This window comes from Quercus robur, chromosome 1 (assembly GCF_932294415.1).
Source record: "Quercus robur chromosome 1, dhQueRobu3.1, whole genome shotgun sequence".
Lineage (NCBI taxonomy): Eukaryota > Viridiplantae > Streptophyta > Magnoliopsida > Fagales > Fagaceae > Quercus > Quercus robur.
Window position 1 is genome coordinate 34180298 of NC_065534.1, and position 72089 is coordinate 34252386.

Genomic DNA, 72089 nt, shown 5'->3' on the forward strand with positions numbered 1-72089 from the left:
TAAATTAAAAAAAAAATCACTTTTAATTATTTTAGTAAATTCCCATGCAAATGAATTATTCTTAAATCACAAGTAAATTAAGCAAAGAAAACAAATTTAGTAAATATTTAATAAATTGAGAGAGAAGTGATATAATAAGTTGAGAAATTATAAACCTTGTAAGTAGAAAATAAAAATAATAATAGATGAGGATGACATCTTGGGTTCTACAACCCATAGAACCCAATTTTCATTTTTTAAAATAAAGTCAATTGTTTGACCCGGTTGAATTGGCTCATGGTTCACACGATTTTCCAAGTTGAACTGTGGTTCAATAGGTTCATTCAGATTCTTTAAATAGTCGGTTCTCACATATAAAAAACCGGTTTCATGATCGGTTCATGGTTAAATCGTTTTGATCGGCTGGTTTGGGTTGGAGAACCTTGGTATTTTCTCATAGTTCACTAATAGATCGAGGAATAAGTAATTTTTGACTCTTTTACATCTACTTCATTCACTTGGTCAAGTTTTTGGTTTTTGTCATTTTTGAAACCTTAAGTCCAAACTCTTAAGTCCAGCGATATAGGTAGATTTCAGCCAGATCCATCAAGATCTTAGCCCGATCTTTATAGATATAGGGAAATATCGACCAGATATCGTTAGATCTGACCAGATCTGACAAGGTCCGGCAATATTTCGGCCAAAATCAGACTAGATTTCGCCACTTCGGCAAACCTGAAATCAACTAATATGGACCCGAAATCGATACGATCTGACTAGATTTCGCCACTTCGGCAAACCTGAAATCAACTAATATGGACCCGAAATCGATACGATCTGAATTGGCAGACTAGAAACTTTATTCGGGTCAGTTACAGGTTAAACTTTTCCCCACCCGATGCATTTGGGTCGAGTCTGGGTTAGGCACAAATCAGACCCGACCCGACCTGTGGATAGCCCTAGGTGTGTGTAAAATGAATATGTGCAATAAACACAACTCTTTGGGATATTGGTTTATAGGTTGGTCCTAGTTAATTAATCCAATTACCTAAGTTGATTAATTAGTAAAATTACATGCAAATCTGATTAAGACACAATCAAATCATCAATTTAAATTATAGTGCAGTGGAAAATAAGTTTCACATGACTATTTGATCACGATAGGAAAACATTTCGCAAAAAAAGTCCCACCAAGTGAATTTCAGGTCACCATTCCTGAAGAATCTAAAAACGGTAACATTTACAAGGAATCTTACCCTATAGGCCTATCTCGAAGTACCTATAGTAGAATCTACTGAGCTATACAAGTTTTAGCTCCTATGCTCAATTGGACTTGATCTAGTAGTATATTTCTCCTTTGCATGAATCTCCTTATCCATCCTCAATTGGACTTGATCTAGTAGTATATTTCTCCTTTGCAGGAATCTCCCTATCCATGACTAACTCCACAACAACCCCTTTGATTGTTGTAGTTGATTTGTAGCAGTTTCATACAAAACACCAATAAGACTTTCAATTGTTGGTGTCAGACACTTTGCTTGGTATAGAACCCAAAGGTGTACAAGAGTTGCAACAATATCTCTTTCTACTGTTTTTTGAACTCACGGGTTCAATAGATGGAGGCTAAGGTTTCAATATGAAAGCCTTAGGAAGCCTTAGGTTTTTTGTCTGTACCACCTTATCTAAATAGAAGCTTCTTTTAAATAGGCTTTGCTATTAGGTTACACAAACCCACAAACAATAGTCACTTAGAATAAAATTTTGTTGGCTAAGACAAAAATCTCATAGTTTGATAGATCAAAAGGTGTCGAGCTAGGTATGATCGGCATGTATTGAGCCAGGTATTGAGATGCAAATGCAGTTTTTCTTGAGCAGTTTCTTGAGCATTTCCGTGTCTTCAATTATACCACTTGTTTATAACTTCAAGGTTTTCACTTGAACACACTAGGAACTAAAATTGAATCATACATAAAATGCATTTTGTCGAGAGATTTGCCGATTACATAAAAAAAGAAAGAAAATGACCCTTATATGGGAATTCAAGGGTTTCATTGATATGGAAAATAAACTTGATGCACAATCATACGATTAAATGACCGTAAATGATATGTCTCCTTCTGTGAAAGTTCAACAATAGATCAAAACCAAAGCCACTATAAACTCACTTTAGGAGGACATTAACAAAGTAACAGTGTTTCATTTATGAGTAATACTACAACCACAAACTATTTTACAATATTTTCACAAAATGTTGATGTGGCCAACCTTTTATTGGTTTTTATTGAATAATGTTAGAGATATAAACTATTTTACAAATTTTTTTACAAATTGCTAATGTGGTGAGTGATTATTGGTAAATGAAAAAGTGTTATCAATGGTGGGCCTAAATGAAAATCAATAAGAGGTTGTCCACATCAACATTTTGTAAAAATTTTGTAAAATAGTTTGTGGTTGTAGTATTACTCATTTTCATTTAGATACACCATTAATATCACTTTCTTATTTACCAATAATCACTTGTTACATTAACAGTTTGTAAATTTTTTTTAAAAATAGTTTGTATCTCTAACATTATTCATAATATATTTAAATTTATTATTATTTCCGAGTACTCTTTCAAACACGCAACATTATATTCAAACATGAAATATGTATAATGCATATACTAAACGATAAAAGTACAGTAGTACAATATTCCACTTGAATCTAATTCATACATAAGTCACACATTTGTTTTATACAAATTATAATATGATGATAAAACTAGTGGCCAGCTGCCAAAAGTGCTGGCGATTGCTTCTCATAGGGGAAACCATCACCCTTGGAGTCATCTGCTGACCAAATAAAGATGCCATGAAGTTGCTGCACACTCTTGAGCCTACTGCAGGCAGTAAAGAAGTCATTTCCTGGTTTTAACCCACCACTGTTATCGGTACAAAAGCTTGTGTTAGAAATTGAAAAGAATATGGACATACACCCAAAGTGAGCATGTTCCTCTATTTGCCTTAGTCAACTTGTAACATTTAGGAGTTAAGGAGTAATGGTATTGGACTATTACTCTATCCCACTAAGTCCACTATCCCACTCTATATTAATGGAGTGGTGTGTATATAAACACTAAGAATGGTACCCATTGAACTATGAACGAATTCTGCATTTCTCATAGTGTTTACAGAGTGTTGTGAGGCTTTTAGGTTGTGGGTTATGTTTGCATCACTCTAGTAGTGTGCAACACCGTCGGAGAAACGTTTTTGGTTTGTGGATTATATAAACTGGAATTTAGAATGTCTTTGAATAGCTGGTCTGCGTGGAGGCTGGCTCTAAACAACGTAGAACAATCTCAAATCTCCTGTGTGATCATCAGTTTAGGCCAAGAGAGGTATGCTGAAAAACCGATTACTTATATTCTGCTGCAAGTATCTATTTCTTACAGCTTGCTAACACCTTACCGCCATTATATTTAGAGCTTTGGGTTTTGAAGTAGTTAAGAAATTGAGACACAGTGGTACCCTCATCGTATGCATAGAACTGAAAGTTGACATAGTCAATTTGTTGTCCATATTTGCTCCACAGTGCCAAGTAATGATTCTGAACTTGATCATCATCGAATGGAGCTATAGAAGCAAATGAGATTACCTTATTCTTCTTCAAAGTTGTTATAAGCCTGCCATTGCACTCTGCAAAGGTATTAGGATCAGCTTGGAAGTGCTCATAGTCAATATCAATTCGATCCAAATGATACTGCTTTATGATCCTTGTGAGTGAAGAAACAGCATTAGAAACCCATGAATCCACTGAGGATGGGCTGAAGTAAGCATTGCCATTTGCCACACTATCCCCTCCCAAGCTTAAGGCCACCTTGACATTTGAATGGGCATTCTTGAAGGAAGAAACTTGGGAAGGACTAAGATTATCAGAGTCCCAGAAGATGTTGAAATTTCCATTGGTAGGAGAGGGATTATCTGAGGTGTCATAGTCTAGAGCAAAGGAGAGAATGAAGTGGAATTCAACATTTGGACTAATAGGAACATCGGTAAATTTGACATTGTTGAACTCAGCTCCTATATATTCTCTGAAGAGGTTTGAGTTGGTGGGGGCTGCTTGGACTTGTATTTGGGAGATGAAGAGAGCTGCAATAATGAGAAGGGTAATGAAGAGCTTGGGCAATGCCATCGTATCAAAAGTAGTAGATTTGTGGCTCAGGCTACGGGTGAAATGAATACACTTCTCACAAGCTATTTATAGAACTCCATCCACGATGGAGACGAGGGCCATGAGGAAAGGAAATTAGTAAAAGACAAATGTTTGTGTTGTGCCGTCGCTGTACTTACATATTGATGTTCTTATATTTAGTGGCTTGAATTCTCTTTTTCTTTCTTGCTTATGGCTTGAATGCTCTTTTGGGCCTTTGTCAAGTGCCAAAAAACCATTCAAGCCACAATAAAAGAAAAACCACAATGAAAACTATGTAATTTTGGAGAAATTTTTTCTTCATTTCATGCTCCTTTGGAAAGTACTTGACAAATATATTGCCAAACTCAATTTATATTTTTTATTATATTTAGTTGACATTAATAATTGAAAATGAAATAATATCACGAAAAGGTATATGATATATTTTGTTAAATTTATGAATATATTTACACAAAATAAAACTCATTTTTGAGATATTAATATATATATATTATATTATATTATATTATATTATATTATATAGACAAAATTGAGAGAAAATCTAATTAGATTTTAAATTAGAATATTATTTTGCGACACGTGTCCCATCTAATTTAAGTTTTTTAAATTTTGTGTCAAGTGAGTTAATTCAATTTATAAATTGGATTTCAATTAGGGTTTAATTTTATGTCACATATCCCATCTAATGTAAACTTTTAAATTTTTGTGCTAAGTGAGTTAATTTAGTGTAAAGATTGGATTTCAATTAGGATTTAATTTTGTGCCACATGTCCTATCTACTAAGGTTTTTTTTTTTTTTTTTTTTTTTTTTTTTTTTTTTTTTTTTTTTTTTTTTCGTGTCAGATGAGTGAATTCAGTGTAGAAAATGAGCAGTTTAATATAAATAAATCATAAAAAAACCTCATCATATATTTAACTCTATATATAAAATTAGAAGAATAAAGAGTTTGATATATGATATATTTTTTTGTCTACCTAAAAATAATTCAAATTTATAATTCATTTATGTAATACACTATGACTATATACTGTTCATTACTAAGCAATATATATATATATATATATATGTATAACTAAAACTTAGAGAAAATTCAATCATAATCAAAAATTGAATTTTGCTTTTGTTTGTTTTCCATACAAATTAAATTGTTTAGAATTTTGCTATTGAGATAGATATGTTTGAATTTTTTTTTTTTTTTTTTAAAGTAATGTGAAATGACCTCGTCATGATCATAGTTACTAACATCTTATACAAAAAATGAAATCTTTTTTATGGTTTGTTTGTTTGTTTGTTTTCTTCAATCACCTTAACAAATAAGGTGGACTTCAACCAAGCCAGCCCTTCTTATAAAGTGGCTATGGAGATTTCCAAAGGAAAAGAAAAAGCCATGGTGTTCATATTAATTTGGCTGCCTAAGTAACTCTCTCATGGCAAAAATAAATTGACCAACTCACGTCTAAAATATCCTGCATCTAGAAAGGTATTATTTGGTATAGAGAGACTTTAAGTCAAAACTTAGGTTAGACTTTGGTTGGGTAATGGTAAGTGGATTCACTTATGGGATGATGTTTCTGCTATTTTTTCTCTAAACTAATGCGCATATTTTTTAAACTATTTCTATTAAGATATTTGTATGTGAAAATTTTGAACGTAACAAATGGTAATTGAGCTGAGATCCCATACACCTATCCCCAATAGGAGATATTATTGGATCAGTTTATTCTTTTATTTTATACTGTATTTAGTAGAATTTTATGGACAATGATTGTGATTTTATATTGTATTTGTAGTATCTAATAGTGATTTTTAAAATTATATATGTAATAGTAGTGTAACGAGAATTTTGGCATAATCAATATCATGAAAATTGTAAGAAAAAACCATTTTAATATCTTTAAATGTTGTGGTTGAACTAACGTTCTATATATTTAATAACCCAAGCGAACATCAATAGCACTAATACAGTTCATTATTCTCGTGCGTTAGTACGGGTTACATACTAATTCATATAACAAACGGGAAGTTAATATTTTATTATTTTTATATATTAGATCTTATATCATAGCTTAAAAATTTGAACAATTTTTTTTTTCTCCCGTCAGTCATATAATCCTTGGAATTTGCCACATGATATACTTCATTGTTATTTGTTTCATTATATATAATATGAAAAACAAAATTCAGTAAATTACTTTAATTATATTTATAAAAATTTTGTGTGGTGTTTTAATTTTCCCTCCAATTATTAATTGAAAAGTATTGCGTTTGTTCTTTTTTAGAAGGAGGTGGATTGTGTATTTTATTTTTAATTTTTTAAGAGTTAACTCACATGAACTATTCATATATATATATATATATATATATATATTGAGAAACCAGTAGGGAACTTTCATTACTAGGATAGAAAATTTCTATCCGAAATTACAAAGTTAGCTACATCACTATGGATGTCCTCTAGCCGTATTTGGGGTTCAGACAAGTACTTTGCTAATTTAGCGAGTTTGTCTGGGACCGTGTTTCCCTTGTGCTTGACGTGTGAAGAGGAAACCCTCCTCAACTTTGCTGCTAGGGAGTAGGCATTATCAACTATGTGACCAAAGGCAGGAAAGCTTGGTTGAGATGTAGTGAGGTGTTTGAAGATAACCTTTGAGTCACCCTTGAACACAACGTCTTGAAGGCCTATACATGTGGCGACGCCACGTACAGCTCAGGGTGTTCCCAGGAACACCCTGACTTGAAAAAAATTTTATATTTAATCTGTATTAAGAACACCCTCAATCACAAAATCAGGAACACCCTAAAATTAAAAAAAAAAAATATATATATATATATATATTATCTGTTCTACTTTCAAGCAAAAAAAAAAAAAAAAAAAAAAAAAACCCCAAAAAAAAATTTGTAACAAAGCCAAGCCCACGACGAGCCTAATAGATTACAAAGGTAGCAAACCCAAGGATTCTCAAAAAAAAAAAAAAAAAAAAAAAAAACCAATACAGAGAATCAGAAATCAAACCCACGGTCATGTTGGTGGCAGAGAAAACCAAACCCCAATACAATCTATACAGAGCAAAAGCAAAATAAACTCTAATACAGAGGTGTTTATCAAAAAAAAAAAAAAAAACCCAATACAAAGCAAACCAAAACCAAACCTAATACAGAGCAAACCAAACCCACGGTCATGTCGCTCGCAGCTCGCTTGTTGTCGTCATTGCACACTCTCTCATGCCTCGTCGTTGTCACTCATCACTCGCCCCTCATCGTAGATCGTAGATCGCTCTGCTCCATTGCTCGGTGCTTGGTGCTCGATGCTCCCTCCCTCAAGGTATTTCTCTCTCTTTTTCTTTCTGACTCTCTCTCAGTCTCTCAGTCTCTCTCTCTTTATCTCATTGAAATGAAAAATGTGAAATGAAATGGATGAATGAGTCTCTCTTTTTTTATTCTTTAAGAGTCTAATTCTCTCTCTCTCTTTTGAAATGTGAGTGTTTGATTGGCTGGCCGAATTAGCTTTATTTATATTTTTCTTTTTACTTGTTTTTTGTCTTTTTGAATTTGGTTTTATCTTATTCGTTGGTGTTGGTTAGTGTGTGTTGGTGTTGGTGTTGGTATTGGTGAGATATTGATTGTCTTTTAGTGTAATGTGTATTGTGATTTGTGATTGTGAAATTTTCTGATTGGCAGCTGGCTACTGTGATTGGGGCATCAGGCATGAGGCTTGTACTTGTCTGTTGAGTGGGGAGGGGGTAGATGGGCTCATGGGGCTAGGTAAACAATAATTAAAGCAGTGTAATGTGCTGTACATTACACTGCTTTAATTATTGTGCTACACATGGGATGTGTAATGCCTGGTTCTTTTAGTGTTAGGCTAAATAAATTAACAATTATAAAAGACAATTAATAATTAACCAATACATTATAATTAAACAATACATTATAAAAGACAAATAAATTAAATTATGTTAGCTAAATAACAATTAATAATTTTATAATTAATGAAACAACAATATAACAAATTATAGTTTATAAAAGACAAACAAATTAATGAAACAACTAAACAACAATAATTAATAATTTTATTAATATTTCAAATGAACTTATAGTTTGTTGTTTATTCTTTTGCTAGAATTATGGACAAATATTTGATAAGAAAACAATGTACCCAAGATTCATCTCCTGTGCAAGATTCATCTTCATCTTCTAAGCGAATTCGTGTTGACTTTAACTTAGAAAATCTTCCTTCAGATCCTGGGCTACAATAAAAGATATCATCTTATCATCCTAATAATCATGATGAAATAAGAAGATATTATTAACAAAAGGCCCTTGTCAACTTGTTCATGATTACCCTGTTTCCTATTTTTCTTGAAAGCCTCGTCGATTTAGATCCGAATGGTATGTAAATAGAAAGTGGTTGGAATATAGCATAGACAAGGATGCGGAATTTTGTTTTTATTGCTACCTATATGGGCAAGATGTTGGTAAGCAAGGAGGAGTTGAGACATTTGTAATGAAGGGATTCAAATTTTGGAATCAGCTTGCGAAGTTAGATTCCCATGTTGGAGGAGTTAATAATGCTGATTACCAAGCTGTCAAGAAGAGTGAAGATCTACTGAAGGAAAAGCAATACATTCGAAGTGTTTTGGTTAAGCAATCAAATAAAGATAAATTTGAATATCGGGTTCAATTAAATGAAATAGTTGATTGCATAAGATTCCTTTTATGCCGGGGATTAGTTTTTCGTGGTCACGATGAATCTCAAGGTTTAAGTGATAAAGAAAATTTCCTTGAGCTTCTACAATTTTTGGGGGATCACAATGAATCTATCAATGAAGTGTTGCAAAACGCTCTGAAAAATTGCAAGCTTACCCACTCTGATATTCAAAAAGACATTGTGAATGCAATTGCACGTGAAACATCCAAAGTCATCATCAAGGATCTTGACAATGGGTTCTTTTCAATATTAGTTGATGAGTCACGTGATATCTCAGTGAAAGAACAAATGAGCCTCGTTCTTCGTTATGTGAACAAAAAAAGAATTATTATAGAGCGGATCCTTGGTGTTGTACATGTAGCAAGTACCACTGCTTTGTCACTCAAATATGCTATTGAATGTTTACTTTGTGAACATAATTTGAGTTTATCGAACCTATGTGGGCAAGGTTATGATGGGGCTAGTAATATGCAAGGTGATATCAATGGTCTCAAAACTTTAATTTTGAAAGAGAATAAGTCAGCATTTTATGTCCATTGTTTTGCTCATCAACTTCAATTGACACTTGTTGCCATTGCTAAAAATCACATTAACATTGCTGAATTTTTTTTATGTGGTTAGTAATTTAGTAACTGTTGTTGGAGGCTCTTGTAAGAGATGAGATGCACAATTTGCCAAAATTAGAGAAGATTTAGAGAATGGTGTACGTAGAAGTGGGCTAGGCTTGAATCAAGAGACAAATCTTAAATGTCTTGGTGATACATGTTGGGGATCATATTATGGGACTATTCTTAACTAGATTTTGATGTTCTTTGCTGTTGTTGATGTACTTGAGATTATTGAAGAAGATGGCCTTTCCGACCAAAAAGTTGAAGCTCGATCTATTATGAGGTCAATTCTATCTTTTGAATTTGTTTTTGCTCTACACTTGATGAAAAACATTTTAGGGATCATAAATGAGTTGTCAATAGCATTGCAAAAAAAAAAAAAAAAAAAAAAAAAATCAGGATATAGTAAATGCTATGGATCTTGTTAAAGTGTCTAAGCAACGATTGCAAGTGATGAGAGATGATGAATGGAAATCTTTATTGACTGAAGTGTCTTCATTTTGTTCCACACATGATATTTCTATTTTGAACATGGATGGAATATTTGTAGTTAGTGGGAGGCTGCGACGCAACACTCAACAAAATACAAATTTACATCATTATGGTGTTGAACTATTCTACACAGTCATAGATATGCAACTTCAAGAGTTTAACAACTGTTTTTCTAAGGCGAATATCGATTTGCTACTTTGTATGGCTTGCTTGAATCCAAGTAATTCATTTGTGGCTTTCGATAAGGAAAAGTTGATACGTCTAGCTAAGTTCTATCCCTCTAATTTTCTTGGGACAAATATTTTGGCACTTGACTCCCAACTGCAGAATTACATTTTTGATATGCACAGCAATGACCTCTTTTTAGAGCTTCAAGGAGTTAGTGAACGTTTAGCTAAGTTTGTGGTCGATAAGGAAAAGTTGATACGTCTAGCTAAGTTCTATCCCTTTGATTTTTCTTGGAACAAATATTTTGGCACTTGACTCTCAATTATAGAATTACATTTTTGATATGCGTAATAATGACTTCTTTTTAGAGCTTCAAGGAGTTAGTGAACTTGCTGAAAAGTTAGTGAGCACAAGGAAGCATGAGACTTATCCATTAGTCTATTTGCTTGTGAACTTAGCTTTGACCCTTCCAGTTGCTCCTGCAATAGTAGAAAGAAGTTTTTTAGCAATGAAATATATAAAGAATGAACTGCGCAATCGAACGGGAGATCAGTGGATGAACGATTGCTTGGTTGTGTATATTGAAAAAGATGTAGTTTGTAACATTGATAATGAGACTATCATGCAACGATTTCAAAATATGAAAACTCGTAGAAGGTAATTATAAATTTTATGTATTTGCATGTTTTTTGATTGTTGTTGTCAATATATAAAATTTTCTTTTTATCAGATTGTGTAATTTATGCTTGTTGAGGAATACCTTGAAAAAATTTCCTGGAGTCGCCACTACCTATATCGATAGCAAAAGAGATGGCTTTCGTGCAGGCCAAAGCTTCCAAGTCTTCCACTGTTGGAGGCAAGGTGATGTGTTCTGATAGAGCTGCGATTACCCATCCGTTAGAATCATGTACCACCACTCCTAGACTTGCTAGACCAAGTCCTGAAATGATGCTCCGTCGCAATTGACTTTATAAAAGAATGGCAGAGGTGGCAGCTAGTGGGTTGGATGAGGTACTACTTCATGCCTCGTTGGATGCTCCTGTGTCATTTGAAACTCCTAGAGACATTCAATTACGTTGCTATAAATTTTCCCCAGTGGAATTGTAACCATCCCAAACCTCCTCGCATTCTGGTTGTGCCAAATACTCCATCTGACATATGCGAATAACTTTGCCATTCTTTGACTGTTTTATCAGAGTTTTGATGAAATGAAACTTCCAAAATTGATTAATTTAGAAAAGAATTACAAGGTGTTTATATACACTAGCTACAGAGCTAACAGAAGAAACAGAAAAACAACCACCTACGCACGTGTCTATCCACAACTATAACTAACCAACTCACGTGTCATGCTTAACATTTTACTAAACTACAAGTTGTATATACACTATACAAATAGAAGCTACTGTCATTTTAGTCCTTAGGCAATTCTACAGCTCCTTCTACATTTTTGGACAGCTCATTAAAACTCAGCTGCTCTTGTTCCTTGTTACTGCCCATATTCTGATACTCCCCCTCAACAGCAGCTGCTGTATGTATGTTTATCATTCCCATTGATAGGCCAAAAACGTATTGACCCTTGTGATAATTAACTAATTAATTTATCCAAGTGAAATTAATTAGATTCAATTACATGCAATGAGCGTGGTAGCATAAAAAATCACCAAATAACTAAATGTAGCGGAAATTAAATTTGACACGGGTGATTTGTTTACAAATGGGGAAAACCACCGAGGCAAAACCCTATCGGGTGATTTTAAGGTCACCACTCCCAAGAATCCATTATTATCCCGAGAATCCACTATTATCAAAACAAGCGGTTACAAGTAAAGGAATCCTAGTACCTTATACCAACCTACAGTTGATTCCTTACCCCAATACCCAATTGGACTTGTTCTATAGTGACAATATCTCCTTTTGAATGCACGGCTTCCAGTATGTGACTAACCAATTGATGCGTGGATCCCAGTATGCGGTTTACTCTTTTGCACGAATCCCAATACGTGACTAACTCCACAGCAACCCTTTGATTGTTGTAGTTGATTTGCAGTAACTTCACATAGAAACACCAATAAGATCATCAATGTTGGTGCAAGAGACTTTGTTTGGTTACGGAACCCAAAGGCGTACAAGAAACCCAGCAAGAACTCTTTCTTCTGTAGGAGGAAGCTAGGGTTTCAAAGAGAAAACCTTATGAAGCTCTCTAGGGTTAGGGTTTTCTTTTTCCACCTCCTTTAGATAAGAGCTTAATGGGCTCTCCTATTCCAAATAGGTTTACACAAACCTTGGACTTTCCTAGTCCAATAAGGATTATACAAACCCACAAACCTTGGGTTTTCCTAGTCCTATAAGGATTATACAAACCCATAACCAAATAGCCTATTAAAATAAAAACATTGTTGGCTATAGTCTAAATCCCGTAAGCTCTATAGATCGAGACATTTGTTGAGCTTTAATGAATCTTGACAGATTGAGTTTCTGTCGAGGAGGTATCAAGACCTACAAATTGCACTTTTCTTGAACAGTTCTTGAGTAATCTTCATTTCTTCAATTTAACCACTTGTAATGATCATCTTGAACCTTATTAGATTTACCTAAATACGAGTAAAGTGCGTTTTGTCAAACGATATGCCAATCACATAAAAATATGTCCCTAACACCCATTTTGCAAACAAGATTAGAAAATTGATTAAAACTCAATGCCTTAGTAAGCATATCTGCCAATTGACAATGAGTTCTAACATGGGTTAGCTTAATAACATTCTCCAAAACCTTATCCTTGACAACATAACAGTCAATTTCGATATGCTTTGTCCTTTCAAGAAAAACTGGATTAGAACCAATGTGCAAAGCTGCTTGACTATCACAAAATAATAAAGCTTCTCTATTGTGTTCTATTCCAATGTCTCTAAGAAAGTACAAAATCCATACTATTTCACATGTTGCAACTGCCATGGACCTATATTCAGCTTTTGCTGAAGATTTGGAGACTGTGGACTTTTTTTTAGACTTCCAAGACACCAAGGAATCACCAATGAAGATGCTATACCCTATCACAGACCTTCTAGTATTAGGGCATGAGGCCCAATCAGCATCTGCAAAACCCTTCAAGTGGATTTCTGTACTAGAAGAGAATAAAAGTCCCTTTCTTGGTTCATTCTTAAAATACTGCAAAACTCTGTATGCTGCATCTAGATGTGGTCTCCTCAGCTTAGATATGTATTGACTAAGCTTGTGGATAGCAAATGTGATGTCAGGCTTGGTGATTGTCAAATACAAAAACCTACCTATCAACCTTCTATAACTACTTGGATCTTTAAGTTCTTCACCCATAAACTTGCTCAATTTGAGATTTTGCTCCAATGATGTCTTAGCAGGTTTACACCCAAGTAATCCAGCATCATTTTGAACTTCAAGTGTATATTTTCTTTGGCAAAGTGCTATTCCTTTGTCTGATCTAGCAACTTCCAAACCAATAAAATATCTCAAATCACCTAAGTCCTTTGACTTGAACTTTTGATCCAGCAAGACCTTGAACTTGTCTGTCTCACCTTTGTCATTGCAAGCTATTAAAATATCATCCACATACACCAAAAGAACCATAAAAGTGTGTCCCTACTGCCTTGTGAAAAGAGAATAATTTGCCTTTGATTGAGTGAAGCCAAGCTGAATCAAGGTGCTAGAAAATTTAGCAAACCACTGCCTAAAGGCTTGTTTAAGTTCATAAAAAGACTTATTGAGCTTACAAACCACCTCCCCTTGGCTATGAACCTTGGTGGAAGAGCCATATAAATCTCTTCATGGAGATCACCATGCAAAAAGGTATTGTGCACATCTAGTTGACTTAGAAACTAGCCCTTGGCAGCTGCCACAACAAGAAGAACCTTGATAGAGATCATCTTGGCAACTAGTGAAAAAGTCTCAATGTAGTCTATCCCTTCTTTTTAAGTGAAACCTTTAGCTACTAACCTGGCCTTGTATCTCTCAATAAAATCATCTGCTTTGTATTTAATTTTGTGAACCCATTTACACCCTATTGGTTTCTTACTAGGAGGTAGAGGAGTTAATGTCCATGTATTGTTAGCCTCAAGTGCTGCTATTTCAGCAGTCATGGCCTCTTGCCATTTAGGGTTAGAAACAACTTGATAGTAGAAAGTAGGCTTAACAATGGAAGAAATGGAACAACAGAAAGTTTTGTAAGATGGAGAAAGATGTTGATAAGAAACATGAGAAGACAAAGGATGTGAGGTACCTAATTGGAGAGGTTGGGCAATAGAAAGACATGATACCTGATTGCAGTGGTATGCTTGGAGATATGAGGGTTGTTCAACAGTTCTAGAAGACCTCTTAAGAGGGATAGGATCAATAACAAGTAAAGGGTTCTTCTAGTACATCATCAAGAAACTCATCATCAAGTTCATGATGAACTTGAATAATAGAGTCTTGAGAAGGAATAAAAGAATGAGAACATGATAAAATGGTGTCATCAAAGGTCGAAGAAATACTAGGAACACAAGGCAAAGGCAATGATGAACTTAGGTTGGAAGTAGATGGCAATGAAGCATAAGGAAAAATAGATTCATGGAAGACAATATCCCTTGAGATGAAAACAATATGGGAGTCAAGATAAAAAAAGCTTATGAGCTTTCACATTGAAAGGATAACCAATGAAAACACATTTCCTAGCTTTTAGGGAAAACTTGTTCTTGGTTTGAGAAATGGTGGAGGCAAAACATAAACAACCAAAAACCTTGAGATGACTATAATCTTGTGACTTTTTAAAAAGAAGATCAAAAGGAGTCTTGTTGTTTAACAGAGGTGAAGGTAATCTATTGATTAAGTAAGTTGCTGTTAAGACACAATCACCCCAAAATTGAATTGGAAGATGAGACTGAATTTGTAAAGCTCTAGCAATGGATAAGAGGTGCTGGAGTTTCCTCTTCATAATAGAATTTTGTTGTGGAGTGTAAACACAGTTGTGTTGATGAATAGTACCATTAGAATGAAGGAAATCTGGCATGTCATATTCTTTTGCATTATCAATTCTTATAGCTTTGATTTTGATTGCAAATTGAGTACGAACCATAATGTAAAAGGATTGAACTAATTGCCTAACTTTAGATTCAGACTTCATTAAAAATAACCATATTGCTCTGGTTGCATCATCAACCATAGTAAAAAAAATTTGAAACCATCTAAATTAGGGATAGAATAAGGTCCCCACTCATCCATATGAACTAAATCAAAAAGACAATAACTGATCTTATTATTGAAAGGAAAAGGCAATCTTTTTCAGTTTTGCCATAGGACAAACTTGACAATCTTTATTACAAGAAAATTGTAAAGAAGGGATTACATGACTCAAAGCATGAAGTTTAGGATCTGAAGGATGACCTAACCTTGCATGCCAGAGAAAAGAGGTATCACAATGAGAGATAGCTGCTAAAAAAGGGTGAAAAACAGCCCCTAACTTGTGAGCAACCAAGTAATCAGCAAGGGATGAACTAGGAGAGTAAGTGGAAAGAAAAACAAGACAATATGGTTGAGATTGAGTGATTGTACTAACATATAGAAGATTAAAGGTAAAAGATGGGACACAAAGGACATTTGTGAGAGCAAGAGAATAAGATAAAACAACAATTCCTATATGTGTTACTTGTGCTAATTCCTTGTTAGGCAATTGGACCAAAAACCGTGTAGTAGCAGTTATTGTGGTTAACAAATGCATTGAACAAACAAAATGATTAGTAGCACCAATATCCAACACCCAAGTGTTTCTACCATAGGCCTTTCTATTAACCACTTGAGCAGAAAAGACACTATAAGAAAAATCAATACTTGTCATTGCAATATTAGAAGAAGAAGCTATATTTTCCATTGGAACTTTTTTCACTTGGGGTGTTGATGTCAGTGGTGAACTTGAACCATTGATCAAAGCCAACAACTACTGACACTGGTCATGAGTAAAACCTGGATGATCGTGAAAAGGAGAAGCCATTGGCAATGATTCTTGAGCTTGACCTGAGGACACCTGATGTGCCATTGAAGGCTTGTTCTTGAACTTAAAACTTGGTGGAAACCCATGCAATTTATAGCATTTATCAATGGTATGACCTAGCTTCCCACAATGTGTGCACATTGGCCTATCCTTCCCTTTAACATTGTGATTACTAGTAGAATCAGTGGTAAAGTTTTAACCTTTTGCAGTAAGGACAGTGGATTCAACATGAGGATTGGCACAAGCATTCATAGTTCTTTGCACTTCTTCCTAAATCAACAAGGCATATACCTTGTTAAGAGAGGGAAGAGAGTCCATTAGGAGCACCTGTGTTCTGACTTGGGAGAAAGAATCATTCACACCCATCAAGAACTTCATTACTGATTCTCTAGCTTGTAACTCAGTTAGCCTTTTATTGACATTGCAAACACATTTTCCACAAGTACATGAAGGGAAAGGGTTATAACTTTGCAATTGATCCCAAAATACTTTGAGTTGAGTGATGAAATCAGTATAAGAAACTTCACCTTGATGCAATTCTGCTATCTATTTCTAGAAGTTGAAGATTCTTGGGCCATTCTTCTGGGAAAACCTATCTCTCAAATCCTTCCAAATTTCCAAAGCATTGTCTTTATACACAATGTTGGCTTGAATCTTAGGAGACACTGAATTGGTTAGCCATGTGCCAACCATATTATCACACTTGATCCAAACTTGAGTGGTTGAGTGAGTTGACACCAATGGTGATGACAAAGTCAGAGTGCCATCAATGAATCCCAACTTGTTCTTCATAAGCAAAGCTTTTTTGATAGATCGAGCCCAGGTTGGGTAATTATCATTCCCTATCAACAACTGAGTCACAAGAACAGTACTGGTGCTTTCTCCATGGTGAAAAAACAGAGGATTGTCCATTGGTGAATCTTGTGACGATGTAACAGTTTCAGCAGTAGTAGCAGGAGGAGTTGTGTCAATGGAAGCCATTTTTGAAAGAAGAAATTTCTTTAAAGAAAGGAAAAATTGAGAGCAGATTAAAGAATGAAAAAAAAAAAAAAATCTTGATGAATTGGAAGAACCTTAGATTGAAGAACTGGGGAAAATCTTGATGAACTGGAAGAACCCTAGATTGAAGAATTGGGGAAAAATCTAGAGCTTTTTCTCTGATACCATATTAGAGTTTTGATGAAATGAAACTTCCAAAATTGATTAATTTAGAAAAGAATTACAAGGTGTTTATATACACTGGCTACAGAGCTAACAAAAGAAATAGAAAAATAACCACTTACACGTGTCTATCCACAGCTATAACTAACTAACTCCTATGTCATGCTTAACATTCTACTAAACTACAAGTCATATATACACTATACAAACAAAAGCTACTATTGTTTTAGTCCTTAGACAATTCCGCAGCTCCTTTTGGACAGTTCACTGAAACTCTGCTGCTCTTGTTGCTTGTTACTACCTTTATTTTGATATGTTTTGTGCAAAGATCCCTTGAACCAAGTCTCGGTAACAACTGAATTTTTCCCACAAGAAAGGGCGACATTGTTCCATCTCCCACCAAATTTCTTTTACTAGTGGACAACCCCAGATAGCATGGATGTTATGCTCATTCCCATCACCACAACGCTCGCAAATTGGGTTTTACGTGATATATCATTTCTGTAGGTTCATTTTTGTTGGTAGAGAGTCATTGGAAGCTTGCCATAAGAAATGAGGAAATTTATGCTTTACCAAGCATATGAACTCTTCACCTTCACCCCCTCCTCTAGAATAGAGCAATTGGGAAAACATTTTGATTTAAAGACCTTATAGAAGAGGGAGTCTTTATTATGCAATTGCCATACCTATTTACCCAACATGGCTAGATTGAAATTTTCAATATCCTTGAAGCCTAAACCCCCACAACACTTTGGCTTGCACAATTTTTTCCATCCTTCCCAATGTGTTTTTTGGAATTCTCCCTTGTAGCCCCACCAAAACTTCCGGATTAGAGATTCAATAACTTTGCATAAACTCTTTGGGAGTTTGCAACATCCCATGGTGAAAGTGGGCATTGCTTGAAGGACCGCTTTTATTAACACTTCTCTACCTCCTTGCGACAATAGTCTTTCTTTCCAACCTTGCATTTTATGTTAAATCTGTTCCTGAATGTAACTAAAATATTGCTTTTTTGCTCTACCAACAAATGATAGAAGACCAAGATATTTGTCATAATTAGAGGTGACCGTAACCCCTAGGAGCTTTTTGATGTTTTCTGCATGTGTGGATCAATGTTGGGGCTGAAAAATAGTTGTGTTTTGTCTCGGTTGATTTGCTGACTTGAAGCTTCTTCATATTTTTGCAAAACATCCAAAATAGTGGCACACTCTTGTGTATTTTCCCAACAAAAGAGCAAGCTGTCATCCACAAAGAACAAGTGGGATACCTTTGGACCTACACTACAAAGAAAAACACCTTTAATTGAACTTGAATTTTCAGCTTGTTGTATGAGTGAATGTAACCCTTCTGCAAACAAAAGAAATAAATAAGGTGATCACGGATCCCCTTGACGGAGGCCTTTGTTGGGACTGAAGTTACCATGGTTGTATTATATGAGTTTCTAAATCATATAGGCATTTTGAAAAATAAATTGGCATGCTAAAATCATACATGGTGGTTTCAAAAAAGAAAAAGAAAATCACACATGGCATTAAGCAATTGATACTTAGTTACAATGATAAGTTTGTGCAAAATTACCTAACGCAAAGTTTAATCATCTTAGAATTTAAATTTTATTGAATACAAACAATTAAATGAATTTTTGACAATTATTCATTAAATAACCTACTGACTTTCTTATTCATTTTATTGAAGAAAATATGTATACCATGAAAATTTAAAATTTTATTGAAATGATAGAATCACATATTGCAAATTTAATAATGGATATATATATATATATATATATATATATAGAATAAAAAGAAACAAAAAGGAACTAACTTAAGATCATCCTTACTAATTGCAACTCCAACTATTTTTGTTTAGGAAAGCTAGGTGATTGGAGCTAGGTAGACGTCGCCGAAAGATTAATGGTAAATGACATTGTTTTTGGTTTGTGTGTCTTTGAAAGGGATGGAATGAAGGACTACGGGAAGTGTATAGAAAGGAGTTGAAGTGCAAGAGGTGAAAATGGTGAATCGAAATGCAAAGAGTTTTGTGTGTATGTGTGAGGAAGGAAAAATCCTGAAACATTGAACCAAATGAAAGAAATAATATTTATTTTTTAATTTGAAAAGTCTTGAAATATTGAACCAAACACTACAAAAAACGTGAGCTATAGCTGTGTTTTTTTAGCCACGTTTATAAAAACGCGACTATAGGGGCTTTATAGCTGCGTTTCTTATTAATGCGGTTAAAACAATACAACTATAGTCGCGTTTATCATGCTTGCAGCGGCATTTTATTGGGTAGGGCCTATGGCTGCATTTAAAAAACACGGCTATAGGCCCAGCTGAATTAATTTTTTTTTTTTTTTTTAAAAGATGTCCTCTAGCCACATTTGGTAAACGCAACTATAGGAACACCTAAAGCCACGTTTTTTTAAAAACGCGGCTATAGTGTTCTCTGTAGCCGCGGGTTTCAATCATAGCTTTAGGTTGAACAACGATTTTTTTTTTAAAATTTTAATATTTAAAAAATGACCTATAGCTGCGTTTTAAAAATGCGGCTATAGCCTGACTATAGCTGCGTTTTTTTAAACGTGGCCTAAATAATGGCTATAGCTACGTTTTTTAAAATGTGACTAAAGGTTTGGTATAAAAAAAAAAAAAACCCAAACCCAATCTCACTCGACAGTCTCTCCCTTTGACTCCAAACCCTCATTGTCGATTAGCCCTCTCTAATATACTCTCTCTTGTGGGTAGGTGCTTGCTTGATGAGGGTGTTAGCAGGAATACGGGGTCTGTGTGTGCGCGTGCGCGCGCGTGTGTGCATGTATTGTATACCTTTTGTTATCAGATGCACATGTTAGGTTTAAGCCAAACAAGTTGCTTTATTAGTATTGATCTATGTGTTTGCCCATTATGCCAAGAATAGGAGCTTGTATGGTTTCATCATCTACTTATTAGAAACTTATTAGAATACACACTAATTAAATTATGATTGAACTAATATAAAATATTTGTTTTTTCTAAATAACTAAGATGGAATACTTGAGAAGCATTAATTTAATACAAGATGAATGAGATATCACACATTTACCCGGAAAGCATCCTTATATTACCATGCATTAATTGAACCTGTTTCCTTTATGACCCTTGTTTCTTTACAGGGCATCAGTTATGCTAAGCTTGCTAATCTTCCTCCTATTGTGGGTCTATGTGAGTATATGTATATCCTTTTTCTCAACTTCTTTTATACCTAAATTTAAAGCATATACTGTTCTATTGTTTGTAACTCACTCCTCTTTCTCTTGTTGGTTTTAAACGTAAAGATTCCAGCTTTCTCCCTCCACTTGTGTATGCTGTTCTTGGGAGTTCTAGGGACCTAGCAGTAGGACTTGTTTCCATTGCTTCTCTTATACCGGGATCCATGCTTAGGCAAAAAGTGTCTCCAAGCAAAGACCCGCTCTTGTTTCTTCAACTAGCCTTTTCTTCAACTAGCAAAAAGTATCACACTTTTTTTGCATATGAAATTGATTAATTTACATGTTAAAATAAATTTAATTATCTAACTCTTGACAAAGTTCCATCATTATAATCATGTAAGCTATGATATGGACTTGATTGCTTTTTGCTTCTTTTCCATTCGACTTACCTCATGGTTTTTAGTTTAAGATGTAAAATTTGTCTTCTCACAAAATTTTTAACTTCTTTTGCAGAGATTTATTCAGCACTTTGAACTTTTACAGAAAGGTTGCATTCCTGATCACGTCTCATTTCACTCATTTAGGGAATCCATAACCTATGCTTGCTTATCCGTAAGTGTTTCATTAACCCTATACATGTGTTTATAATCCTCCCTCATACAGTCATGATTGATCTCTCTTTCTTCGCCTAGACCCTGGTTATGTATAATTACTTTAAAGATGCTCAGAGGATTGCAAAGGAGGCTAAGAGTAGTTTTTCTTCTTGTGGTTTTTATGGCTGTGGTTGCATAATATTGGATTATACATAATACAAACTCTTAGCTTCGATTTTCTCTGTTTTTTATTTTTATTTTTTGGATTAAAACTATTTGATAAATAGAGAACAAGAGGTTTAACTGAAATGTAGAATATGCTGATTTCTTGTTTAATGAAATTCCTGAACAAAAATGTGATGCACAATGTAGCTTTGAAATGTAAGATTAGGATGGAGCTAGATTTGTTCCACAGGTGCATCTAGGCAATGTGAAAATTGTGTCGGAGTATGATATGTGTCGTGTAGAAGATGTTTTATAATTTGTACGTGATTTGAATTATAGATTAGAAATAGTAGAACTTTTCTGGAAGTGAGGTGGTTTAGGAGAAATTTTTTGCTGATTCTTATTAGTCGAAGTGGTATTTTTGGTTGATTGGAAAGAATTTGATTTATTGTTTTTATATTGATTGTTACATTTGCATAACAATTGGCCTTCTCGGTCAATGTTTTTTTTTTTTACCCGTGAAGCATTCAGGTTAGACATTTTGTGTTTTGTGATGTGTGGGGTGGAGATTCATTCTTTTCATTCTGAATCTTGAGTGACAGGATGTCTTTTGTAGAATCATGTATTTGTATCATTCCACCTAAATCATTTCAGGAGCAGTCTCTTTAGAACAGAATAGTTGAAGGTTAGAATTGCATCAAAAAATTTCCAATTTTCAAGACCCCACTTTGACAAATTTCAATACCTTTGGCAATTTGAGAGCAATCAGTCATTATCTCTTTTTTTTTTTTTTTTCATCTTTCTGATCATAAGAGCGAAACAAGCTGCCTCATGAAATTTTCTATTAAAAAAAAAAGAAAAAAAAAAGAAGAGGGTCTAGTTTTTTGATATAGATCCTACTTTGTCTAATCTGGACTGCTCTTTTCACGTATGACTTTGGTGGGATGTGATGTAGTGGCAAAATGGTGGCATTCATGGAATTTTTTTTACTTGTTTCTTGTCAAACTCTTTGTTGTTTTCTTATTATTATTTTTATAATTCATATTATCAACTCCAATATTATTATCATTTTAGTTAATGAGATTATTGAATAAGAAATGTCATTCTTGCTGCACATTCTATATGGATGACTATCAAAGTTGATATCACCATCACTCACATGCTATCATGGGCTTGATTGACCACAACACCTCCAAACAAACAATATTGGCAGTGCATAGGGGTGGGGATTGTCTTTTAAGAATCTCTACCTTGTATATCAGCTCTTGCGAATCATTAATGGCTGATTGTTGGCCATTTCAGTGTGCATGTGCACATGCTTAATATGGATTGTCTCTCTCTATCTGTTTTTTTTTCCTTTTTTTAATTTAGTTTAAAAATAGTAGTCATCTGATGCCTTATGTTTTTGGTTTTTACATTTTTATTTTTTCGTGGTGTTTTCTTGATACACAGCAAAAGAAGGGTGCTTTGCTGATGGCAGCTGTCATCTTTGTGAGGGATTCACTTGGTCCTCTGTTTGATTTAGCCAATGTGGTATACCCAAGGCATGGCCCATTTATCCTTTAATCATCTTTACTTGCTACTTGTAATTATTTGACATTGTTACTTGTTCAATTTACATATGCCAACATTCCATAGATTATTTTGTTTAAATTGTGAAGATCTTTTTGTGTACCTTAGGTCAATGAAATATGTTTACCAGTTGTATTTAAGTTTTTGCTTTATTTGCCTCTAGAATCTTGCTATGTTGATTGAAAATTCTCTCTCTCTCTCTCTCTCTCTCTCTCTCTCTCTCTCTCTCTCTCCTACCAGAGGATAATTACAAAAACACTTTAATTATTATTATGAAAGTGCTTTGCTGATACAGTCATGAAAACTTTAGCCAAAAAAAAAAAAAAAAACCTATAGCCGCATTTTTAAAAATGTGGCTATAGAAAAACCCAATGTAGGGGGCTTTAGTTATGTTTCTAAACACAGTCCAAAGATGGTCTATAGCCGCGTATTAAAAAACGCAGCTACAGGTGTAAGCCTACAGCTGCGTTTTAGGTCCAGGCTATAACTATGTTTTAAACGTAGCCCAAAGTAGGTCTATAGCCGCATTTTTTACAAAACGCAACTATAAGTTTCAGCCTATAGGGCGTGGAAAAATGCAGCTATAGGGAGACCTATAGCCACGTTTTTTTAAATGCGGCTATCCACCCCGCAGGGGGCTATTGTCGCATAGTAAAAGCTGCATTTGTAAACATGGCTATAGCTTATAGCTGTGTTTTTAGGGTCTATAGTTGCGTTTTTGAAACGGGGCTAAAGCTTGCGTTTTTTGTAGTGAAATGAATAAAAAGTCAATATTTAATTTGTTCTTATCTCTGATTTGAAATTTGAGGAGAGTATTTCAATTCTCTTTACAAAGAATGTGTCACATGGCAGAATTTCATGCTCTCCCATATGAGGTCGCTCTTTATATATACTAGCCTATAACATGTATTATGTGCAGGTCTCTGTATTAAGAAGAGTTTAGCCAAACACTTATAGTTAATATTTATAAACAATTTGAATTATAAAAAATATATATATATATATATATATATTTATATATTTAGTAACAATCTAACACAATTATTAATTTAAGTGGACGAAGAGGAAAAACCCTAAACAAATGTCATAGATAAATGTTCACAACAAAAGCATCCTTTCCTACATAATAAATAAATTTAAATTCTGCAAGTTTTGAAAATATATAAGTAAATTTTAAATTGCATTGCTTGTACTAACTATACTGACTTTTAGTCTATCATCAGACAATATTCTCAAATGTCTTACTTATTCTAATAACAAATTATTATCATATATCAATTAAATGTACAAAATTTATTTATTTATTTTTAAAAATAATACACAATAATGTGCAAAATCAATCAATTAGTTTAATAAATATGATAAAGGATATAGCTAGTAAGAAGTAATGAACTTGTACTCTTTTAAGTCTTAACAGACCACCTAGGCACATGTGCAAACACTAGACTAAAACTGTTTGTGATGAAGCTCAAATATGACCTTGTTAGTATGCTTCTCATCATTACCGACGGACGAACTACTATACCTTGAAAAGACAAGAAATAAAAAGAAAGATCTCCGATGTGGTGCCAACTACGGCACTCCAATGCCTAAGTCAGATTATCGCTCTGAATTGATAGGATAATTGTGGTATCTTGTGTTTTTCATAAAGCCAACTCACTTGGGTTGGCTAGCTTTATATAGCTTGCTTTCTGGTTGGTTTATGCCAGTTAATGCTTTTCTGGGCGTTTTCACTTGAATGAATTATAGCATTTAATGGCAATGAAGATTCTCTTTAATGTGTAACTCATGACCATTGGCTCATCAAAGCTCTTATAACCTTTCTAGCGCATTTACTTGTTGTTGGCTAACCTAATGGAGTTAATTTTTGACTTTAATGTGCATAGGCTCGTCCATTCATAAGGATGGCTTTTCATTACTTGCTCATCGGAGTTATCTTGACTTAGATGTGCTTTACGGTTGTCCTTGTGAATGGATGACCGTTTTACTGATACTCATCAGTTGCCCCTTCATTCCTTTGTCATCAAGGTTTTGGATGAGCATAGGAATGTGATTAGTTGTGATGGTTCATATCTTTTCATTTTCCTATACTTCCCTTCCATCATAAATGTGAAGCGACTACTTCTCCAGGCAAAATACATGTGTTTCTTCTCTATTCATGGCATGTGTGAAATCGCCTAGATTTTGGTGCGCTTTAATTTTGGCTTCTCCTTTTTTAGAAAAACCGATTCCTCTCCCTTTACCTTATTTTCTTTGCACTTGAAGCTTTGGAGGATTTTCGAATTTCACACTTCCTTTCTAGTAAGGTCCTTCTCCATGTTTGCTTAATGGTTGATTTCGATTTTTTTAGACAAGAGTGCCCCTCGATTCCTTTTTTCTTCGCCTGATTAGGAGTTTTTCTGGAATACTCTTTTGGTAGGCATCCCCAAGTCGGTCTGTTTGCGTCTCGTTTTGGTGCAGGTATGTCCCCTTTCCTTCTATGGTATCCTTTTGTACTTATACGTACACACATATGCGCATGCACGATTCTAACTTTCTTTTTATTCCTCCCAAGTCCTCGAGGAGTCCTTGCGCATAACAACGAGTTACTTGAGCACCAAGGAGAAGGTTGTGGTGGTTAATTCCAAATTGGAATCTATCGAAGTAGAAAGTTCAAAATTGAGAAAGGATTTGATTGCTGCCATGGATGAGACGAACAAGGCGAACGAGAAGGTAAAGGAACTTAGCAGGCCTTGCATGTGGAAAAAGCACCCGTCACCCAGAAGCACGAAGAAATTTAAGCTGCTCTTCTGAGGATTGATGTGGAGAGAGACAAAGTCGTCTAGAAATTCATGCAGTCTGAGCAGTTCTTAGATCTTCAATTCATTTAATATTTTAAGGGTTTCGAGCTCCTGCGGAGATGGATGATGAAACACAATAGCTTGGTTGTGGATTTTTCCAACCTTGACTTTGAGAAGATTGACATTGAAATTCTGGCCAACGAAGCTAAAGAGTTAGAGGAAACCTCTGTTGTTGCTGCTGTTGGAAGGGCAGATGCTGGTGAAGTTAGGAAATCGAACTTAAGCTAGAAGGACGTAGCTACTGCTGAATGATCTTTCTTCTGTTCTTCTTTTTCCTTTTTGGAAAACATTGGCTGCCCCCTTGTTTTGGGGCTTTTTAACTTTATTTTTGAACACCTATTGCCTCTTGGTTTTGAGGCTTTTATTTTACTACTTATCTCAAAACACTTGTCGCCTCTTGGTTTTGAGGCTTTTTCTTAACTGCTTCTCTTGTTTAGAGATCCTACAATTCCCCTTGGATGTGCCTTCCAATCAAGCTTTTTTTTTTTTTTTTTTTTTTTTTTTGGGTGTTGAACTTTGTTGAACATGATGAGATCTTCCTGCGGGAGATTTTACGCTCTTGGCCAACTCATGGATTTGTTTTTAGGAAGAACTTTTTGTTGGCAGGGCGATAATTTGCATTTATGAATGCATAGAATTTCATATATATATATATATATATATACGTGTATATACGTTTTTACTCATTTGCCTAGGCAAAGCCTTCGTCATGTTTGGAACTTCATCACTGGCAGATAGAGTTTTTGACACAAATGATATGACTGTAACTTGCCATTTTTATAGATGAAGTTTTTGCCACTAATATTGTGATTTAAATTTGCCGTTTTGCAGGTGCTATGATTTAAACTCGTCTTTTTTTATAGATGGAGGTTTTATCATAGAACTTATGATTTAAACTCGTTGTTTTGTAGACGGAGTTTTTACCATGGATGTTATGATTTAAACTCGTCGCTTGGTGGATGGAGTTTTTATCAAGAGTGTTATGATTTAAACTCGTCACTTTGTGGATAGAGTTTTTGTCATGGAGTTTATGATTTAGACTCGTCACTTAGTGGACGGAGTTTTTATCAAGAGTGTTATGATTTAAACTCATCACTTAGTGGATAGAGTTTTTATCAAGAGTGTTATGATTTAAACTTGTTGCTTTATGGACAGAGTTTTTGTCATGGAGGTTATGATTTAAACTCGTCACTTATTGGACGGAGTTTTTATCATTGAGATTATGATTTAAACTCATCATTCTGTAGACAAAGTTTTTATCATTAATGGTATGTTTTAAACTCGTCGCTTTGGTGGAAGGAGTTTTTCATCATCAAATGTTTGAGATCTATTCATTTGGAAAGAAATGGCTTTGGAGATGCCTTGTTTGCTTTATTCATCCTTGCTTATAAAAGGTATTACAAGGATTATACTTAATAAAAAAGGGAAAATGCTAAAAGTAAAACTTATGCATGAAAACAATAAAGTCTCGCTTATCTGTCGGTGAATAAGACGGGGTATTCTAGGTATTGGAACTTATTGATGCTGGGTGTTAGTTCCTTCACCAATAGTACTTCTTGAGATGTTCTGCATTCCAAGGATGAGGTAAAGGTTTTTCGTTCATATTTTCTAAGTAATAGCTCCCTTTTCTTAAATAATGAACGACCTTGTACGGACCTTCCCAATTGGGGCCTGGCTTTCCTTGGGTTGGATTTTTGGTGGCTTGTGAAACCTTCCTTAGGATCATGTCTCTAGGATTGAATCTTTTCAGCTTCACCCTTTGATTGTGGTACTTTGTCATCCTCTCATGGTATAGAGCCAACCTTTGAGCTGCGTCCTCTCTGACCTCGGGGAAGCAATCCGGAGTGAGTTTCAGTCTCTCGTCATTGCTATGCTCGTCATAACATGTCCGTCTGAGGCGTGACATCCCAACTTCGATAGGAATCACTACTTCGGTTCCAAATGCTAGTTTGAAGAGCGTTTCTCCTATCGGTGTTCTTGCAGTCGTCCTATAGGCCTATAGGACTCCTGGAAGCTTTTCAGGCCATGCTCCTTTTGCCCCTCAAGTCGATCTTTGATTAGCTTAAGTAAAGTTTGATTTCTGAACTTGTTACTATTAAACCGTCGTTCGTTATTAGAGATAATCACCCTTGGAATCCCGAATCGACAGACAATGTTCTTCCAGACGAAGTGTTGTATCTTGGCTTTTGTGATTACTGCCAAAGGTTCTGCTTCCACCCACTTCGTTAAATAATCAATAGCGACAACTAAAAATTTGACTTGCTTCTTACCTAGTGGTAGGGGGCCTACAATATCAATTCCCCACATTGAGAACGACCGTGGTGACAAAATGTTCGTCATGTGCTTCGTTAGGACGTGTTGCACATTTCCAAATCGCTGGCACTTGTCACACCTCTGGACGACCTGGGTTGCATCCTTCTACATGGTTGGCCAAAAATATCTTCCTCGGACCACTTTCCCCACAAGTGATCGTGGGCCTGAATGATTTCCACAGACACCTTTGCGGATTTCACGCAGCACATATGCGGCATCCTCGCTGGCACTTGTCACACCTCTGGACGACCTGGGTTGCATCCTTCTACATGGTTGGCCAAAAATATCTTGCTCGGACCACTTTCCCCACAAGTGATCTTGGGCTTGAATGATTTCCACAGACACCTTTGCGGATTTCACGTAGCACATATGCGGCATCCTCGAAGTCCGCACTTCAAGTAGGGTTGGGAAAACCCCCTTTTGTATAGCTATTTATTTATGATTGTGAATCTAGACGACCTTAATCTGATCTTCCTAGCCTCTGAAAGGTCAGGTAGGAGTGTGCCATCTCTGATGTAAGTGATTATTGGGTCCATCCAGCTACCTTTGGATTGAATATAGATTACATCCAACCCTTCTATGCTTGGGAAGGTTTACACCTCTATTTATAGTCCAGGTTATCCTATATTGTTGTTGGATGAGGCAAGTCTAGCCACTTCATCCGCTTCGAAATTATCCTTCCTTGGTACCTGAGTAATCCTAACATCATCAAAATTAGAAACTAACTGACTGTTCAGTTTTAAGTACCTTTTCATCTTGTCTTTCTTCACTTCATACTCCTTGGTGATTTGCCCCTCTACTAGGTTTGAATCTGAATTCATCTTTAAGTTTCTGACCCACAGGGCTTTTGCGACTCTCAGACCTGTAAGTACTGCTTCATATTCCGCTTCATTGTTTGTTGCTGGAAATTGAAGCTAGACCCCGTACTTGAGGATGTCTTTCTCAAGAGATAGGAGGATCACACTTACACCTCCAACACCTGTGGCTCACAACCCATCCGCATATATCGTCTAGTAATCTGCTTCTTGGTCTTGATCAGTCATGGTGAACTCAGTGAGGAAGTTAGCTAATGCCTGAGCTTTAATAGCCATCCATGGTTTGTAGTCGATATCAAATTGATTCAACTCCACAGCCCATTGAACCATTCTCCTTGCAGCATCTAGCTTGCTCATGGCTTTCCGAATGGGTTGGTTCATCATGACAAAGATGGTATGAGTTTGGAAGTATGGATGAAGCTTCCTAGATGTGACAATTAGAGCAAAAGCCATCTTCTCTATCCTTAGGTATCTCGCCTCTCCACCCTGGAAGGCTTGGCTTGTATAATAAACCGGCCTCTAAATCTTTAGCTTTTCATGAATAAAGCTCACAGCTGTTTGTGATACAGCCAAGTAAAGGAATAGGTTTTCTCCTTCAACGGATGGACTCTAGAGTGGTGGTTTGGACAAATATTCCTTGAGGGCCTGGAAAGCTACTTCACACTCTTTTGTCCATTGGAAAGCCTACTTTAGTGTCTTAAAACATGGGAGGCACTTATCTGTGGCCCTGGAAATGAACTTGTTTAGGGCTAGAATTCATCCAGGCAGCCTCTGTACTTCCTTCACACTTCTTGGCGAGGTCATGTCAAGTATGGCCTTAACTTTCTTTGGGTTGGCCTCGATTCCTCGTGGAGAAACCATGAACCCCAAAAACTTGCCTGACGAGACCCTAAATACACACTTTGTTGGGTTTAGTCTCATCTGATACTTCCTCAGAGTGTCAAAAGTTTCTCTGAGATCGTCTAGGTGTGACTTTGCCTTTTTGCTTTTGACGAGCATGTTGTCCACGTATACCTCCATATTTCGTCCAATTTTTTTTGCTAAACTTGTGATTCACTAGGTAGCTCCTGCATTTTTCAAGCCAAACAGCATGACTTTGTAGTAGTACAACCCCTAGCTAGTGACGAAAGCCGTTTTCTCCTGATCTTCCTCATTCATGCGAATTTGGTTATAGCCTAAAAACACATCCATGAAAGTCAGCAACTTATGGCCAGCTGTAGAATCCACAAGCTGGTCAATTCTGAGGAGAGGGAAGCTGTCTTTTAAGCAAGCATAGTTGAGGTCTGTAAGATCAACGCACATTCGCCATTTTTCGTAGGACTTCTTAACCATGATGACATTGGCAAGCCACTTGGGATAGAAGACTTCTTGGATAAAACCAACAATTAAGAGCTTCTCCACTTCTTCCATGACAACCCTATTCCTTTTAGAAGCAAAAACCCTTCATTTTTGTTAGACGGGCTTTTTTGTAGGGTCGACATTTAACCGGTGCTCTATCACCTTGTTGTCTAAGCCTGGCGTATCTTCATGGGTCCAAGTAAAAATATCTAGATTCTTCTTCAGGAACTCCACTATTTCTTCTTTCATTGGTGGGTCTCCTCCGGCCTTAGTGACTTTGGAAGGATCTCCCTCTACCAGCTTCACATCTTCCAAATCCTTGGCAGGCTTCTCAGGCTCCTCCTCGACCATCCATGCATGATTTTCTTTGGAAGCTAATACTGCTTGATAACATTCTCAGGTTAGCAGGTAGTCTCCGCGTATTTCTCCAATCCTATATGGGGTTGGGAATTTCACCTTGAGGCAGTAGGTCGAGGTTGCAGCATTAAGTCGATTTAATGTTGATCGTCCAAGGATCACATTGTATGATGATGGAAAATCGACGATAAAAAAATCCACCTGTTTTGTTACCAGAGCTGGATGCATCCCTGCTGTGATTGATAATGAGATGATGCCTTTTGGGTAGATACGGTCTCCACTGAAACTGACCAAAGGTAACTTGAAAGGTTGGAGCTGTTTAGGGTCCAACTTCAGTTGCTGGTATGCCGTCATGTACATGATGTTCACCGAGCTCCCATTATTGACTAACCCTTCTTGTGTTGAAGCCTTCAATTTCCAGCATGATGACGAGGGGGTTGTCATGAGGCTGCTTGACCCCATTTACGTCTTGCTCAGAGAAATTTATGTTGTCATTCTTTGATTGACGGTATTTTGCTGAAGGATGCTTGACGTGGACGCTGTTAATCTATCTCTAATAGGCCCTCCTTAAGGACTTGCATGATCCTCCTAATACTGGTCTGCCTGTTATCATCCTTATTTCCTCCACAGCTTGTTTTGGATGGTCTCGTCCATCATCCTTCTTATCGTCATGAGACTTATCTTTTGCCCTTAATCGAGACTGATGATCTCTCTTGTTGAACTTTTGGAGCTTCCCCCTCTAGATTAACTCCTTAATCTGCTCTTTCAAATCACGACATTCGTCGGTGTAATGGCCATGATCCTTGTGGAAACGACAATATTTCTTCGGATCGCGCTTCCTAGAGGATGTGCTTAATGGCTTCAGCCATTTTAAGCTGGGTTCATCCTTAATTTGCATTAGGATCATGTTCGTAGGCATCACTAGTGAGGTGAAGTTCAACCTCTTCTTTGGAACTTCTAGGTTGCTCTTACTAGCCTTGGTTTCCAATGAATGGTCTTTGTGGTCCTTTTTCTTACCCTAAGAGTCACTGGTTTCTTCCTTCTTTTGTTTTCCCTTCAGCCCTTTTGTAGTGAAAGCGTCCTCCCCATTCATATACTTCTGAGCTTTGAACAAAAGGTCTGTCATAGAGGTTGGTGGCATCTTTCCCAATGAAATGACGAGATCGGGATTGTTGAGTCTAGCCTGAAAGGTTGTCATTATAACTTGGTTGTTAGCCTCGTCAATCTCAAGAACAACTTTGTTAAAGCGCTTCATGTAATCTCTCAAGCTTTCCCCTTCCTGCTGCCCTATAGTCAACAAGTAAGAAGGCCATTGTGATGCTACCCCCTAATGAAGTGCCAGAAAAATGAGTCACTAAGCTGTTTGAAGTTAGCAATTGAGGATGCTGGCAGTTTACTGAACCACACCCTGGCAGCTCCCCTAAGAGTGGCAGGAAAAGACCTACATATGACTTCATACGGAGTTTGCTGGAGGTTCAGAATTGACTTGAAAGCCCCTATATGGTCAAGAGGGTCTTTCGTGCTGTCATAGAACTCCAGTTGTGGGAGACCAAACTTTGGAGGCAAGGGGCACTCTAGAACACTATTGGTGAAGGGTGAATTTGTTTGCTTGAGCATACCATCGAGATTCATCGCCTTCTTCCCCTTCATGGCGTTTTTCACCTCATCCAATTCCCTCCTTAGGCTTTTCATCATATAATCATTACTGTGTGTGGATTGCTCAGTGTATTCGAAAACATCTTTTCCCTTGTTGTTCTAAGGGCTGCTAACTTCTTCGTCGTGTTGCTACGGTTGCGTTGCTGAAGTGAAGTGTTGCTGCCCTCAGGACGAGCTCGACGCTTCAACTCTTCATTCTGTTTCATTAGCTCCTACACATTCGCGGTTAGAGCTTGGATCTATTGAGCCATTACTACTGGATCCAGGGGTGCTGTTGCAGCATTCCATTGGTCTTAAAGAGCTTTGTCGATAGGGATACAATGGCTTGTCGATTCCTCACAGACGGTGCCAAACTGATGAAGCTCAAATATGACCTCGTTAGTATGCTCCTCGTCATTAAAGATGGATGAACCACGATACCTGTTGAAAAGACAAGAAATTAAAAGAAAGATCACCGGTGTGGTGCCAGCTATTGACACTCTAATGCCTAAGTCAGATTATCACTCTAATTGATAGGATAATTGCGGTATCTTGTGTTTTTCATGAAGCCAACTCACCTGGGTTGGCTAGCTTTATATAGCTTGCTTTTTGGTCAGTCATTTATGCCCGTTAATGCTCTTTTGGGCATCTTCACCTGAATGAATTATAGAATTTAATGGCAATGAAGATTCTCTTTAATGTGTAACTCATGACCGTTGGCTCATCAAAGCTCTTGTAACCTTTTCGGCATTTACTTGTTGTTAGCTGGCTTGATGGAGTTATTTCTGACTTTAATGTGCATAGGCTCATCCGTTCATACGGATGGCCTTTCATTACTTGCTTGTAGGAGTTATCCTAACTTAGATGCACTTTACGGTCATCCTTGTAAATAAACGACCGTTTTACCGATACTCGTCAGTTTGTATACTAATTTCTCGAGTTTTTGTGTGGAGTTTAATAAAGCAGTTTATTTATTTATTTTTTTTTGAGAGAATTTCAACCTATGGCGTCCGCTTCTGATGATAGCTCTTTATCATCAGACCAAGACACCAATCAGTTTTTTGTGTAGGCGGGAATTGAATCTCAAATCTCTTATACAACTATCAGAGACTTTACTAGTTGAGCTAACTGGAACCCACATAATAAAGCAGTTTATTTTAAAAGAGTTCATTTTTCTCGTGTTTTTGTGTGGAGTTTAATAAAGCAGTTCCTTTTAAAAGAGTTCATTTTATCTACTAATTTGATAAGGGTTCCTTTCAAATACTTAATTGATAAACTACTACACGTACTGTAATAATAATTAATTCTATAAGAGAACACTATTATCTACCAAACCATGTAAACTTCAATTTGACAAAATAGTACAAAACATATCGGTTCAACAATAACACAAACTAGAATTCCAAGTAAATATCTACATGCCTAGTCATGTTTTGATGCTAACTACTAATCCAATTTATTTAAGTTCAAAGGATTGACTTTTGTTATCGTTTGTCATTTCATATCTATGTTCAAATTCATCAACACGGACTGAGATTTTATGAAAGGGGAAGAAAATATTAAGCGAGTTTGGAATAAAATCAATTCTTCAATCAAGAAATACATCTTAAAGTAATTATCTTCAACTTTATAAGGAATATATATATATATATATATATATTTTTTTTTTTTCATATTTCAAATTATGTACCATCCCATCTTCGAGTGATTTGGGGAAAACTGTGTTGTTCTTTTTCACCAAATAGTTGTGGTAATTACTCATTAGTGTTGCCATGTGATATTTGTTTTTGAATTATCTTACTATCTTTCTTTTTCAAAAGGAAAAAAAAAAATGTAATAATTCAATTAATAGTTTAATTCTTTAAAGGAGGGTATTGGTATTTGTTAGTTTTTAGATCCCTATAAACTAGGTTATTTAACCTAATTAATTAACCAAGTGAATACTTAGGTTTATTATTCAGATCTAGGTTAAAACAAAACAATCATATCATGTAAAGTAGTGGAAAAATAAAGAACACAATGATATAATGACTTAGGAAAACCAAAACGGTAAAAAACCTGGGGAGGATTTAACCTAGCTATCCTCAAAGTAAAAAACAAATCCACTATGAAAGAATCGAAGTTTGTACAATAGAACTTAGACCACTAGCATCCTATTACTATCTTGAGTAGAAAACTTACTACCACGACCACATGATAGCTCCGAGTCCATGGACTATTTCTTTCCTTGGCCTTTGCAAAACACAAACTCTCCTGTTTGTGACTCCAAGACCACCCTTGAAGGTTTAGATCATCGGCACCTTTGATGACTATAGAAGGTAGCAACTTCTATAACAACTGGATCTTGAGATTCTTCAAGGAATAACATCGATAGAAGACATGAGTGAGCTTTTTGGGTACAAAACCCTAGATCTACAAAAGAGGCACACTCTTCTCTCTTTGAAAAGCCTTATAAAAACGTGCTTAGGGTTTCCTTAATATACTAATAGTGTTTTTCTTGAAACCCAATACGTTTAAATAGAGTTTCGGCTAAAATAGAATTCTACAGATACTTGTTTCGATCGGTTTGGTCGAACCAAGCAGTTTCTGAATTCTTCTTTCTACAGCTTACTTGTTTTTGAATCTTGACTTGAATCACCTTGAACATTATCTAATAATACCTATATACTCTATGATCTATATCTAGACAAGTTTGTGTTACGATTTGCCAATTGTTTTAAACTTTTAGAACCTGTAAGGTTGAATTTATTCAATCATCTAATTGGCTTTATTCCGTGCCAAATTTGCTTGTATTTCAGCATTTAGTAACCTTATATTTAGGTGGGCTTGTTGTAAGGGTAGTGAGTGAGATAGAGTGAAGTTTGCTCAAGAGTGTGCAAGAAAACAGAGACTCGTGGCTTGGCCTTGCGCGTGACTCGCGGCTGCAAGCCGCCAGACGCAGCACACGTGCCAAGCATGCCAGAAGGTGAACAGTCATGCTAGCTGGAGCACTACAGGACAAAACAGGACAACTGGCCATACGGTTATCTCGCGACTCAGTCAAGTCGCGAGGTCAAGCTGCGAGCCAGCCCTGTTTTGAAAAACCTAACGTTTCACATTCCTCTCTCACCCTAGTATATATACCCCTTATACCCACAAAAGAAAGAGAGTTTCCAGAGAGAATTTTGAGAGAGAAACCCTAGAGTAAAACAAGATTGATTCATCTACAATCTTTACATAAGTGCCTCTTCAAATTTCTCAACTCTTTTCCTCTCCATTGCCAAACCCTTGAGAGGCTTTTTACCAAAACCTTGTTCTTACCATATCCATTACTGTGAGAGGGCTGTTTGGTGTTCTGGGAAGCAGTTAGGAAGGAACCAATCTTCATTGGTTGATACTAAGGTCTAGTAGCGGAATTCGGGAAGCTAGAAAAGAAAAAGGTTCGGCGCAACCTCGTTGGAGCAAGAAGCTTGGAGGGCTTAGGTGCACTGGGTAGATTAGGCTTGGAGGGTCTATTGCTGTCCATGTATCCCAACTACATTTTCTAGTGGATTGTTTACCGCTTGGAGGGCGGCGGAGAGGTTTTACGCCGAGGGCTTCGGTTTCCTCTTCGATAACACATCGCGTGTTGTCTTTGTGTTTGCATCTTCCTTCCCTTTTATCTTTGTCTTTTATTATCTGCTGTGAGTTGTGATTTTAATTTGGCTTAGATAGTTTTTCCAATTCCATATTATAGCTTATGTTAATTTTCCGCACACTAGTTGTTTGACATAATGCTTGAATTGGTTAAGTTGTAATTTGGGGGTCTAAACGTTCAAGGGTGTTTTTACACTATTTGAACTTTCAGAACCTAACAGCATGTTGTCATAGCAGTAGATTGAAAACTATAAGTGGAGAGGTTGAATTAGTGACATCTTGATCTTGATTGTTTACGGGTTCTTGGAAAAATCATTTTGATAATAATTTAAAATGCTGTTTAAAAAGGTGACATTTGAAGAAATGATAAGTTGATAACTGCCAATATCAAGTGATGTAATTATCCAAACAATCTATTGCTTCTTATCTAAGAAATCATCAGAACGTACGATACCATTTGGCAGTGATAAGTATTTGCAGAATATTGGTGTCACTGCTTTCGTTTATTCATGACCAATATAGCACAATGGATACTTTGGAACGGTTTCTTTGCGGCTAACAAATGGGAAGTGGTTTATTTTGCCAACTTAACAGATTTTTTTTTTTCTTTTTTATAATTATGATTTGATGTAGTGGAATTTTTTTGAACAATTATATATTTGGGATCCACAATAATTAATCTTGTTTATTCACTTAGAAAAAAGAAACCAAAAAAGAAAAAAACATTAGTCTGTCTTGAGTTACCTACTCAACTTTTGATTCACAATAATCTTGTTTATTCTCTAAGAAAACAAGCCCTTCTGATACTTTGATTTGAAAAGCGCAAGATGAACTAGGGGATCTGTGTAGCAGGGAGCATGAGCTCCCATTTCTTATTCTTCTCGTTCCATTCGAAAAAGGTTTCATCTGTAACTTTTACAAAACACTTATACTAGTATAATTGGCTACCTCGGGGCAGGAAATAGTAACCCACGTGCGGGTATACCTGAGGACTGTATTTTTCCATGCAGACAAATTCATCATAGGATGATGGCAGCGGGATTGAAATATTATTGCCTGGGGGTAGAACATATTGTATATCTCCCGACCTTGCATATGGCCTCATGTCTAAGCAATGGACATGAACTGTGTTGTCTGCCTTGTGTTGTTGATTGATTACAACTAAAGTGGTAGCTGATGATGTTGAAATTGTCAGTCAGAATGATCATCTAGAGGGAAAGCCATCCATAGCCAACAAGATCCTGAAAAAGTAAATGAGAACTGGAAGAAGTGTGGGTCACCGGTGTGGTGCCTGCCACAAAGCCTCCTATGATAAAGTCAGAATGGATAGAAGAGAAAAGAAAATTCAGTACTAGAATATGAGAGAATATTAGCTAGAGTGTCTGTACCTTCTCAGGTCTTGGGGTGCTGGTATATATATGCGCTTGTTTCTTCCTTCCAGCTGTTGGTGGTGCTTTAATGGTAGTTTCAATGCGGTATCTGTAACGCCCTTGTGGGGTGTTAATGATAAGATCTTTGTCTCTCCAACGGTACGAAAACTCATTATTGTCATGTAATGCTTTGTCATTGATTGTGGGTGAACGACCTCATCTTCGTCTGGTGGGTACCATGAGATGGACGAAGATTGATGTTACTCTCGTCCACTGTCTTTTCTATGGATGAGGATATAATTAGATTGGTAATTGAGAAAAATGAAATTTGAATTTGGGTATTCTTGTAAATAAATAAATATAATGGGATATTAAGTTCCACCACCTACCCCTACACCACATGATGGCACAATGCACATTCCAATGTCCCACCACCTACTCCACTAAGTCATCTCACTTTACCCATTTTTTGGTTTCCTATAGTGTATTCTCAAAACTTTCAACCAGAAACTAATCACTGTTCGCGACAGGTGGGCCCTAAAGGAGTAAATCGCTGGCCCAGAGAGTTTTTTCAAAGTACAGGTACCCAGAGTTGAACTAGGGAGCACACCTAATTGAACCTGGGACAAGTACTTTGAGACCAAGTGCCCAACCACTTGGCCAACCCACCTGGGTTCACTTTACCCATTTTGAATACTCTCCAGATGCAATCTTTGAGCTTTGAAGAACCTTCTTTGTCCACACGTGATACCACAACTCAGTTCTTGAAAGTGAATATGCAGGTCAGCTTGTTTGTTGCCCTTAAAAAAATTAAAAAAAAAAAAATGCAAGTCAGCTCTGTCTTCTACTTGAAAAGGAATGCGCATGCAGCCGCGTCCCATGCTGCGTGCCCAAGAATTGGACACGGGTGCTGCGACTAGATTGCTGCACCCATGCTTTCCAGACTTTAGTCACGTCCAGGTGAAAGATACAAACTCAAGTCTCCCATGGCGTGAATGGTAGAAATTATATTAAAGTAAAACTTAACAATTATAAGCATCCTTTTCAAGTACAAGACAGAGCTGTTGGGAAAGGAATTAAGCAAAATTAAATCAAAAGTATATTATATTGATATAGAAAATAAGAATATATTTGATAACTCTGGACAAACAAGTAACAACCATACAATTAATTAGCCATAAAAGACACATCTCTGATTTCTCTCTCAGCTAAAGTTCAACAATAGATAAGAACAAAAACCCAACTTCCTGCAAGTTTCCATAGATGACTAGATGTGGAACAGTGAAATAGATAGTGCAGAGAATTCAAATATATGCCAAAAGCCACAACATAATCTTAAACTAGGAGAAAACAACTTAAAAGTACAATGTACTATTACAAACACACAAAGCACAAATATGAAATATGGAAATACAAGACAATAACAGTTAAGTAGTTCATGCAGCTGGGTTCTAATTAATCTGCAATACCTGTTCACTAAATAATTTGATGATAATACTAGTGGCGACCTGCCAAAATTCGCTGAGCTTCCTTTTCATAGCGGAAACCATTAGCCTTGGAGTCATCAGCTGACCAAAGAAAGACACCATGAAGTTGCTTCTGACTCTTGAGTTTACCGCATGCAGTAAAGAAGCCATTCTCAGGTTTTAACCCACCACTACTAGCATCAGTACTAAAGCTTACTAAAACCTTACCACCATTATAATTAGAGCTCTGGGTTTTGAAGTAGTTAAGAAATTGAGGCACTGTGGTTCCCTTATCATATGCATAAAATTGGAAGTTGACATAGTCTATTTGGTGCCCATATTTCCTCCACAGGGCCAAATAATTTTTCTGAACTTGATCATTATCAAATGGAGCTATAGAAGCAAACGAGATTACGTTATTCCTCTTCAGAATTGTTACAAGCTTCCCAATGCACTCAGCAAAGGTATTAGGATCAGCCTTGAAGTGCTCATAGTCAATATCAATTCCATCCAATTGATACAGCTTTATGATCCTTGTGAGTGACGAAACAACATTAGAAACCCATGAATCCACTGAGGATGGGCTGAAACTAGCAGGGACATCCCGTACAGTATCTCCTCCCAAGCTTAAGGCATCCTTGACATTTGGATGGGCATTCTTGATAGAAGAAACTTGGGAGGGGCTAAGATTGTTCAGTCCCAGAAGATGTTGAATTTTCCATTGGTAGGAGAGGGATTACCTGAGGTGTCATAGTCTATGGCAAAAGAGAGAATGAAGTGGAATTTAACATTTGGATTAATAGGTGATAGGCCAAAAACAAATTGACTCCTTTTGATAAATTAACCAATTAATTTCTTCAAGTGTATTAATTAAGTTAATTAACATACAAACATGTAGTAGCACAAACAAATCACCAATAAACTAAGTATGTAACGGAAAATAAATTTGACACGGTGATTTGTTTATGAATCGGGAAAACTTACACTACAAAAACCCCACCTGGTGATTTTTAGGTCACCACTCCCGAGAATCCACTATTATCAAAACAAGCGGTTACAAGTAAAGGAATCTCAGTACTTTATATCAACCTACAATTGAACCTTTACCTTAATACCCAATTGGACTTGTTCTGTAGTAACAATCTCTCATTTTCAATGCACGGCTCCCAGTACGTGACTAACCAATTGATGTGCGGATCCCAGTACACGGCTTACTCCTTTGCATGAATCCAAGTACGTGACTAACTCCACAGCAACCCTTTGATTGTTGTAGTTGATTTGCAGCAGCTTCACATAGAAACACCAATAAGATCTTCAATATTGGTGCAAGAGACTTTGCTTGGTTACAAAACCCAAAGGCGTACAAGAAACGCAGCAAGAACTCTTTCATCTGTAGGAGGAGGTTAGAGTTTCAAAAAGAAAACCTTATGAAGCTCTCTAGGGTTAAGTTTGTTTTTTTCCACCTCCTTTAAATAGGAGATTAATGGACTTTCCTATTCCAAATAGGTTTACACAAACCTTGGGCTTTCCTAGTCCAATGAGGATTATACAAACCCACAAACCTTGGATTTTCCTAATCCTATAAGGATTATACAAACCTATAAACAAATAGCCTTTTAAAATAAAAACGTTGCTGGCTATAGTCTAAATCCCATAAGCTCGATAGATCGAGACATCTGTCAAGTTTTAATGGATCTCGATAGATCGAGCTTCTGTCGAGGAGGTATCGAGACCTGTAGATTGCACTTTTCTTGAACAATTCTTGAGTAATCTTCATGTCTTCAATTTAACCACTTGTAATGATCATCTTGAACCTACTTAGATTTACCCAAATACAAGTAAAGTGTGTTTTGTCAAAGAATATGCCAATTACATAAAAATATGTCCCTAACAATAGGAACATCAGTAAATTTGACATTTTTGAACTCAACTCCTATATATTCTCTGAAGAGGTTTAAGTTGGTGGGGGTTGCTAGACCTTGTGTTTGGGAGATGAAGAGAGCTTCAATAATGAGAAGGGTATTGAAAAGCTTGGGCAATTCCATTGTAACAAATAGGAGTAGATTTGGGCAAAGGCTACGAGTGAAATGGATACTTAGTTATTACATGCTTATTATATACTGATAACTACACCCACTATGGAGGTGAGCACCTTGAGGAAATTAATAAAGGAAAAATTTTACTCGTTTGTATTCAGGACTTTATTCTGAAGCTCTTTGAGTTTTAAACCCCAGCCTTTATCCCCACAGCCCACAAGCACTTATACTTGTGGAATAACCATTGCATCATGAGTATTCTTTTTCTTAATTATACGACTAGTGCTGTAGTGCATAAAGCAATTGAAGTAGGTTCCGTTTTCCTTTTCGTTTTTTTGTTGCATGTCTTGTTCTGTTCTGTCTCTTACTAAAAGTCTAAAAGATAAATGGCTTGACTGCACTTTTGGTTAGAGTCTAGACTAATTGGTTGAACGGTTCGCATTATTGTTTCAAATTTCGTGAACTTCCTTGTTTTCAAGTTTATCCACATAGTATCGAGAATTTTTTGTTTTATTTATTTATTTAGGCTTTGCCAGCATTTCCTTTATATATATGATCATATGGATAATCTACTTTCTTTCAGTGACATGATTGATTTTATCTAGGGTTTTTATCAATTTTAATTTTAAAAATTTTCTTTCTACTAAAAACATTTATGATAAGTAGTGACAATAAAATTTTGTAATTGATATATGAATTTTGAAAACAATCTAGTATTTTTTATATAATCAATAATTATTATATTATATATATTTGCAGTGCACTTTGTTTTCTGTTCGAATTTAATCTCCCCCGTCCCATTCATTTACCTATCTTAATATATATATATATATATATATATATATATTACATTTACATGTTTGAATATAATTATAAGTATTTTATTAGTATCTTCTTGTTTTATTATTTCATTACCTTCTATCTCTTTTTTATGAATTTCTTATTCATTATTTTTATATGTCATGTTTTTCATTATAATTACTTTCTGTTATTTTTTATTACGAGTAACAAATTAAGCAAGTGGTCCTATTTAAGATTCAAATTTTTTTCTTAGTCTTTTTAAAAACATAAAACAAAAAAGGCATATCTATATTGATATATTTTAGTAGACATTTATGGTTAAAAAATGTTTATAAATAAAAGAAATACAATCTACAATATAAAAATTATAATATGATAAGAATATAATAAATTTATAATATAAAACAATAAATCTAATTTATCAAAAGCATTATCAGCTTCACTTAATCATAAAATTAAGGTTGTCCAACTTACTAGCCCACCCGCCCAAACCCGACCCAGAATCATTCGATCCGCCTTTCGGACTCAAGTCTCGATGTTAAAAACCCGGCATTGGAAGGTTGGTTTCAGATCTCCTCTTCCAAAACCCATGAATCTCGACCCGTCCAAAGACCATTAACTTCAGCCATTTTTTCCAAACTTTTGGCCAAATTTTCAGCTAATTTAGTGATTTCTAGCATGATATACACCAAATTTGGTCAAACCAGTGATTTCTCCACATGATTTGGCAGAAATCTCGCCAGATCTGACAAGTTTAGACTGAATCTTGGAGGATCTTCGACGAATCTAGCTAGATCTTGCCACTTTTCGGTGAATTCTGGTGATTTTTGGTTTCACCCAAAACTGACAACCACTCACCGGCAACTCGAGTTGATGCACCTGTTGTTGTACATGGGTCGGTTGTAGGTTGGGAAATCGCCCACCCGATCTTGAATAGGTCAATTACAGGTTAGGCAGAAACCTGACCCACCAGACCGGTTGATAGCCCTACATAGAATCATCCAATAACCTAAACATACCCAAGTAAATATGGATTCAAGACATAGCTTATTGAATTCATACTAACCAAATCAAGACTAATTTCTTATAGAAAATCAAATATCATAGTTCAAGTATAAAATTTGTTAGGTTCTAAGGAATTAGGAACTAATGTATTAGAACTTCAATGTGTAATGTTAGCAAACCATGATCAAAACATTTAGTCTAGATTTAGGCTACTCAAAGTGTTTTTTGTGTAAAGTTGGAATCGAGTGTACTGTAGGATTTATTGTGTAAATCTACAAGGCTCGATCGATCGAAAATTAGATTCAATCGATCGAAGCTCGTGCATATTGTTTTTCTGCAAATTTTCCAACTCAAGCCCAAGCCCATATGACGTGTAGGGTTTTATATTTTGGCTTAAGTATAATTGGAAAACCCTAGCCACGTTTTGTTGCTGTTGTTTATGTTGTGTGTATGAATCTCTTCTGAGATCTAGAGGTGTTTGCCTTCATACATACTTAGGGTTATCAAGATTGAGATTGATGTCAAGAGTTTGGTGATCGTTTCAGTTACTGCACAAAGAGCTTAAAGAGAAACACAAGTGGGAGTACTTATGATTGTTGTGAATCCAAGAAAGAAGTAGTCCATGGACTCAGAGCTGTCACATGGTCGTGGTAGTAAGTTTTCTACTCGAGGTAGCAATAGGATGTTAGTGGTCTAAGTCGCTATTGTAAAACTTCAATTCTTTCATAGTGGATCTATTTTATCTTGAGGATAGCTAGGTTAAATCCTCCCTAGGTTTTTTACCTGTTTGGTTTTCCTGGGTTATCATATCGTTGTGTTCTTTATTTTTTGCACTGTTTCAATGATATGATTTATCTGTGTTAACCTAGATTTGTATAATTTACCTAAGTTAATCACTTGGCTAAATAACTAGGTTAATCTTGTTTGTGTTTAAGGGTCTAAAAAGGTACAAAATTTAACACACAAAAATTCATAAAAATCATTATTAAAAAAAAAAATTGTCTTACCTTACTTTCGGTAAGGTGTTACATGGTGAAGGAAAACTTGATAATTTGCAAAGTGGAAGACTAGCTTAAAAAAAATTAAGACCAGGTCATTAAAAGTACTTTATCGTCAGTGATGATTTATCATATTTTGATTTTTGTTTATTGTTTTGTTTTATTTTATTTTTAATTGTGAAACAACTTAAGGTTCAAAACTTTCAATTAAGTTGGATATATATATATATATATATATATATCATTTGATAGATATAATAATAAAGGATAGTGAATTTTAACCTTGATCCTCTTCATGAAAGAGTGTAGATTATGCCATTTACTATTAGGCTCTTGGCCTGTTATGCTTGATATATATTTCACATACACGCATATTAATGTAATCAAACCTATGCGCTCATGACATAGTGATAGGGGTGGGTGGAATGGAATGATAGTCAAGTTATATTGGTATGAGTGACATTGATGATGCGTAAATCATTAGTCCTGTAGGTTCGTCTAGACAGAGCTGAATCCTCGTCACTATTCCTGCAAACGCAGAACAAAGGCTCTTCTAAGGTGGTCACCGGTGTGGTGCCTGCCATAGCGTCTTTGATGTCAAAGTTAGTATATAGAAGCTTTAGAGAGAAATAAGAAAGTTCTGAAGATCAAAGATATATGTATAAGAGTATTTTTGGGTGAATCTATGTACCTTGTTTGTCTTCTTTGAGTGCGTATATATAACTTCATAGTTTTTAGTCGTTGGGACCTTAATTGTGGCTTTAGTGCTCTTTCTGTAATGCCTCAGGGCTTATTAGTGTGGGCCTTGATGGGCCTTCAATGGTCTACCAACTAATTGGTAACTATCTAAGGCATTGAATCTTCTTATTAATGACTCGCCTGCCTTCGTTCGTGTCGTGCCAAGGTGGACGAGTATATTTGATGAGGTCGTCCAAGAAAAGAGAGTTTGTCGATCCCATCAGCTGCCCCCTAGGTTTTGTGGTCGTCGTGGCGTGTCACGATGACCATTAGAAGATGAAAGGTTTCTTGACCAAACATGGCTCTGGGGGGATTGTTCCACATTTAATGCGTAGTGGCGGTACCACACACATCATGGCCATGTGGCGTGTTCTGACCGGTAGAGTTAATGCCCCATTTTGTGTGACTCTTGGATTTCTTGCTGAATTTCATTTTTTTGTGCATAGTTTTTAAACTTCTTCTCTTTCCTTTTTCCCTTCACTTTTTCCAATTCTTTCTCAATCATTGCTATGTGCTTCTTCTTCTCCAATCCACCTTGCGATTTTCTTTGAGCTTTTGCATTTTGTGGTTGCTTCCTTTGAGGTATGTCTCTCTTTTCCCTTTGCCTTTGCTTTTTATGGAGTAGATAGATTGTGCTGGTTTTTGATTTCTCTCTCTCTCTCTCTCTCTCATTTTTTTTTTTGGGGCTTTTAGGATTATCCTCTCTCTCTCTCTCTCTCTCTTTGTTTTTTGGGTTTCCATGGTTAGTAGCTTTGAAGTTAGGATAGCTTGCCCCTCAATTTCATTCCTTTTTGCACGTTTGGGGGCTTCTTTAGGTGTTTCTCGTACCTTTCTCCCTTTAGTTGAAAACTTTGTCTTTAAGGGTAGTAGTTTAAGCATTGCGTTGGCTAATATGCTCCCCTTGCTCCGTCAGTCAATTGATTGGTTCGAGGGTTTAATGAGTGAGCGAATAGCAATGTTTGAGGTGAGATCTAGTGAGCTCGAGACAAGGTTGTCATCTAACGACAATCCTGTGGAGGTGGAGGAGGACACCACAGTCTCCGTCCCTCAGGAGGTTAGGGCTTTCTCTGCCCTTGGGGAGGAGTGTAGCCTAGATGTTGAGATCCTCTCCAGGTTTAGCAATAGGTTTCAGTTTCCTGAGAGGGTTAGGGTTCGTCTTCTTTGAAAAAAGGAACGAGCTTGTCATTTTTCGCCCGGGGAGGTGTGCTTCAACAAGGCTGCCTTCCTGAGTGGGCTCAGATTCCTTGTCCACCCCTTCATCATGGAGCTTTTAAACCACTTCAAAATCGCTCTTGGGCAACTTATACCGAACTCCTGGAGTATAGTGGTCAGCTATATGGAGATATGGCTGGCCACCATTGAGGGAGATATGATCAGGGTTAACGAGTTCACCTTCTTGTATCATCTGAAAGAATCCAAGGAATACGGGTACTATGAGCTAGTGCCTTGGGTCAAGGAAGCCAGGATCGTCGGGGCCTGCCCTCGTCGTTCCAATACTAGAAGTCCTGATTCATTTTTGTCTCCGAGGATGAATGGGAGACCCCCTCTGGTGAAGTTTGGGGAGACATCCCTAGGTTGCTCTGTCGGTGGAGAACCCCAAGTTTAGATGTGTCGCCTCTCCACCAGTCCTTCATCATTATTATTTATTTTTTCCTTGCATATATTTTGTCATTATTAACTTTCCTGCTTGTTATCTCATGCACAATTAAGAGACGGCCAAAACTTAAGAGCAGATATAGGCACTATGTTAAAGCAACCATTGAGTACGTGAGGACAATTGAAGACTTTGACAATTTGGTCGACCCGCAAACTCTAACTCTTCATTGCCTTGGCCTAGAGTCTTCTACTTTCGTCCTACGCACTATAGAAATTGAAGAGAAGAAGAGTGTTCGTTAAATTTATTGCTACAACTCACTTCCTCTTCTTTCTTTCTTTTTTTTAATTTTTTATTTTTTTTAACAAGTGTTTTTTTGTAGGGATGACGACCAAATTTAACCAGGGGATGTACACAAAGATGAGGGGTAAGAAGAACGAGCCCCTTTCCAGCATCGGAAGAGGACGGTGCAGGTTGTGGAGAAAGGTGTCTCCGTCACTCCTCCTGCCCCGTCACTGAGCTCTCGAGGACAGCCTCCCTGGCTACCTCAGTAGAAAAAATCACTCCTCTCTGGAAGAAGCCTCGTGTGGATGACAAGGGGAAGGACAAGGCCGATTCTCATTCGTCCACTGTTTTTGACGATGTTGGCCTTATGCTGGTGAGGGCACAGGAGTCTTTTTCTGCTGAGGAGCTGAGGGTCTTCTCAGGTGTACCCTCTCATAAGATTCTGGGTCGTCACATCCACAAACTCGTCCAGGTATTGTACTTATGCAATTTTACCCTCTTCTCTTTCTTTCTTCTTTTTCATCGTCCTAAATGTTGGATTTCCTTTTCAGGTGCTGGGGGAGAGCCTTCACATTACTTCGGAGTACCTCACTCACGAAGCAAAAATTGCTTCAGCAGTGTCCAGGGTGGAGGCTTTGGAGGCAGAAAATTCCAAGTTGAAGAAGGATCTTATTTCTGTCATGAATGAGGCCAACACCATCAAGGAGAAGGCTAAGGTATTGGGGGACAACCTCAGAGCAGAGAGACAGCTGACATTGGAGAAAGACAAGCAACTCTAGGCTGCGAAGGAGAAGGTGAAGACCGTTGCTGCCTAGGCCGTTGAGGCGTTCCAGTAAACTGAGGAGTACAACACTATACTCTTCAGCTAGTACTATAAGGGCTTTGAACTCCTTCGTCGGTACCTGGTCAAACACCCCTTTGGAGTATACCTGGAGAATCTGGACATGGAAGTGGTTGATCAAGAGATGGCAGTAGACGAGGCCTCCCAATCCACTACTCCTGCTAAAGACGCTCCAAGAGATGCTTCTTTGCCTCCTCCCAATGGTGATGATGCAGTAACTGCCTGAACTTGCCTTATGTTTGTCTACCTTTTTCTCTTTTTTGTAATCTTCTTTTTAGGTGCCTAGTGTGTTTTGGGCTTTTTGATTCTTCTTTCAGAACAATTTTTTTATTCCAAGTTAAGAACAATGTTTTCTTTGCCCAGTGTTTATGGGTCTTTGATTATAATATTGAAACAATGCTGGTTGCCCATTGTTTTTGGGCCTTCAATTATATTAGTAATTTTGTACTTACTTGTTTACTTTCCTGCCTTGCATGATACTTTGCATGTTATCTCTATCTACTTCGTTCCTTTAGTCACCATCCTTTTTTTGGGGTCAGTAACTTGCCCCCGTCCATGCGAGCTTTTGTTACTTAGTCAAAAGTTTTGTTGTGACTTATACCCTTGTCAGTAACTTACATCCGTCTAGGCAAAATCTTGTTTCTTAGCTAATTTTTGTGACTTACACCCATTGAAGGGATCTTGTCATCTTTGGATTCACCAGTAACTTACATTCATCTAGGCGGAATCTTGTTACTTAGCCAATTTTTGTGACTTACACCCATTGAAGGGATCTTGTCATCTTTGGCTTCGTCAATAACTTACATCCGTCTAGGCGGAATCTTGTTACTTAGCCAATTTTTGTGACTCACACCTATTGAAGGGATCTTGTTATCTTTGGCTTCGTCAGTAACTTACATCTGTCTAGGCGAAACCTTGTTAATTAGCCAATTTTTGTGACTTACACCCATTGAAGGGATCTTGTCATCCTTGGCCTCGTTAGTAACTTACATCCATCTAAGCGGAATCTTGTTACTTAGCAGATTTTTTTACACATGCATCACACTAGCTGAATAGTTCTTTTATTGCTTTATTTCAAACATGAATACATTCGTCGACTACATCTACTGATGGTATTGCTTCAAATGCTTAATATTCCATGGTCATGGTAGTTTCCTCTCGTCCAACGTCTCCAGGTGATTGCTGCCTTTCCTGGAATAATGGGTGACTCTGTAGGGTCTTTCCCATGTTGGACCGAGCTTCCCCTGAGTTGGGTTCTTGGTGGCAGGTGTAACATTGCGTAGGATGAGGTCTCCAAATTAACTCGTCTGAGCTTCACCCTTCTGTTGTAATACTCAGACATCTTTGGCTATTACTTCGCCATCTTGCAAGATGCTTCGTCTCTGGATTCGTCCCAGCAGTCCAGGTTGACTTTCAGTTGATCATCATTTTCTGCCTTCATGGAAAGCTTCTCGTCTCAAGCTGGTGATTCCTAATACTGGAATTATTGCTTCAGTGAGATTGAAGGGGGTCTCTCCTGTTAGGGTTCTTGCTGTAGTCTTGTATGCCCACAAAACATTGGGCAGCTCTTCCGACCACATGTCCTTTGCCTCGTCTAGCCAATCCTTGAGGATCTTAAGCAAGGTCTGGTTTGTCATTTCCGTCTGGCCGTTAGCTTGGGGGTGACCAAGGGATGAGAATTGGTTCTTGATTCCTAGCCCCGAGCAAAATTCCCTGAAACCTTGACTATCAAATTGCCACCTGTTGTTTGATATGATCGTCCGTGGTATCCCGAATCGGCAAACTATGTTCTTCCACACAAAGTTCTAGACCTTCACCTCCGTTATGGTTAATAGTGCTTCTGCTTTAACCCATTTTGTGAAATAATTAATGGCAACTGGTAAAAATTTTACCTGTATTTTACCTTGGGGTAACGGGCTGACGAAGCCAAGTCCCCACTGAACAAATGGCCACGAGGAGGATATTTTCGTCAGCTTTTCGGATGGGATGCACTAGATGTTTTCAAACCTCTAGCATTTATCGCACTTCTTGATGAACTCCTTTTCATCCTTCTACAGGGTAGGCCAAAAGTAACCTCAGATAACTTTGCTAATCAGGGATTTCAGGCTTACATGATCTCTGCAAGTTCCTTCGTGGAGCTCCTCCAGAATATATTTGGCTTCCTCCTTGTTGACACACCTCAGGTAGGGCATGGAGAAGCCTCTTTTGTACAAGGTATCTTTCAAGATCGTGAACCTTGCTGCCCTCTTCCTGATCTTTCTTGCTTCTTCAACGGCCTATGGGAGCCGTCTGTCTTGAAGAAAGGATAAGATTGGGTTCATCTAGCTACTTTCGCTCTGGATTGTGAAGGTGTGGACTTATTCAATGCTGAGGCATCTTTGGACTTCAATCTCTAGGTCTTTACTTGTTGGTCTGACTTCTGACGATGACTCTTTCGCCAACTCGTCTGCCCCTATATTCTGGTTTCTAGGGATCTGTGTGAACTCTATCCAATCAAAATTTTGTGTCAAAAGCTTCATCAACTTCAAGTATTTTTGCATCATCTCCTCCTTTGCTCTGAATTCCCCTTTTATCTGGCCTATGACTTGCTTTGAATCGCTCTAAAGGAGCAAGTTTTTGACTCCTAGTGCTTTTTTGACCCTTAATCCCGTCAATACTCCTTCATATTCAGCTTCATTATTTGTGGTCAGGAATGCTAGCTGAACTCCGTATTTGAGCGCCTCTCCTTCAGGGGTAATGATAATGACCCCTACTCCGCCCTTCCTTTGGATTGGCGAACTGTAAGTCTGAATCGTCCATCTTTCCGCCTTGTCTGTATCCCCTTCCTCATCGAGGATTGTAAATTTAGAGATGAAATCTGTCAGATCCTGTGCCTTAATAGCTATCCTAGGGTGGTATTCTATGTTGAATTGGCTAAGCTCTGTAGCCCACTAGATCATCCTTCGTACAGCCTCGGGCTTGTTCATTACCTTTTTCTATAGGTTGGTACGTCATCACCAAGATAGGATTCGCCTGGAAATAAGGACGCAGCTTGCGTGAAGCAACAATCAAACTAAATGCAATCTTCTCTATCCTTGGGTATTTGGCTTCTGCCCCCTGGAAGGCCTGGCTGACATAGTAGACTGGGAGCTGTCTTCTATCCTTATCTCAAATCAAGGCAGCACTCACAGCTGTAGCTGACACTGCCAAGTATAAATACAGGTTTTCTCCCTCCTTGGACGGACTCAGGAGGGGTGGATTGCTCAGATATTGCTTGAGTTTTTGGAAGGCTTTCTCACACTCGTTCGTCTAAGCGAAGGCCTACTTGAGTGTCTTGAAGAAGGGCAGGCATTTGTCCGTTGCTTTTGAGACAAACCTGATGAGCACTACTATCCTTCCTGTGAGCTTCTGAACTTCCTTTACGGTCTTGGGTGACGCTATCTCCAGTATGGCTTGTACCTTCTTTGGATTCGCTTCTATTCCCCTCTAGGACACCATAAACCCTAAGAACTTCCTTGATGCCATCCCAAAGGTGCACTTGCTGGGGTTTAACTTCATTTGATATCGTTTGAGAGTAGACTCTTCTTTACTCTTGACGAGCATGTCGTCCACGTACACTTCCATGTTCCTCCTAATCTGTTTATTGAACATCTTGTTTACTAACCTTTGGTAGGTTGCTCCTACATTTTTCAACCTGAAGGGCATCACCTTGTAGCAATAGAGCCCTTGGCTTGTGATGAAGGTCGTTTTCTCCTAGTCTTTCTCTGCCAGTTTTATCTAGTTGTACCCCGAGAATGCGTCCATAAAAGTCACAAGCTTGTGCCTAGCTATGGAATCCACCATCTAATCTATCCTCGGCAAGGGAAAGTCGTCCTTTGGGCAGGCCTTGTTCAAGTCTGTGAAGTCCACGCACATCTTTTATTTCCTGTTTGCCTTCTTTACGAGTACGATGTTGGCTAGCTAGTCTGGGTAGTAGACATTACGGATGAAGCCCACTGCTAGTAGTTTAGTTACTTCGTCCATGATCGCTTGGTTTCATTCTAGAGCAAAAACTCGTCGTCTCTGTTGGACGAGCTTTTTCTCGAGGTCCACATCTAACTTGTGTTGGATAATCTCTGGGGATATGCCTGGCATGTCCTCGTGGCTCCAGGTAAAAATGTCCAAGTTCTCTTTAAGGAACTGGACTACCTTCTTCTTCGTGTCTGCACTCATGGTCGTCCCTACCCTGGTGGTCTTCATTGGCTCCCCGTCTACCAGCTCCACAGTTTCCAGGGCTTCCACCTTCCCCTCTTCTTTTTCCTCGATCATCCACGTATGGTTTTCCTTGGCTGCCAACACTGCTTAGTAGCACTCCCTAGCCAATACTTGATCTCCTTTTACTTCACCTACATCGTTTTCCGTTCGAAATTTCACCTTCGAGCAATAAGTGGACGTGGCTGCCTTCCAGCGGTTGAGTGTGGGCCTTCCAATGATCACATTGCATGAATAGAGACAATCTACCACTAGGAAATCCAAATGACGAGTCAGTTGTCGCTGATAAGACCTTGCTGTGACCGTTAATGTCACTATGCTTTTGGGATACACCCTGTCCCCTCTAAAGCTAATGAGGGGGGACTTAAAAGGGCGCAGCCTTCCAGGGTCTAGCTTTAACTGTTGGAAAGCGAAGAGGTAGATAATGTCCGCGGAGCTACCATTATCCACGAGGATTCTCCTAGTATTGAATCCTTTCTATCGTGAGTATTATGACCAAGGAGTCGTCATGAGGCTGCTTCACTCCTTTAGCGTCTTCTTCCGAGAAAAACATGTCCTTGTCCATTCGTCTTTACTTTATGGGGGGTATTCTGTGGACAATGTTCACCTGCCTCTGATATGATTTCTTAAGGGATTTGAATGATCCACCTGTAGATGGCCCGCTTGTGATCGTCTTTATCTCCCCAATCACACTTGGTGGATGTTGGGATGTGTTATCCTCGTCCCTTGGTGAGGCTTCGCGCTTGTCCTTGCTATCATCCCTAGACCTACTAGGTTCTCCCTTCTTTACAAACCTCTGTAGTTTTCCTTTTCATATGAGTTCCTCTATCTGCTCCTTCAGATCCCTGCAGTCCTCTATGTAGTGGTCATGATCCTTATGGAAACGGCAATACTTTTTCTTGTCACGCATGTTGGGTGATGAATGTAATGGTCTTGGCCATTTGAGGTAGTACTCATCTTTAATTTGCGCCAAAATTTTGTCAACTGGCATAATTAAGAGAGTGAATTTTATCATCTGTGGAGCTTTTTTGTCTTTCCTTTTAGCCCCGTCATTAGTCTGACGATCTAAACGCTCCCTTTTTCATCCTCTTCGGTCATTTTCCTCCCTTCCCTTCTCACTGATCTTTTCTACATCTTTTATCAAGACTAAGGCGTCTTCGGCGTTCATGTACTTCTATGCCTTTAGGAGCATCTCTGCCATCGTCTTTGGAGGGTTCTTCACAAGTGAGACCACAAACTCCCTAGATTTCAATCCGGCTTTAAAGGTTGTTAGTTGAACTTTATCATCAGCTTCGTCTACCTCTAAGGTTTCTCAAGTGAAACGCTTCACATACGACCTTAGTGTCTCCTTCTCTCCTTGTTTGATGGTGAGTAAGTGGTCTGTTGTCCTCCTTGGGCGCTGTCCTCCGATGAAGTGGCGTAAAAAGGAATTGCCCAATTGCTCGAAGTTATCGATGGACGATGTTGGTAATTTCGTGAACCACTCCCTTGCAGCTCCTTTGGGAGTGGTGGGGAAAGAGCGGCACAGTATTTCGTCAGATGGCTATTAGAGGCCTAGTGTTGTCTTGAAAGTGTTGAGGTGGTCCAAGGGGTCCTTAAGTCCGTCAAATGGTTCAAGTTGAGACAGACAAAATTTTGATGGCACTAGGCATTCCAGGACTGCCGCTGTAAAAGGTAAATCCATCGTCCTGACCATTCTATCCAGGCTTCGCTCCGTTTTCCCTTTAATGGCGTTCCTTTGCTTGTCCATCTCCTTCCTCATTTCCCTGAGAAGATCCGAGCTCGATTCATCTAGATTGGCTGGTCATCGACGATCACTCCTTCTTTGACTATCTCTTTCGTCTTCCTGATTGGTCTTAGAACAGTTCTCCTCTTGTTGAAGCCGCAGCCTCATCTCCTTGTTCTGTCTGGTGAGTTCTTCCACACTAGCTATAAGTGTCTGGATTTACAAGGCTAATGCTGTGGAATCTTGGTTGGACTCCATTTGAATTTGGGAATTGACTGGAACTACGCTTTCAAACCTAAGTGCGAAAATGTCGTCCCCACAAACAGCGCCAATCTGATGATGCGTAAATCATCAGTCCTGTAGGTTCGTCCAGACAGAGCTGAATCCTCGTCACTATTCCTACAAACGTAGAATAAAGGCTCTTCTAAGGTGGTCACCGGTGTGGTGCCTGTCACAGCGTCTCCGATGCCAAAGTTAGTATATAGAAGCTTTAGAGAGAAATAAGAAAGTTCTAAAGATCAGAGATATTTGTTGATGACGACTGAATCGTCAGTCAAGAGTGATCGTCCAGATTGGAGTCGTCCTCAGCCAACCTGACCCTGAAAGATGAATAGTGAAAAGAAGAAATGTGGGTCATCGGTGTGGTGCCTGCCACAAAGCCTCCGATTCCAAAGTCAGAACAACCGGCTAAAGAGTGTTAAGAAATCAGTATGAAAGAGCTAGAGTATTTTTTGTATATGTACCTCTCCTTTGGATTTCATGGCTATATATACATGTACACAGGTGCCTCCTTCTAGCCATTGGTGGAGCCTTAATGGTGACTTTATTCTCTCCTAGTAATGCCTCTGCAAGGTGTTAATGGTGGATTATCCTCCCAATGGTATAGAGGCTAATCATTACTTTGTAACGCTTCATTAATGAGCGAGGACGGATTAGTTCGTCCTTGTTTGGCGACCATTACTGGCTGGACGAATCTGGGAATCCTCTTCGTCTTGTCTTTGATTATGGACGATCATGGTATGATCGGGTCTATCATCTGTATAACAATATTTTTGGGTGAATCTATGTATGTTGTTTGTCTCTGATGAGTGCGTATATATAGCTTCATAATTTTTAGCCATTGGGACCATAATTGTGGCTTTAGTGCTCTTTCTGTAACGCCTCAGGGCTTATTAATGCAGGCCTTGATGAGCCTTCAACAGTCTGCCAACTAATTGGTAACTGTTTGAGGCATTGAATCTTCTCATTAATGTGCTTCTCAAAAAAAAAAAAAAAAAAGAATCTTCTTATTAATGACTAGCCTGTCTTGGTCCGTGTCGTGGCAAGGTGGACAAGTATATTTGATGAGGTTGTCCAAGAAAAGAGAGTCGTTGATCCCATCAGCCATAAATGATACCAAGTTTGATTCCATCAAACACAAAGTATAAGAATTTACATACATTCCAATTTTTCTAATTGGGTTTACCAATTTGAATATATTGGTCTTCTTTTCCATTGTTCTTAGGAACGATTATGCAAGCGTCATACATACTAGATAAATATATACAACTTGTCTTATCAGTGGACGCCAGTAATTGCAATCCTTGATTTCCGGATTCTTTAGTCCTGTGAACAAAACTCTTTTATTTGGTCCTAGTGATACTACAAAATTAAATATCTGGTTTTTCAAAGAATGCGTCTTTCAAAAGTCCCTGACTGATCATATTAGATACTAATACTATTTGTCCCTTCGTGTGACTCAACTGTTGACTGCCACTGCCACTGCCACCATCTCTCCGTCTTCTTAGTTCTATTGTTCGAATGCTCATTTTTATTTATTTATTTTTTTTAGACTTACATTATTTACTTAATGGTGATGACTCAAGAAAATGAAGTGAACTGGACAGGCCGTGACATCAAGAATAATGATCATAAGCCCAATAGTTCAAAATGAAGTGAGGGAAAACAACAGTATAAACGAGGCTTCATGAAGGTGAAGTTGGACTCTATACAGCTCATACAGGACTCTATGTCAAAAGGGAAAAACTTAGTACAATTACTCAAGTGCAATATATTAAGTTTTTAATTAAATTCAAACACAATGTTGTATAGGCAAATAAAGCATGAATATTTTCTTTTTCTTTTTCAAAAGACAATTAAATTTAGGGATAAGATCACCTCCCATTGAATACTTCAATTCCTTCCAATTTTTATTTTGTTTAGATGTAAATCATCTAGCATTCAAAAACCAAATAAATACCGCATGTAGCACATCTGGCCAAAAAAATGGGAGGGAATTGGAGATGATCCTTTCCCTTAAATTTAACGCAACTATATGTTTGAATTTAATTGGAAAACCTAATAAATTGCACTTATGGTACTATACCTAAGTTTTAATTAATCCTACCAAAAATATAGTAAAAGCCAAAGTACACTATTGGTTTCATAACTCGTTTGTAATTTCTAATGTTTCAAACGAATGATTGTAGTCCCTAAATAAAATTTAAAAAAAGAAAAAGAGCTCTATTGGTCTTTTCATTTAATTCCATTAAATCTTTTGTGTAGCTAATGGAGAACTAAGATAACCTATTTTTAATTACATGACATCTATTTTTTGTTAAAAAAAAATACATGATGTCTTTACCCAACCCAAACTTGTATTACCTCATTAACTTTCTATAATTGCCTTTTCCATAGTGCCTCATGAATTTAAGAAAAGAGTTAAATTATTCAAATTTTCTTTTATGGTATGTTTGGATGGAGGGAGATGAGAGGGAGGCAAGGGAAGTAATTAATGTACCCAGTTTAGATGTCTTTTAAGAGAGGAGGGGGAGGGATTCTAATGTTAGGGTGGCAGATTGAGAACCTTCCCATTTTGTATTTCCAAAAAAAAAAAAAAAAAAACCAAAAAACAAAACAAAACAAAAGCGCTCCTCTCCTCTATGGATTTGAAAAATAAAATCAAATGGACTAATAATAATATTCTTAGTTTTATATATGATGTTGCTCTAGTCTATGGATTGTGAATTGGTGATGGTACCGACCACTAAGATATGTAGAGTTGCAAATTCTGAAGGATTCTATCAAAAGGATTTTTAATTGATTAGTTACTTTTATATATATATTTAAGGCCACGTCATAATTGATATGGCATCCTAATTCCTAAGTGGTATTAATATTGACCCCTAAAAAGTATTGGATGGATTTAACCAATTAATCCAAGGTAAACAAATTTGCTAACTAATTAGAGGTATTACAATAATCGAATAACTTTATTCCTAGTAAAACTCACTAGTGTTACCAAATGCAACTTCGAGTCTATGGACTTCATCAGTTGTGGAGATGTTGCAACGTGAACCTCTAGTCTACAACTTCAAGTATTCACTTGAAAATTTAGATCCAGCTCTTTTGATGATTGGTATTGTAGCAACTTCAACATCATCGATTCAAATTGTGTTTTGCTTGATAACTTGTAGATGCTTTTGAATGCAAGAGGCACAGAACCTTTAGATATATATATATATATATATATATATGAGAGTAGCTCCAAAAGTCTTTTGGAAGTGTATTAGAGTTTGCTTAGATACCTTAGACTTGTTAATTTATGCGAAATCAAAACCGCTTAATGTTCTAACGAGCTGAATTTACATTTCAGTAATCCCAAGTTTCGATTTGTCGAGACACAACTTGATTTGTTCAGATTAGGCCTCTCGATCGGGTGAACAAGTGTTGAGCAATGTCAAGTAGCAGTGTAGCACAGTTTTACACAATAAAAGAGCACCTAGGTAGCATTGTTGACAACACTGAAACACTCAAAAAGCACTATAACAAGACACTTTTGTTCACTGTTTGCCAACATGAATCTATAAACCTAATAGAATGTATATAAATTAAATATACCCACTTTGTATCATTAAAAATAATATATATATATATATATATATATATATAGACTCACACTATGAAATGGACTATTTATTATCAATACATTACAAAAACTAATCTATTATTTTATAAATTTATTTACACAATCTAATCTCGACTCTATATATAAGTGTATTATCAATTTGCGAAAAAAGGAAAACAAAAGAAATAAGCTAAAACAAGACACTTTTTTTCACTGTTTGCCAACATGAATCTATAAACCTAATAGAATGTATATAATTTAAATATACGCACTTTGTATCATTATATATATATATATATACACACTATGAAATGGACTATTTATTATCAATACATTACAAAAAATAATCTATTATTTTATAAATTTATTTACACAGTCCAATCTCAACTCTATGTATCAATTTGCCAAAAAAAGGAAAACAAAAGAAATGAGCTAACAAAGTTGTATGCGCAAGAGGAGAATGAAAAACAATCATTGAATAGATTTTACAAGTTCTTTTTCCATATCACCATACATAATGAAAACAATCACAATCACATTCACATCCTTCAGCATTAAACTTCCCAATACTTTTTAGGGATAAATCATCATATCTGCAATTGCAACTCTGCAAAAAATATTCCTTTGTCTAGTGTACTAAGCCACTTATTTCGTGATATTTACTGAAGAAAAATGAAAAAGGAACAAAGAATAGAAGAGAAAAATCTAAGATAATAAAATCTACAAAATTTTCCAAGAAGAAACAATTATCAGAATTCATGAATTGGGAAGCCAATTCAAGTTGATATCTTCCTTAACTACCATTACTTTTAGATCGGAGAGGAATTCCTTGATAGGCTCCCATAACTTGGCCCTCTCTTCATCACATACCACAAGCTTCAATTGCTTGAGATCCATTGTTGATAGTGGTAACTGATTATGCAATCTCAAGCATCCTATCATGTGTAGCTCTTTTAAATTATGCAAATCACCAATGTGTTTTGGCAACTTGATAATGCCTAGGCAATCAGACATGTCAAGAAGGCTTAACTTATGAAGACTTCTAATTGACTCTGGCAACTCTGATAACTCGGTACAGGATCTAAGCCTCAGTACTTCTAGATTCACCAACTCTCCAATTCCTTCAGGCAATGCAGACAGCTTATGACAATTGCTGATGCTGAGTTTTCTTAGGTGGAGAACCTCATGCAACCATGCAGGCAATTCTAACAAATCATTGCAATAGTCAATGTTTATCTCCATGAGATTTGGCAATGAATCTGAAACTTGTAAAGTAGAATTCCCAAAAGCTTGACCAATATTACACATAAATAAGGAAATTTTTTTCAAACTCCTCAACGGTACAGGGGTGTTGCAAAAGGAAGGAATTGAAATCTTTTCTAATCTAATTCTTTTTAGATTGGGGAGGGACTTGAGCAATTGGAAATTATTTAATTCAGCATGAAAGAAACCATAATTTGTGACAATTATAACCTTGATTCTAACCATTTTCTCCACAAAGTCAGGTAAGGTGTAACTCCTTGTTTGAAAATTCAGAACTAAAGCCTCAACATCGGGTGCTAGAATGTTGCACGAACTCGACGAAAATAATTCATCTGCAAAACATGTTATGGTGTGACATGATACTAATTTTAGGTTATACAGCAAGTGAGCATGTGTGTGCGTGTGTCTTTGTTAGGGAGAAAATGAACCAACCAGTTGATATAGATAATAAGCGTGCATTTATGAGTTGTTGCTTTTGCTCCATCCACCACTCTGGCAGATTGTTTCCACTTATGTCCACAATCAGTCTTTTCCTTTCTATTATTGAATCCCGGCTGCTCATATGGATAGCTAGGTCTCTAAGAAGATTATGTTGTTTGACAAAGTCTTCATTGTAATAATTGTCAACCTCACTTGCATTTTTCCTGGTTAATGGCCAAAAGTGTAAGCTTAGAAGAGATTCAAATTCTTCAATCCACACGTAAGAAAAATGTGTAATATATGACAATCGAACAAAGTTCAGGATATGATAACAAAGTCAAGGGAATTGACACAATCAGTTTCTATTTAGCATAAATGAAATAAAATGGTTATAAGACAAGCAGCAAAAAATAATAGGCTACTAAAAGTTATAATCCCCCTCTTTTATTATGCAGAGTAGCTGTAACCCTTATTGCTTTGGGTTTCATATAAGCCCTTCTTTCTAGCTCTTTGTAGTAATCACCTTTAACATTATTGGTATTAAAAATCCGACATTGGTCCTTAACATGTCAAAGAAGTAAAATTCTATATTATCAATTGTGATTAGAAGTTAATATATTATCGTAAGACATAATGAAATATATCTGGCCATGGGTCATATATATAGTTATATCATATTACAACTAACAACTAGCAACTAGCAATGAGTAAATAAAGAAATTTTCCTACCAAGAAAATCACACTTCAGAAATTAAAAGCCAGCACACCTTGTCATTACACGACTAACCAAATTTCGAGTTGTGAGTTCATGCAAATTTGCAATAGCATAGACATCATCCTTGTTTGGTTCATATAATTCTGTCCACATATCAATGAGGGCAGTAGCAGGGATCATTAGGTCTTCGGGAAATGAAGCTAGATCCATGAAATACTCTTTGATGATGACCTTGTCAGTAGAAAATTCTAGGCTTTTTTGGAGACAAGCAAGCAGCACCTCAGTATCAGAGTCAAAAATAGAATGATCATCAGACCATTTCATTACTGTACTGCGCCAAAACTCAGCAGGCCGCCCACGGAATAAACCACCAATCACTTCAAGAGCTATTGGAAACCCCCCACAGCTTCTTACTATCTGCAATTCAAGGAATCAGATAAAATCAGCTATTTTCTATAGGTTACAAGGGTAATATTGGCCAAGCCTTTTGCCTAAACCACACTTTGTTCAGAAATATGAAATCGTGGTTTGTATGACAATTGCTTTTACGTCCCTTATCTTCACTCATGTTGTGATGTTGCGGGTATGAAAACATGATTATGTGCAAGTATGAAAACATGAATTAAGCAGGTATATAAGCTATTATGTACCCATAAAAAAAAAAAAGAAAAAGAAAAAAAACCATATAGATTGAATTTGATCAATCATATGCTCAATCATATGCATACCTTACGACTAAAGTAACTTGAACTCATTTCATAAATATATATATATATATATATATATATATGTGTGTGTGTGTGTGTTGACAAAATACCTTTTCAATATATTCTTCTGGAATGTAAGAGCTTTCATCTTGCAAGTATGCTGAGTGGTGACGAAAAAGACTCATTGCATCTTCATGATCTAATGGCTCTAAGTTATACTTTGAGTTAAATCTGGGAAATGCAGTTCTTGAAGTCACCATAATCTTGTAATTTGGAATATCAAATTTGAACTTCTCAATAAGGGATTCTGATCCAGGCCAGACATCATCCAAGATCAACAATATAGGAGTTGGTCCAATTTGATTCAACAAGTGTTCCAGCTGGTTGATTGCATCTTCATCACTTAGAAACTCAAGCCGCTCATCACTCTTATGGCTAAATAGTTTTTGTACAATGACCTTCAGGTTGGGATTTTTTGAAACGTTGACAAAAAATATATTGTCCACAAATTTGCCTTTCCAAACACAAGGTAGTTAGAAAGCTGCCACTAAGGCACAATTCATGTCTAATAACATTATTTATTATTATTATTATTATTTTGCAAAGAAACAAGGCATGTCTAATAACATTATAGACCTATTGATTCAATGGCCAAGTCAAATGGATAAAATTCCAAATCCCAACGAAGGGTAAGAAGTGAGCAAAAGAAATTTTCCAGAAAACCATATCAATTATGAAGAGAATTGCTTTTTCTTTCTTTCTTTTTTATAACATTTTCTTTGTCACTACTCTATTAGTATATATTGTAAGGATTAAAACAGAAGAATGAAAAAAAAAATATAGTCTAAGAGTTATATATTTATGTATTGACAAATCCGATATCAAAACGCAATATATATATATATATATATATTTGAGTTTTAGTTTTTAATGTGTTCAAGAAGTATAACAAGTGGTATTATTCAAAATGCAAAACTACTCAACAAACTATTTAAGAAAAGCTAAAACTGCAAGTCTCGATACTTGGCTCGACACCTCTCTATTTATCGAGTTTCGAGAACAATGAACAATAAATTTTGTTTTCAGCCTATGATGAGTTGACCTTTCTAGGGATTCATGCTTAGGGCTCCAGAGAGACGCACGTATAACAAGAGTTATTGTGACATTTGTGTGCCTGGGGTTTTGTACCAAGCTGCTACCAGTTCATGAAAGCATGAACTTAAGACTCTTGCAAAACTACAACAATTAAAAGGGTTGCTATGCTATTAGTCACAAATAGGAAATTTGTGCAAAGGAAAAGTTTGTTAGAATAAGTAGTCCAATTAGGGGATTGGAACTAAGCTTCCTTATAGATTAGTAGGTTCAACTGCTGGTAGGTACTTTAGGATAGGGTAAGATTCCTTATACTTGTAATATTTATTTTTGTTAGTAGATTCTTTGGGATTAGTGACCGAAAATTCACTCAATGGGGTTTTTCTTTCGAGAGCTTTCCCCCATCATGATCAAATCACCATGTCAAACTTATTTTTCGCTGCACTTAACTTAGTTTGGTAATTTAATTGTGCCTTAATTAGATCTACATATAATTTGGACTAATTAATTAATTTGGGTAATTGGTTAATTTAACTGGGGTTAATCTATAACCTAACAAATAGTAGTGGCTAACCATATCTCACCGTAAGAGACAAGCTATACTAGATTTTAGGATTCAATAATGAAGTCTTTAATGTATATTGTTTTTAATAGAGTTGTAAATGAACCAAGCTTGATCGTGTATTATTTAAAAAATTAGACTTGTTCATTTAATTTTATTCCAAGCACAAGTCATGCTAGAGCTTATCACCAAACAAGATTACATGTTCAAGCTGAGTTCATTTTCTTGTCAAACAAGTTTCAGCTTGTTCATGAGCTACATGATAACTTATTATTTTCCTATATTTAGTAAAACAATGACTAAAATTTCTTATTCCTTCACAAAGCTATGAAGTTTTGCTACGAATAGACAATTTATATTATCAATAAACTACAAATAATAATTTGACATCATATAAACTCATTTACAAATTTATACAATCCAATTAAATCAAATATAAATATAAAAATAAAATATTATATACAATTAAATTAAGTCAAGCCTTATGTTACAAGCTTGTTCATGAACACATTATTTTGTTTGAACCAAATATTCATTTGTTAGAAATATTGTGGTCCAAGTGGCCCAAACTAATTGTAGATTCATGTACTTGTAGAACACATATTAACATTGGGTTAGTCTATAATTAACCTAGGGTTAATTTATATGAGTCAATGGGTTGATCATATTAGATCAATGAGTTGGTGATTGAGCTTGACTTATTTAATAGTCAAACCTACATTTGGGCTTAAGCTTAGCTTGTTTGTTAAACAAATTAACATAAACAAGAATTTTTCCCAAACCAAGCTCAAATTATTCATAAATAGGTCGGTTCATTTACAACCTTAATTTTTATACTTCTACCCATTTACCCTTATTACAAAGTATCCACATACTAGCACCAAAAATAACTTGTACAAGAACAACCGCGTACTCTTAGTGCGGTTATCACTCCACAAGTATAAATGCTTGTGGGGTGTAGGAGGGCAAAGATCAGGGTTCAAGTCTTCAAGAGGGAGTTTCACACATATATACACTTAAATTAGGTTAGAGTGAAAATTCTATCTTGTAAAAAATAAATAAATAAAAAAAAACTCTGTATCCCTAGATTATTGTACTTGCCAAAAGCTTTGATTGAGATGAAGTACCTTTAATCTCCGGGTCCCTACAAAGCATTCCCACCAATGTGGTCTTTCCGCAACCTGCAGGAGCAGCCAATAGAAGCAGAGACACCTCTTTCTTAAACAGCGTCGTCTTCAACTCCTTCAAATGCAAATCAAACCCAACGATAAAATCCCGGGGTCTAGGCACCGCACAAGACAGTGATCCTACTCCACATTTCTTCCTCACGTCCAAAACAAGGTTCAGCTTGGTCAAAGTCTCCAACCCAGTCCTTGTGTTCTGTACTATCAAATTAACCCGGCAGAACTTTTCAATGGCATCGTTCAACTCCTTAAGTTTGCCTGCATAATAGTAGGCTCTAAAACAGTAGTTCCAACTCCAACGCTTGATTTTGGAGCACTTGAGAACCAGCTTCTTGCCCTTGTCCATTTGTTCGATCAAGACCTTTGTGTCCATTTCTGGGCGGTTAAGAGCTAGGCTTAATTCTTTTATTTCTCGGACCACTGGTGCTACACCATCTAGCGTGGATTTTAAGTCTTCAAGATTGGATTTGAACACAATGGCTTGGCCTACAACATTCTTAACTGTGTCATGCAAAATAGCAAATCCCTCTCCAAATGCTGCCCCCACAACATTCCCTGCAACAAGTGCTGCTGCCATATCTTTGGAAGTCCAATTAAGAAACAAATACAATACTAGATTTATCTATACCCAACTTTAAGCCCCCCCCAAAAAAAAAAATGAAATACCAATTTTTGCTTGGTTGAATTTAGATTTGCATTCAAACAAATAAAAAACTGCAGAGAGAAGCTGCTGGACACCCATTTAGATGTCAAACCTCTTCTATTTGTTCTTAGCTTTGATGCAAAGCAATTTGAGAAAGAATAATTTATAATGCGTCTTGTCTTTCCGAGTGAGAACAATCTGAAGACTTGTTGTCCGATTCGACTCAGAACTACGCAAGGTATTTTCTGCAGTTGGTTCACTTGTTAACCATGTAAGCTTTTTTTTCTTTTTTCTTTTTTCTTTTTTTTTTTTCCCCCTTAATTTTTAGTAATCTTTATGGTATGCGATTATTTTTTGTCACTTCCTTTTTTTTTTTTCTTAAAAAAATAAAAAAGAAAAAGAAAAGGTAAACGACCGTGGATTCTTGTCCCACTAAAGGATGGTCTTTTTTAAGTTCACATTTAAGAACAATTCATTCAGCTTTGTGTTGAATTTTTATTTATTTATTTTTAATTTAAATAAAATAAATAAGCATCAAGTGGAACTCGAAAATAGTAAAAAAAAAGAACAGTAAATGGCATATAAGTGCATTCCGAATAGGCAATTTAGAGAACAATATACGCGCACGAGCCTTATCCTTTTGGAACCTCGCATGGCCACCAATTAATGGTTTACACTAGGAGTGCCATGTCTGGTAGCCACGACTGAGAAGCACGGGCTCAATTTGGCGATGTGCCATCATATTAATTAGCCAAAAAATGGGACATCTGGATTTTTTTTTATCATTCAATTCTTACACAAGATGGAGGAATGAGAATTTAAACTATAACTTTCCTTATAAAGGATATTAGGTAATATTGAAAAATTATTCACTTCTATAAGAGAGTTCAAACTCTTTTCACAATGGAAGGTATCTTCTACACTCAATTTATGAAACACATGTCTTACTAACATATGGGACCCACAGGTTAGTGAGATAAGCCTTTCATACACTAGGCATATATGAAAATTTCTCCTCTCAAAAGGAGAATATGGGCCCTATCACGGGTCCCACATCCCTTATGAGAGGAGGGAGGAATCCTCTCCTAAAAATGAATAAAGAAAAGAAAAGGAGTTAACAAAGTTGTATGTGCAAGATGAAAATGAATAAAGCGATTTAAAGACAGGTTGGCCTGGAAGCACTCGGCCAAGGGAGATTTTGATCTTAAAAGTGCGTACTTGCTTGCTACGGACAATATGGGGGATGCTACTTTTAAAGGGCAGTGGATTTGGAAGTTAAAAATTCTGCCCAGAATTCAACTGTTCATTTGGAAGTGCATGCACCTTAGTCTTGGGGTCAATCAGTGTTTGGTGGATAGAGAATTGCTAATGGAGGCCTGCTACCTTCGGTGTCATTGTGAGGTAGAATCCATTCTACATCTGTTACGTGACTGCCCTTTTAGTAGAATGGTGTGGAATCAATTAGGAGGCTATGTAAATAACTCCAACTTCTTCTCCATGAGTATCCAGGAATGGCTTTTCTCTAATGCCACATCTAAACTCCATCACAACTCGGGTCCCTTGCCATGGAATCTTGTGTTTCTTTTTAGTCTTTGGCTGCTTTGGAAAGATAGGAACCTGTGTGCCTTCAAACATAAAAATCCTAATCCTAATCTGAACAAAGATATTGTGGATTGGGCTTCTGAGTTTTTTTTTTTTTTTTTTTTTTTTTTTTTTTTTTTTTTGTGCTTACAATGGCCTGGTCACCAAAAGAATGATTATGAAGAGCATCAGATGGGAGAAACTGAGGATTGGCTGGCTCACCTTGAACATTGATGGCTCAGCAGCAAGCATTTTTGGTCCAGCGGGGGGAGGTGGGCTTGTTAGAGATGAAAACAGCAATTGGGTAAAGGGTTTTGCAAGGAGGATTGGGAATACTTCTAGCTACTTAGCAGAATTATGGGCCCTCCGAGATGAATTGCAGTTGTGTTTACAAATCTATGCTCAATCTGTTGTTATTGAGGTAGATGCTAAAGCCATTGTGGAGGCTTTCAACTCACCAACCTTTCCCAGTTCTTGTGTATCACCTATTATGGATGAATGCAGGCACATAGCTAACCGGATTCCCCAAGTGAGGTTTAGACATATCTATAAAGAGGCCAACAGGTGTGCTGACTTCTTAGCTAGACTTGGCACTTTGCTTGAGAATGATTTTACTGTTTTCAGCAGTCCACCTGTGGACTTATTTCCCTTTCTGGAGGCTGATGCCAATGGAGTGTATGTCAACAAGCTGTATCCTGTTTCATTGTTTGTTGTTTAGTGTTTTATGAATTTTCCCTTTCTACCCAAAAAAAAAAAAAAAAAATGAATAAAGCTTATCAAATAAATTTTACACGCTCCTCTTTTTTTTATAAAGTACTGAACATAATGAAGACAATCACATTTGCATCCTTCAACCAATACTGTTAAGGGGTACAATATTGTATTTACAACTGCAACTCCTTAAAAAATTCCTCTTCTGGTGTACTAGGCCACTTATTTCATGATCTTTACAGAAGAAAAAAAGAAAAAAGAAACAGATCTCAAAAATCATGATTTGGGAAGCCAATTCAAGTTGATATCTTTCTTAGCCACCATTACCTTTAAATTGGAAAGGAATTCCTTGAAAGGCTCCCATAACATGGCCCTCTCTTCGTCACACACCACAAGCTTCAATTGCTCAAGATCCATAGTTGATGGTGGCAACTGACGCAATTTCAAGCACTCTTTCATGTGTAGCTCTTCTAAATTATGCAACTCACCGATGTGTTTTGGCAACTTGATAATGCTTAGGCAATCAGATATGTCAAGAATGCGTAACTTATGAAGACTTTTGATTGACTCTGGCAACTCTGATAATTCAGTACAGGACCTAAACCTTAGCACTTCTAAATTCACCAAGTTTCCAATTCCATCGGGCAATTCAGACAGTTTATGACAATTGGTAATGCTGAGTTTTTTTAGGTGGAGAACCTCACACAACCATGCAGGTAATTCTACCAGATCAATGCAATAGTCAATGTTTATCTCCATTAAATTTGACAATGAATCTGAAGCCTGTACTGTAGAATTCCCAAAAGCTTGACCAATATTACACATGAACAAGGATATTTTTTTCAGACTCCTTAAAGGTACAGGGGTAGTGCAAAGGGATGGAATTGAAACCTTCTCTAATCTAATTCTCTTTAGATTGGGGAGGGAATTGAGTAGTTGAAAATTGCTTAATTCAGTTGGAAAGAACCCATAATTAGTGACAATTATAACCTTGAGTTTAACCATTTTCTCCACAAACTCAGGTATGGTATAATTCCTTGTGTGAAAATTTAGAACTAAAGCCTCAACTTTGGGTGCTTGAATGTTGCACCAACTTGACGAAAACAATTCATCTGTAAAAAAACACTCTATATCATTTGCTATATCATTTGTAGGTTACATAGCGTGTGTGCATTTATGTGTGTTTTTGTTAGAGAGAAAATTAACTAACCAGTTGAGATTGATAATAAGCGTGCATTGATGAGTTGTTGCTCCTGTTCCATCCACCACTCTGGTAGATTATTTCCATTGATGTCCACAATCAGTCTTTCCCTTTCTGTTATTGGCTCACGGCTGCACAAATGGATAGCTAGGTCTCTAAGAACATCATGTTGTGTGATGAAGTCTTCATTGTAATAGTTGTTAACCTTACTTGCATCTTTCCTGATGAATGGCCAAAAGTGTAATCTTAGAAGAGATTCAAAATTATCGGTCTTAACATAAGAAAAATATGAATCCCAAGACAATCGAACAAAGTAAAGGATATCATAATAAAGGCAAGGGAAATTAACACAATCCGTTTTTATCCACAATAATTGAAATCAAATGGTTATAAGATAAGCAACTAAAAGGTATTCTAACTACTAGAAGTTGAAATTCCGCTCTATTCTTCGGCAAAGTAATTGGAACCCCTTATTATTTCTGGTTTGATATAAGTTTCCTTCCTTCCTAACTTTTTGTAGTAATCACCTTTAGCATCATTGGTATAAAAAATCCTACATTGGCCCCAGATATGTCAAAGAAGCTGTAATAATATATAATCAATTATGATCAGAAGTTAATCCAGTTGGAGGACAATTCAATATTTTGGGCCTTAGGTCATGCATAGAGTTATATCATATCACAACTAGGAACTAGCAATGATTCTTAGCAACTAGCAATGACTACATGAAGAATTATCCAACAGTAAAATCACACTTAGAAATTAAAAGCATGCAAACCTTGTCATTTCAAGACTAGCCAAATTCCGAGTATTGAGTTCATGTAAATTGGCAATAACATGGACATCATCCTTGTTTGGTTCATGTAATTCCGTGCATATATCAATGAGGGCTGTAACAGGGATCTTTTGGTCTTCAGGAAATGAACCTAAGTTCATGAAATAATCTTTGAGGATGATCTTATCGGTAGAAAATTCTAGGCTTTTTTGGAGACAAGCAAACACCTCACTATCAGATTCAAAAATAGAATGACCATCAGACCATCTCGTTAGTGTATTGTCCCAAACCTCTGGAAGTTGCCCAGAGAGTGAACCACCAATCACTTTAAGGGCTATTGGCAACCCCCCACAACCTCTTACTATCTGCAATTCAAGGAACCAAATAAAATCAGTTATTGTCTATAAGTTTAATGGTAATATTGGCCAAGATTTTAGTTTTCTAAACCACACTTCAGAAATATGAAAATGACGTTTTTTTTTTTTTTTTTTCTTTCCCTTGTCTTCCCCCAAGTTCTGGGGACAGTTGGTTTGCCAGAAACAAAATAAACAAGCTTAAATGCATGTGCAAGTATGAAAACATGATTTTGGCAGGTATATACCAACACAAAATAAAATGTATATATTGACAAAGTACCTTTTCGATATCTTCTTCTGGGATGTAAGAGCTTCCGTCTTGCAATGATGCTGAGTGATAAAAAAGTTTCATAGCATCTTCATGATTTAACGGATTTAAGTTATATCTAAACCTAAATCTTGGAAATGCAGTTCTTGAAGTCACCACAATCTTGTAATTTGGAATATCAAACTTGAACTTCTCAACAAGGGATTCTGAGCCAGGCCAGACATCATCCAAGATCAACAATATAGGTTTTGGTCCAATTTGATTCAGCAGTTGCTCCAACTGGTTGATTGCTTCTTCATCACTTTGAAACTCAGGGCACTCATCACCATTATGACTAAACAATTTTTGTACCATGACCTTCAAGTTGGGAGTTTTTGAAACGCTGACAAAAAATATATTGTCCATATATATGCCTATATAAACAAAATATAGTTAGAATTCCCAATCCCAGCAAAGGGTAAGAAGTGGAGCAAAAGCAATTTTCTAAGAAACTACACCAATTATGAAGATAAGAGAATTCTTTTTTCTCCTTACATTTTCTTTATCACTACTCATAAAATATGCCAAAAGCACTGCTATGACTACTGAAAGTACTAAAACAAAATAATGAACATAAATAGCATTGGTCTACCATATCTTACCTTATGAGACATGTATTTGTTTCAAAATGTAGTTCATTTCACTCTCATAAATTGAAATCTTCATGTGTGAATGAAGTATTTACATTTGTTCCAATTATAGTTAAACATATACTAATATTCAAGCAACAGTACATTTTAGGATTCATCAAACTGATGTTCTCAATGTGATTTGTTTTTTATAATACCTAACCGTTTACTTCTACTATAAATTATCCGCATACTACCACGATAAATAACTTAGAAAAAAAGGGCACCTATATTTTTTAAAAAAGTAATGCCAACACAATATTTTCCCGGTCGGTCAAAGTGTGTATAACTTTTATTATGTACCAACCGATAACAGTAAAACATGTTATGAGACTGATTGCAATCGTTGCCAACAGGTAACATGAGAAAGGTACCTTTAATTTCATGATCCCAACAAAGCATTTGGATCAAAGTGGTCTTCCCGCAACCTCCAAGAGCAGTCAATAGAAGCAGCGACTCCTCTTTCTTCAACAGCATCTCCTTCAACTCCATCAATGGAATATGTAACCCAACAATAAAATCCCGGGGCCTAGGAACCACACACGACAGTGTCCGTACCCTATATTTCCTCTTCACGTCCGAATTCTGATTACTCACTTTCTCCAAAATAAGATCCACCTTGGTCAGAGTCTCCAACCCAGTCCTTGTGCTCTGTACTATCAAATCAACACGACAGAACTTTTCAATGTCCTCGTTTAACTCCGAAAGTTTGGTCGCATAATGGGATTTGAAACAGTAGTTCCAACACTGGATTTTGGAGCACTTGCGAACCAGCTTCGCACCCTTCTTCATTTGTTCTGTCAAGATCTTTGTTTCCCTTTCTGGGCGATCAAGGGCTAGGCTTAATTGTCTTATCTCTTGGACCACTGGTGCTATACGCTCTAGCGTGGATTCTAAGTCTTCAAGAATGGATTTGAACATAATGGCTTGGCCTACAACATTCTTAACCGTTTCATGCAAAATAGCAAATCCCTCTCCAAAAGCTCCCCCCACAACAGATCCTGTAACAAGTGCTACTGCCATATCTTTGGAAACCCAATTAAGAAACAAATACAATACAAGACCTGTCTACCCAATTATGATAAAAAAAAAATGGACACGAATATTTGCTTGGATGAATTAGATTTTCATTCAAACAAATGAAAGTGCAGAGAGAACGATCAAGAAGCTGTTGTTCAGCTATTTAGATCTCAAAGCTCTTCTATATATGTATTTGTTCTCTCAACTTTGATGCAAAACAAGTTGAGAAAAAAAAGAATATGCTGCTTGTGTTTCCGAATGAGAATAAGACGACATTGAACTAATCGTCGAATATGGTTTTTAATTTCGGTGAAGAAGTCGCCGAATCTGACTACCAAGCAAAAGTTTCTGGACTTGGTAATAGTTTGTCACTTGTTGACCGTACGTGGTGCATGAGTCATGCGTGACCAAAAAAAAAAAGTACAATGAATGAGTCCACTAGAAGTTTCTTTTTGACTTTTTAGTTTATGTGGGTAAACGACCGTAAATACTTGTCGTACGAATGGTGGGCTGGTGTTTAATTCCAAGAGAACGCCTATATATGGACTCTTGTCGTTCAGGAAGGCTTTTCCCTTTGGAACGTCGTGTGGCCATATGGAAGCTAAAGCGAGGTCAGGCCATCAAGGGTTTACACCGGGAGTGCCAACTGCCAAGTCCAGTAGAGCACATCCCAGCCCAAAAAGCTTTTTTTTTTAATTAATTTTTTTAATTTATTAATGCCAATATGTAATCTAATTAATTAGCCAAAAATGAGACATCTAAAGGTGGAAACTCCTATTTTTCCGGGCCTTTTTATTTTGGTAATTCAATTGTTACAAGAGCCCAAGGTAGAAGGATTTAAAGACATATTTTTCTTATAAAGAAAACCAGACAATATCACTAAGTTATAAGATTTTGCATTAGGACATCTGACTTTCAAACTTTAGTTATTTCATTAAAACTAGACTGTGAAGTCTGAAACCAAAATAAATAAAATTGGAGTACCCATTGCATTTTATCATGGATTTGAAGATCAATCAACTCTTGAATGGATAAGCTCATAATACATTTTGAGGCTTAAAGAGATAAATTCAATTGAGCATTTTGTTATTGAAAGGATCCTACCCCTTTACAAATTTATGAAATTTTATTACAAATAGATTATTTGTGTTGTGTTATGATCCTAGTGTCCCACATTCCTTAAGTGTAAACTTAAATATGTGTATATAGTGTAAGTTTGGATCCACGTCTAAGTTTTACTTTTGCGTTTTGCGTTTTGCTTTTTTTTTTTTTTTTTTTTCTACAAGCGTTTCAGGGGACAAGTGCAACAGTAGAGTACTGTTCAGTACTGTTTGGCCCTTTTTTTTTACTTTTCTGTCAATCAGTGGGTCCGTGCACTGTTCATGGACCCACAAATTTTATTTTTTATCAATTTTTTCATTAAAAATGGGTCTCACAGCACTATTCACATATTTAAAAATTATCTTGCTACAGTGTTTTCAGTTTTCAGTTTTCAGTTTTCAGTTTCAGCAAAATAAGTTCTATCCAAACACACCTATAAGCGACAAAATTGGCAAATTCCCTTTTCGGGCAAAAAAAGCAGCATTTTTCCCTATTTCTCAAACTAATTAGAGAAATACTCCTCTTTTGAAACTCAATTTTCTCAAAATCGAGTTATAAAAAAAAAAATTAAAAAAAATCTGAAGCCCTATAGTGACGTTTTAAGTAGCCTATAATGACGATTTAAGAACCTATAGTGGCGTTTGAGAACTCGAGCTCCACGAACTTGAGTTACATGCAATTTTTTTTTTTTTTTTTTTTTTTTTTACCTATAACTCGAGTTCATGTAGCTCGAGTTTCAAAACGCCACTATAGGTCCTTAAAACGTCACTATAAGCTCCTTAAAAACGCCACTATAAGGCTTAACTCGATTTTGAGAAAATCGAGTTTCAAAAGAGGGGCATTTTTCTAATTAGTTTGGAAAATGGGGCATAATGCTGCTTTTTTTGCCTGAAAAGGGCACTTGCCAATTTTGTCCATATATAAGCAATTGGACACCCTTCCCTTGCAAGCCAGTTTTCAAGAGTGGGTTTTACCCATAGGTTTATAACATATTGTCAACAAACTATAAATAATAATTTGATATCAATGAGATTATTTATAAACTTATACAATCCAATCTCAAGTATATATAAGTTTTTTTTTTAGACAAATATACATATAAAA

At 36.6% G+C, this 72089-nt stretch overlaps 4 protein-coding genes and 1 pseudogene across 4 annotated transcripts; 1 reads left to right on the forward strand and 4 right to left on the reverse strand.

Moving 5' to 3' along the window:
* Positions 1–2742: 2742 nt before the first annotated feature.
* LOC126714101 (chitinase 2-like) lies at positions 2743–4152 on the reverse strand. The gene is made up of 2 exons (XM_050414104.1): positions 3418–4152; positions 2743–2925 (listed from the first exon to the last, which is right to left on the reverse strand). Exons 1-2 carry the CDS (start codon positions 4150–4152, stop codon positions 2743–2745), a joined length of 918 nt encoding a protein of 305 aa, XP_050270061.1.
* A 4526-nt stretch (positions 4153–8678) lies between these two features.
* LOC126703061 (uncharacterized) lies at positions 8679–10465 on the forward strand. The gene is made up of 2 exons (XM_050402004.1): positions 8679–9357; positions 10041–10465. The coding sequence occupies exons 1-2, from the start codon at positions 8679–8681 to the stop codon at positions 10463–10465; spliced, it is 1104 nt and encodes a 367-aa protein (XP_050257961.1).
* Positions 10466–38609: 28144 nt separating this feature from the next.
* LOC126714110 (chitinase 2-like) lies at positions 38610–40623 on the reverse strand (annotated as a pseudogene).
* A 16642-nt stretch (positions 40624–57265) lies between these two features.
* On the reverse strand, positions 57266–63504 carry LOC126732659 (probable disease resistance protein At5g66900). The gene is made up of 5 exons (XM_050435628.1): positions 62605–63504; positions 59934–60337; positions 59169–59533; positions 58414–58625; positions 57266–58313 (listed from the first exon to the last, which is right to left on the reverse strand). The coding sequence occupies exons 1-5, from the start codon at positions 63236–63238 to the stop codon at positions 57475–57477; spliced, it is 2454 nt and encodes an 817-aa protein (XP_050291585.1). The 5' UTR covers positions 63239–63504; the 3' UTR covers positions 57266–57474.
* Positions 63505–65667: 2163 nt separating this feature from the next.
* On the reverse strand, positions 65668–70190 carry LOC126732654 (probable disease resistance protein At5g66900). The gene is made up of 5 exons (XM_050435627.1): positions 69239–70190; positions 68209–68609; positions 67576–67937; positions 66807–67018; positions 65668–66708 (listed from the first exon to the last, which is right to left on the reverse strand). Exons 1-5 carry the CDS (start codon positions 69885–69887, stop codon positions 65873–65875), a joined length of 2460 nt encoding a protein of 819 aa, XP_050291584.1. The 5' UTR covers positions 69888–70190; the 3' UTR covers positions 65668–65872.
* Positions 70191–72089: the final 1899 nt, after the last annotated feature.

What these genes read in the sequence shown, in the direction of transcription:
- LOC126732659 (XM_050435628.1), bottom strand. Translation starts at nt 63,238, where the DNA reads ATGGCAGCAGCACTTGTTGCAGGGAATGTTGTGGGGGCAGCATTTGGA. An exon ending in TAGGGACCCGGAGATTAAAG is followed by an intron (nt 60,338 to 62,604) that starts GTACTTCATCTC and finishes GTGTTTGGAAAG; the next exon opens with GCAAATTTGTGGACAATATA. An exon ending in CTTATTATCTATATCAACTG is followed by an intron (nt 58,314 to 58,413) that starts GTTGGTTCATTT and finishes CATGTTTTGCAG; the next exon opens with ATGAATTATTTTCGTCGAGT.
- LOC126714101 (XM_050414104.1), bottom strand. Translation starts at nt 4,152, where the DNA reads ATGGCATTGCCCAAGCTCTTCATTACCCTTCTCATTATTGCAGCTCTC. An exon ending in ATAATGGCGGTAAGGTGTTA is followed by an intron (nt 2,926 to 3,417) that starts GCAAGCTGTAAG and finishes TCAATTTCTAAC; the next exon opens with ACAAGCTTTTGTACCGATAA.
- LOC126703061 (XM_050402004.1), top strand. Translation starts at nt 8,679, where the DNA reads ATGAAGGGATTCAAATTTTGGAATCAGCTTGCGAAGTTAGATTCCCAT. An exon ending in TGGGGCTAGTAATATGCAAG is followed by an intron (nt 9,358 to 10,040) that starts GTGATATCAATG and finishes GAATATTTGTAG; the next exon opens with TTAGTGGGAGGCTGCGACGC.
- LOC126732654 (XM_050435627.1), bottom strand. Translation starts at nt 69,887, where the DNA reads ATGGCAGTAGCACTTGTTACAGGATCTGTTGTGGGGGGAGCTTTTGGA. An exon ending in CAGAAGAAGATATCGAAAAG is followed by an intron (nt 67,938 to 68,208) that starts GTACTTTGTCAA and finishes CTTGAATTGCAG; the next exon opens with ATAGTAAGAGGTTGTGGGGG. An exon ending in CTTATTATCAATCTCAACTG is followed by an intron (nt 66,709 to 66,806) that starts GTTAGTTAATTT and finishes GTTTTTTTACAG; the next exon opens with ATGAATTGTTTTCGTCAAGT.